Source organism: Primulina eburnea, chromosome 14 (genome assembly GCF_022965805.1).
Source record: "Primulina eburnea isolate SZY01 chromosome 14, ASM2296580v1, whole genome shotgun sequence".
NCBI lineage: Eukaryota > Viridiplantae > Streptophyta > Magnoliopsida > Lamiales > Gesneriaceae > Primulina > Primulina eburnea.
Window position 1 is genome coordinate 6,265,280 of NC_133114.1, and position 72,089 is coordinate 6,337,368.

At 36.8% G+C, this 72,089-nt stretch overlaps 3 protein-coding genes across 3 annotated transcripts; 2 read left to right on the plus strand and 1 right to left on the minus strand.

Annotated features, from left to right (window-relative positions):
• The first annotated feature begins 6,461 nt into the window (after window positions 1-6,461).
• On the plus strand, window positions 6,462-7,896 carry LOC140812256 (expansin-like A1). The gene is made up of 5 exons (XM_073170485.1): window positions 6,462-6,690; window positions 6,781-6,890; window positions 6,987-7,165; window positions 7,284-7,419; window positions 7,511-7,896. The coding sequence occupies exons 1-5, from the start codon at window positions 6,468-6,470 to the stop codon at window positions 7,754-7,756; spliced, it is 894 nt and encodes a 297-aa protein (XP_073026586.1). The 5' UTR covers window positions 6,462-6,467; the 3' UTR covers window positions 7,757-7,896.
• Window positions 7,897-37,050: 29,154 nt separating this feature from the next.
• Window positions 37,051-38,850, plus strand: LOC140812324 (cytokinin riboside 5'-monophosphate phosphoribohydrolase LOG5-like). Its single transcript, XM_073170565.1, has 7 exons — window positions 37,051-37,194; window positions 37,336-37,433; window positions 37,544-37,574; window positions 37,673-37,772; window positions 37,947-38,017; window positions 38,190-38,333; window positions 38,531-38,850. The coding sequence occupies exons 1-7, from the start codon at window positions 37,081-37,083 to the stop codon at window positions 38,672-38,674; spliced, it is 702 nt and encodes a 233-aa protein (XP_073026666.1). The 5' UTR covers window positions 37,051-37,080; the 3' UTR covers window positions 38,675-38,850.
• Window positions 38,851-41,244: 2,394 nt separating this feature from the next.
• LOC140812911 (uncharacterized) lies at window positions 41,245-46,597 on the minus strand. The gene is made up of 4 exons (XM_073171292.1): window positions 44,970-46,597; window positions 44,520-44,692; window positions 43,667-43,890; window positions 41,245-42,650 (listed from the first exon to the last, which is right to left on the minus strand). Exons 1-4 carry the CDS (start codon window positions 46,297-46,299, stop codon window positions 41,903-41,905), a joined length of 2,475 nt encoding a protein of 824 aa, XP_073027393.1. The 5' UTR covers window positions 46,300-46,597; the 3' UTR covers window positions 41,245-41,902.
• Window positions 46,598-72,089: the final 25,492 nt, after the last annotated feature.

Below are 72,089 nucleotides of genomic sequence, written 5' to 3' on the forward strand. Positions count from 1 at the left end.
CAAAGAGGTAATCCTAGCTCCTCCTCTTCATCCTCATTTGATAGGGCACGTTTTGTTAGTATGGAGGCTCGTGCTAGATATGACCATGCGAAAATTCACCGAAACCCCATTACCGAGAGGGGATTTCGTCGTACTTTTGAGGATCGATATATGCCACCTCTTGTGGACTTGGGAAGAAGGGGATGGGATAAATTTGGCGAGCAACCTAAGGCGGCTGTGGTGTCGGTGGTTAGGGAATTCTACGCCAACGCCGTTGAACGAACTGATGATAGGGCCTTTGTTAGAGGCAAGCTTGTGCCGTTCGATTCGGCCACGATTAACGCCCTTTTGGAAGCGGCCGAGGTAGATGACTCTATTTTCCAGGCATTGATGGTTAATCCTGACTACAACCTGATTATCGAGACTATGTGCCACCCGGGCGCGATGTGGAAGCCATTGGGTGGCTCGCCGAGCAGTTTTGATGAGAAGTACTTGAGAGCTGATATTGCCTTGTGGTATCTGTTTGTGGCCCGACGGATGATGCCAGTCTCGCACAAAAGCGAGGTGCAAAAGGAGCGTGCGGTGTTACTTTTTGCGTTGCACCGAGGTTATGCCATCGATGTAGGCAAACTTATCAACTCGCAAATCACACTGAGCACCCACAACAGCCACATAGGTCTCTTCTTCCCGAGCATCATTTCCGAATTGTGTGCACGGGCCGGGGTGCATTTCAGGGACGACGAGGAGTGGCTTCAACCGATGAATCCAATTTGTCGGGAGGATGAACAACGCAAAAGGGCAAAACGACGAGCGGACTTTCCCCCTCGGGCGGAGGATGCCGGTGGATCAAGCACTGCCATTCCACAACGCCTCCCACCACAACCCCGCAGGCGAACTCAGAATGATAAGATGGATGAAAATCTCGCCTTCAAAGCGCATCAGAGTCAGTTCAACTCCTATGTCACGGACCATTTATCGCACATTGACTCCATGATGCGCACTTTGCTTGTGCACGGGGGCGTTGACCCGTCGACCATTCCACCGACTCCGCTACCTCCTCCCCCATTCCAGTTACAGTATGATTATTCTCAGCATGGAGAGGCCGTAGGAGTGCCACCGCCGGAGTATGATGACGACGACGCTTGATCAGGGGAGTTTACTGTTTCCCCTTTCTTTTTATTCTTTTTGCTTATTCTGTCGTTGCATTTGCATTCATGAGTTTTTTGGTTTTTAGTGTTTGTTTCGTTTTGTGCATTGAGGGCATTGCACAACTCTAGTATGAGGGGGGGTAGATTGTTTTGGTTGTTTAGTTTATTGGTTTAGTTTCGTTGCATTTCTTTTGTTTGGTGTCGTTTATGGTGAGAATACATAGTTTATGAGCCAATGATGATGTTGAATTGATAGTTTACAAAAGTATTGATTGGGTCACTTCGTGAATGGTACTCTTGATTGTTAAAGCATGAATTTTGGTACAAAATTTGAACTTTTTGAGCACACATGTGTGGGGACTAGAATTTTGTAGGAATAATGGTGAAATTTGAAAGTTTTGTGTGGTTAACTTGAAAGGCACCAATTATGAGTTGATTTAGCATGTAAACCCGTGAAAATAAGTCGCTAATTGGGATCTTGAATGAGAACATTTGTTTTGCCTTGAACTTTACATTTACCTCCTTTCCAATGCACTGAATTAAAATGTCATACTCCTAACCAGCTGTAATCCAAAGTATTATATTCTTAGCCTAGGGAGGTCATGTGTGAAAATTGTGCATTTAAAAAAAAAGAAAAAGAGAAGAAAGAAAGAGATGTAAGGTGAGGGGGAGCCGAAATAAAAGGAATAAAATTATATTCCTAGGCTAAAAGTTGGAGATGTAAGGAGACGAGGAAAGTCAGACGAAAAGTCTTGACGATTGCACAATGAAAATGATCGGTGTACTCCCAACTTTTAGCCACTTGAGCTTATTTTTCCTTCTTTTCGACACCCTTATCTGCACTTAAAAGTTGAATAAAGTTCAATTTATGGCTAGTGATAAATGGACACGGGGATGCATGCTAGTGAGACTTGTATTGAAGTGTAATTGAGTGACTCGCATGATTTGATAATTGATCTATTTGAAGTACGAATGACTAGACCCATCATGACACACACACACGTTCAAATTAGTGGCGAGGTTTATGTGTAGATGAGAATGAGTATTCGGTTGTGATTTGACTTGATTATGATTGATAGTGGGAAAGTAAACTGAGGCATGAACATAAACGTTGTTAACTCACCATTGACATTTACTTGTGTTAGTTATTTCTTGTTTGAGTAATTTTGTGGTTGTTGAGTTTGTTTAGTATCTCGTGCTGTAACCTATTTTACTCGAGGGCGAGCAAAAGGTTAGTATGAGGGGGTTGATATGTGTCGTTTTTACGTGTTTTATTGCATTAGTCGGTGTGTGTTTTGCATTGTGCATCGTTTATTTCAATCACATTCTGTTCATTTTAGAGTAAATATTTTCATTTTATCCTATCTCACTCGGGCATGATGAATTTGTAGAAAAAGTGGCCGGAAAACCAAAAATTGGAGCCAAGTGCCAAGTCAAGAAAATGAAGTGCAGCAAGGTCGGCACTCGAGCGGTATTTTTCTACCGCCCGAGCGCGGGAGGTGAAAGTCCGAGGAAATTTACAGAGAGTTTGGCGCTCGGGCGGTAGTTTTGTACCGCCCGAGCGCGAGCAGTGATCCCCAAAGAAAAAATACAGAAGAGTCGGCGCTCGAGCGGTAGTTTTCTACCGCCCGAGCGCAAATGCCGCACTTCCCAAGGAGATTTACAGAAGGTGTGGCGCTCGAGCGGTACTTTTCTACCGCCCGAGCGCCACCTATTTTTGGAAAATATCAAGTTCGATTTCATTCCCTAATTTGGTAGGTGGCTGATATGGAAGGACTCTTAGATGACTTTGGGGGGATTCAGACTTCGTCTTTGAGCCGTCACAAGTTTGGAGACACTCTTGCGCTTGGATTGAAGATTTGAAGATTCCGGGCATCGTTCTTCGCGTTTTTCGTCAACTCTAGTATTTCTTATTTAGTTTTATCATTTAAACTTTGCTTTGATTATTTTGATTATGAATTTCAGTAGCTAAAACTTCATTATTTGTTGGGATTAAAGGGGATCCTACCCCGAACGTTGTTTGAGTTAATTTATATTTTGATTGTGCGTTATTCTTGATTTTACTACTGTTTTACTGTGTCATTAAAGCGTAGCTAACTTTAACGTCGTTTTCATATCACGAGTGAGTTCGAGAGAATAACGAGTGATAGGATCGAGTAGTATAATTCGCGGATCTACAATTTACATAGATATATGAAATTGGATACGTGCCGATAGTCATAGTCTTAAGGTCGAAAACTAGGAGATTTTATAGATCGAAATGCGATTCGCTCGTGATAAATAATTAAAGATATTTAATTACTTCATTGAGTGGAATTAGTTAGGCATAGCTCGAGAGAGTGTGTTCAATAGATTAGGAAATCCTGTCGGAAGCGTAGATCACGATCGAACGAATTAATTAAGTAACGAGGGGTAGGTGAACCGAGATTCCCAAAAAATCCATTTTTCATTGAATTTTACTCAACCATTTTAGAAATTAAATCTCATCACTTGATTTTGAATCTTTTTGTTTGCATTCTTATTTGATTTTAGTAGTAATAAAACAATCAAATCACTTTTTGTTGCTAAATGTTCAATAACTGAAAATAACAATTGTAAAACACAGTCTTCAGTGGAACGATACTCGTACTCACGTACACTATATTATAACTTGACATCGTGCACTTGCGATTTATTTTGAGCATACAAAATCATATTTTTATTGGGAATTTTACTGTGCAAGTTTTGCTCGATCATTTGGCAGTTTGAAACATGTTCCTCAGAATCTTGAAGATTATGTTTCTCCAGTTCATCTTCCTTCCGACCATTATAGCAGCCATGGTTTGAAATTTTTCGAGAGTGAGGGCAGCAAATGATCTTGCCTTGGCTAAGATGCCCTTGGCTACAATATCAGCCAGTAGTTGTACTTCTGGCTTCAGTTCCTTCTTAGGATCAAAAAATTTGATCTTCTGACCAGCAGCAGAAAGAGTAGTTTGCATTTCCTCAATATCAGATGCCTTTATCTCAGAAAGATTGATAAGTCTGTCGGCTGGTAGATGGAAGAGATTGCAGAAAAACTCTTCCTCAATAATCAGTAACTGACCACTTACAGTCGATGCAATATGTCATTCTTCTGTGATCATAGGACTTCTTCCCTTTATCAGTTGACCCTCGAATGTCCTTCTTTGGTTTAGGGCAGTCAGCTATGAAGTGACCAGGTTTATCACAGTTGTAACACACATAGGATTCTTCTTTGGTCTAATTCTTCTTAAATTGCTTCTGAAAGTTTCCTTGATTCTTCATGAATCTTCCAAATTTCTTGATAAATAATGACATTGCATCATTGATCAATTGATCAGCAGTTTTATCAGCTGAACAAGTTGACTTTAGTCTGACTGCAGTTAAAGCTGTTGTTGCAGATGGTGTAGAAGGCTTTCCCTCTCTGGTATGCAATTCAAACTCGTAAGCCTTAAGATCGGCAAACAAGTCGTGGAGTTCGATCTTGTTGAGATCCTTCGACTCCCTCATAGCCATAGTATTCACATCCCACTCCTTGGAAAGACCTTTAATGACCTTTAGTGCTACTTCTTTATTTGAATACACTTTTCCTAGTGCATTCAGCTCATTGATGATTCCACTGATCCTTTCATCATAGTCATGCATGGATTCACCAGCTTTCATCTTTATGTTGTCAAACTTTTGAACGGAAACTGATAATTTGTTTTCCTTTGTCTGCTCATTGCCTTCGCATAACTGGATCAACTTTTCCCATATTTCTTTGCTGGTTTTACACATCTTGATTTTATTGAATGTGACTTTATCCAGCGTTTTGTATAATATATCTTTTGTCACGTTGTCCAAATTTGCTTTTCTTTTATCCTCGGCAGTCCATTCATCTCTGAGCTTTTCAATTCTATGAGGTTCCCCATCAGTGATGACAACTGCTGTGTTGGCTTTCATTATTTTCTTCGGACCTTCAGTGATGACATACCACATGTCATCATCTTGTGCAGCTAAGTGAGACTGCATCCTGATTTTCCAATCATCGAAGTCTTCTCTGAAAAACATAGGGATTTTATTGAAAGATTCCATGATTCTTAGACAAGATTTAACTGAGTTCTGATACCAATTGTAGGACCGAGCGCTTGCCGCTTTACCAAAAGCTATAGCTAGTGGTAATGGTGCAACTCAAATCTTTTAAACCACACAATAGCTCAAGCACCATGGTTCGATCGCTCTATCAAACAAGGACGATTATTGCGCTCAACAGATAGATTATCCACCCAACTCATTCGATCAAACCGTTCATCATCATATCTGTAAATCGTAGTCCTAAATATTTCGCACCTATCTGTAAATATTTTAAATGGTTACATTTGCTTAAATAAATATATGCGTATGAATCTAAAATGCCCGCTATTTATAGGCATGATTGATGGCATTATAAAAAAAATCCAAAAGTATGACAAATCATAAACGAATATATATTTAAAAAAGAAATATGATGTGATTATCTATATTCAGATAAAATTATGACCAGATTATGCATATCCAAATCTGCACACAAACATGAAATAAAGAAGAGATTGTAATAAAAATCTCATCTAACATTAATAGTTTAATTAATTTATTCCCTAAAAAACACCCTTTCAACAGCTAAGTCAATTATTTTACCTATATATGACTTTGACACCTCACACACACTTCGTTTTTAAGGACAATTACACAAAACCAGCTGGTTGAAATATTTATGTAATATATCCCTCAAAAATTTATATATATATATATGGAACACATAGATGAATATATATATATCAAAATTATGAATAGATCTCATGTGAGACGGGTCAACCCTACCCATATTCACAATAAAAAATAATACTTTTAGCATAAAAAATAATACTTTTGCATGGGTGACTCAACTAGGAGATCCGTCTCAAATATACGACCCGTGAGACCGTCTCACACAAGTTTTTGTCCAAAATTATATATAAAAGTATACATCTACGAGGTAGACATATAACTGAATATCACATCAAAATTATACATACATATATAGTTATAGTTATAGTTATATATATATATATATATATATATATATATATATATATATATATATATATATATAATGTATTATAAATGCATTCACATACAAAAGATCATACCCCGACCCACAATTTATTGAACAAATAACGCATTCACATACCAAAAGTCCCTTAATGTTGACCAAATCGATCGTACAACTTCTGTAAATTTCATGTTCATATACCATTTCTTTTTCCCATTAACAATCGAAGCCGCGTACACGCATTTGCCTCTCTTTGCTTCTCGAAATTTAATCAATTTCCATATATTAACAGTATGTATAAATTATTTAAATCTGTGACTTGTACTTCTCCACTCAAGATCATCATCATCGTCATACCACTCGCATTCTCGATAAATTCCATCACCCTAAAAAATTTAATGGATATGTTTTCCCTCTACTTCGTAATCTTCCATCTTGCCTCGCTCGCCACTGCGTGTGATCGCTGCGTCCACCAAGCCAAAGTCGCCTTCTTTTCCGATGATCAAGCCCTTAAGTGTAAGCAATCCAAGAACCCTCTATAATAAATCGAGCCCAGATGAGATTTGAAACAATAAATATGTAAATTTTAACGAATGTAATATGCAGCTGGGGCTTGTGGGTATGGTTCCGTGGCAGTAGGATTGAACGATGGCCGTCTGACGGCGGCGGCCCCCGCGGTGTACAACCGAGGAGTTGGTTGCGGTGCATGCTTTCAGGTCATGATTAAATATTTACACGTCTTCTAAATAATACTGTGATAGAATGATTTCGGCCATCTGCTATAAATATGGAGTTGTCGATTAAAATTGCAGATGAGATGCACAAATGGAAGCATATGTAGTGAAGACGGGACAGTTGTATTATTGAGTGACAAAAATGTCGATAATGGGACAGATTTCGTGGTGAGCACCAAAGCTTTCTCGTCTATGGCAAAAAAGGGCAAAGAGCGGGACATTTTTAAACTCGGAGTCCTCCCTGTACTATACAAGAGGTATTACATAATTAGCAAAATGTCTTCCATGTTCTGTCGTGTCAGTAATATCCGATATCATATCAACGTTCGTTTTACAAATGGATATAATCGATCTGAATGATTGTCATGTCTATAGGGTACCATGCGACTACGCAAAGAACAAGAATTTAAGTGTTCGGATTCAAGAAATAAGCCAGAAGCCGAATTACCTAGCCATTTCTTTCTTGTACCAAGGTGGTCAAACAGAAATCGTGGCAGTAGACGTGGCTCAGGTATATACATCTATCCATCCATCCATAAAACTTTATATTCAAAATCTTATAATTTGGTAAAGATTGTAACAGCTGATTTGATATTGGTTAGGTTGGGTCACCAAATTGGAATTTCATGAGTAGGAACTACGGGGCTGTTTGGGACACGAGCCGAGTCCCTGCCGGGCCTCTGCAGTTGAGGTTTGTAGTGACTTCTGGGTTCGACGGGAAATGGTATTGGGCCAAGAATGTGCTGCCTGCTGACTGGAAAATTGGTGGGATTTATGATTCGGGCCTTCAAATTAATGATATTGCCAAACAGGATTGTTCTCCATGTGACTACGACACCTGGAAATGACAATTTAAGCCTCTCTCTAACGACGACAATATTGTCCAACATGTCAATAGCTACGGGTCTTTGTAATAAAGAGATGCGCACACAAAAATATGCGTGTAAAAATAAAATCATCGCTTTATTATTGCAAGTTTTTTCTTCGAGTGACCAGTGATATTGAGAGGAACACCCATTGGGACTTGACCCAACATTTTACGGCAGGAGTCGACGACAGCCATGCACCACTTGTGTCAGCGTTCCCGAAGGCACTTCTCTTTTTCAAGAGGATTCGCGACATGTCAAACCCTAGTAAAGTTCTTCGTTTTACATCGAATTAAACCACATGCTCACCGTTTGTGCGGGCTCCCGTCAATTTCTCTGAGTTTCATTCTTGCGAATGTACTCCTCAAACGGAAAACTTAACGCGGTAGCTACAGCACTGCACTGTCGATACGCACATCGCCTAGTATCCATCGTTTACAGCTAGGACTACCGAGTGTTTTTCGAGAATTTGATTTGAGGAAAAAAACGATTTCAGCGAAGAAAATAGAATAAAACGACATCAATCTTAAATTCATTTGAAATCTAACATAATTATCATAAATATTACGTTGCAATAAGATAAATTGATTTGAAACAAGAGTGCCTTATTTAAATTCATTTGAATTGTTTCGGAAACAAATTTAGGTAATTTCGAATTCACTCATTTAATTCAGATATATTTTGTTATTAATAATTATGATGAAGTTCAAATTCAATCAAAATACACAACTTTTGAATATATTGCCAAATGAACTCCGTTTACCTAATGATTGACCGAGAGGATTCGATTTCATTTGTTAAAAAAATTGAAAAATAGATTTCAAATTATATTAAAAGAGTGTTTGCAATCACTAAAAATATTTATTATTTACATTTCATTAATTAAATCAACTATTAGTGTTTTTAACTCCAGATTTTGCTTCCGCTCAATTTAATTAAAATCTCAAAACTATATCTCATTTCTTCAAAGTGCTTATGGTATCTTGATAAGTAAATGAAATTTTTTTTTTGACACTTTTACCAAAATAAAAAAAAAATTGTCTAATCCAAAGTGTCATTCACATTCATCCAAAATAAAAGGATATGTTATCTAATAAGGATATTTTTATTATTTTATATATATAAAAAGACAAAAACTTGTGTGAGACGGTCTCACGGTTTATATTTTGTGATACGAATCTCTCATTTGGGTCATCTATGAAAAAATATTATTTTTTATGCTAAAAGTATTACTTTTTATTGTGAATATCAGTATGATTGATCTGTCTCACAAATAAAGATTGGTTAGACTGTCTCACAAAAGACATACTCTATAAAAAAAAAGTATGTGAATAACTTATTTATAAAACCCACTACACTTTTTTTTATTTAATCAAATTTAATCACTTCTTCAAAAGCATATTTTTTTGTAAGCAAAACTTGTGTGAGATGGTTTCACGAATCGTATTTTGTTAGACGTATATCATATTCAGGTCATCTATAAAAGTATTACTTTTTATGCTAAGAGTACTACTTTTTATTGTGAATATCGGTATGATTGATCTGTTTCACAGATAAAGATTCGTGATACTGTTTCATAAGAGACCTATTTTTTTTTTTTTGAGTGAGTCTCATGTAAGAGACTGCCTCACGGATCATAATCTGTGAGACGGCTCAACCCTATCAATATTTACAATAAAAAGTAATACTCTTCGCATAAAAATTATATTTTTTCATTGATGACCCAAATAAATATCCGTCTCACAAATACGACCCGTGAGATCGTCTCACACAAATTTTTGCTTTTTTTTCTTTTTTTTTAAACAATCCCTAACATCGTGTGTGTTGAAATATTTTGTATCTACTATTAAACGAAAAATTAATGAATTTGTTCAAAAAAAAAAAAAAAGAAATTGATGAATTTGAAATCCTTTTCATCAATTTGAGATGCAGATTTGATAAAATCCACTCAAATCTTTCAAATTCAAATGTAAAATAAAACTGTTGTGGGGACTCGGACGCTAATCATCTTCTTAATCATTATTGAGACAATTTAATTAATTATAATAAATAGGGTCTAATTTTTTTTTTAAAATACAGTATTAAATGCGGAACGTAATAGGAATTCAATCTAATATACATATCAGTATAACAGTACAAGTCGTGTACAACATACATCAAACTTAAACTAAGGTTCAACAACTAATGTCAAGTGCTGAATCCTATCTACAGCAACGTCAAAGTCCCTTGGCTTCTCGCATAGCTCGCGCATATGCGCGCACACTTCTCGCGCATATGCGCGAGGTCTTCTGCCACTCACACGCATATGCACGGATCCTCGTCGCATATATGCGCGAGGTGTTCTGTCCTCGCACATAATTCGTGTTTTCTTCCGTCTTTTCCGGTCTAATCCTTCCATCTGTAATCACCTCAATTATCACCAAATCATTTCAAATCACGGTAATCAAATTCTCGGGTCTTACAACTATAATTGGATTTGAGGTAAAAATTTGAAGCTTTTGTTTTTTCTCATTTTAATAATCAATAAATTTGATCACTTTTATAAAAATATAATTTTTTGGCAAACATTCTCTAATATGAGTAGATTGAGACGGTGTCATGAATCTTTATCTGTGAAACGGATCAATCCTACCGATATTCACAATAAAAAATACTACTATTAGCATAAAAAGTGATATTTTTTCATGGATGACCCAAATAAGATATCTGTCTCACAAAATACGACCTGTGAGACCGTCTCACACAAGTTTTTGCCCTATAATATTGTGTGTGTTTTGAAATATTTTGTACTTACTATTAAACTGAAAGTTAATGAATTTGTTCATTTAAAAAATTGATGAATTTGAAATCTTCCACGATATGAAATGTGCATTTGAAATGAAATCCACTCAAATCCTACAAATTCAAAAGCAAAATAAGGCTGTAATTGGATTTAAACTAATAATTTGGAACAATAAGTTGAACTGACTTCTAATCGAGATAAATCCGAAATTCACTATATAATAATTTAAAACCAATTTCAAATTCATCAATTCAAATATCGAATTTTATTAAACTGACGTTCTCTTGCAATTGCTCAGACTACCGATATATCTATTTAATGGGCAGGTCCACTGGGATTAGGCTTAAATGGCCCATAATTAATTCGGGGAGAAGCCATGCATGGCCAATATTAGCATATATTTTGGCATGTAAGTGCGCATTCAGTGCAAACATACTACGGCAAACTATTTCAACCCCAATCCCCACGGACGGCGGCATGAATTAACGCGCCGTCCTAGGATTTGCCCCACATCCACATCTCACACTTGATCAGACAAATAGGTCACTTGTGAGATGATCTCGTAAATCTTTATCTGTGAGATGAGTCAATCCTATCGATATTCACAATAAAAAGTAATATTTTTTATGGATGACCCAAATAAGATATATGTCATATAAAATACGACCTGTGAGACCGTTTCACATAAATTTTTACCTTAATTTAAACATCTGTTTGGGAATGGCTTGCAATTGATTTTTTTTTTTTTTAAAAAAAAAAAACTGAATTAGAGTATTAGGTACGTAAAGATTTATATAAAATTTAATTTATTTATTATAAAACATTGTGATATTGGTATAAAATTAAATATATTCACATAAACATGATAATTACGTAAATTATAAGTTTAGTAAATATCACTTAGCAATTTAAAGTACTTAAAAATAAATAATGGAGAATATTCAAATGATCTGATCTATCCTATTTTATTAAAGTTCAGAAAACGATAGAAACCTTCAATAACATCAAGATATGTATATCTATTTTTGCCCTTTTATTATGAACAAATTCACCAAAATCGTTTTCTATCAAAATTACAATGTAATCTCTCACTATTTCTTATAATTATATTTTAATTCTCATTTAAATATAAATCAAATGAATTATAAAAAATATTATACAAGATTGCATGTATCGGCATACTAGTATTACCGAAATTTCAGAATTAAAGATAAAAACTTGATTCGAGTTTATTTGTACGAAAATCTCGTGAAAAATAATAATAATAATAATAATAATAATAATAATAATAATAATAATAATAATAATAATAAGAGTATTTTAAAACCTAGAGTTTTAAAACTTAGGCATTTAAAAATTAAACCCTTTATTTTTATATGGGGATTTTATGTATTTTTCCAAAACAAAAATTAGTATTATTATAATGTTTGTTAAATGCCGGATAGCCCCAAAATATGGGCTTGATTTGATAGCTTGGGTATTATAATTAAGCAAGTACTGATAAGGATTGGATTGTAAAATCAGAGTAAGTTTAGGTATTTTTCAATAATTAGGCCTCAAAAATATCAGATTGATTGATTGATTTTATTATCATATCATTATTATTATTACAATATTTTCGTAAATCTAAAATTCAAGGGCTAAATTTGTTTGTATAGATAATATATAAAATTATTATAAATTAATTAAACTCATTTATATATATAAAAGAAATCCCATGAAATAATTTTTCCGATTTCATAAATATTTGTTTTTCTTGAAATACATACGGCCAAAAGCCATATTCAGGCAAAAAAAAAATAAAAAATAAATGAATTAATAGAGGTAATGATTGCTGTGCATTAAATTGAGGGGATAGGACTGTAACCCATAGACTTATTTTTAGGAAGCTGCTGATTAATGCAACACAATGCTGATTTGACCTCTTTTATTTTATTTTATTTTACATATTATATATATGTCAATTTCCCAAATTATTTATTTAATATGTATGTGTGCTATAATATTACATTTATTTTTATTTTATTTAATTTTCGTTATTTTTAAGGGAAAAAAATATCATCATAAATTTATGAACACGCAAAAATATTTAAATCTTATCCAATTTCAAATTATCATATAATTTTTTATAAAAAAATCCAAAATCATATAAAATTTATCTATATTATTTTTTATTTTAATTAATTTTTAATTTCATCGTGATTCTAGATAATGTATTTGATGTTGAAAAATCTCAATATTTTTAGCTTTAGTATAAAGAGTATTCAGCCTTATCTAAATTTGACTCTTAAATAATTTATTTCGATGTTACTAATTCAACTAGAATAGATATAACTTTTAAATTAAATATAAGAATTAATCTCAACTATCAATTCCATATATCTTTGATTTTATATATCATGGCTTCCTGCCTCGTTTTGAATGCTTTACATCTTTAAGATACTTTCTATTTGAATTTATAGGCATAATTTGGTACATGGGATAAGGGAGGGATTGATAAATAATCCTCTTATCTCATGTTTGATACATTTTTAAAAAGCTCATGATAATATCATGGGCCCTTGATAAATAATTTTTTAGAAGGATAAAATATCCCTTCTATTAGGTGTGATAATTTTTATTTAAGGATAAAATACACTACAAATGAATTAATTACCCTCAATTTATAAATGATTTTTATGAATCTATGCTAGTAGGTAGAAATTAAAATCAAATAAATATTTTTATTTATTTTTATATATTATATAATATGATAATTATATAAATGAATTTGAGATATTTATATAAATAAGTTTTATAAATCTTAGTAAAATTATTAGTATCACCCGATTAACATTAAAAATTGATATTTGACTTGACTCACAAAATAAATGACTCAATTATCATATTATATAATATATAAAATTAGGTAAAATAAATAAAGCATGCAAGCACTATCGACGTATGAACAAATAAAAAATATGAACTCAAGCAACAACTTTGAAATTATAAAATTTATTATAATAAGGTTACTTTTGTCATTATAATCTAATATATAAATTTAATCACTCTTATTAAAATCATACCAAACATTAAATATAATATCCTACATCTTATTTATCCTTAACTTATCATTATATTATATATCACATGTTTATCCTATCATGTGTACCAAACTATGCCATAGAGTATTATAATATAAGTTTTGTTGATTAAGTTGGTGATAAAACTCAGAAGAAACATAAAAATGATTCATCATTCAAACTTCCATAAACAATCTTTATGTTATTTACTTCCGATTGTATTTTTTTCTTTGTTGTTTGTGATTTACAGAATTTACTTTGGTTTGCAAAGTTCGGCTTGGCTTTTTCTGCTATGAATTTTTAGTTATCTACTGAACTTGGAAGATCAAGATCCTATTTCATCTGCTAATACCAGTTGATATCACCATTATTCCTAAGTACAAGAAAATTTTGTGAGGTTCCTATTCAACTCTCTTTAAATACTTCTACTGATCCTAACAAGTGATATCAGAGAAAATTTTCTCAACCTCCTAACATATCAAAATCAATGGCATCATTGATCAATATTTTATGTTATCTAAAGAGAAATGTGATGATTAGAAGATAATGATGCATGCTCATTTAGATGCACATGACGATTATATGTGTTACGTGATTGCCGACAGATCTAACAAGCTTATGAAGAACAATGTTGCAGTTGTCAATACTCATGGACCACCACAAATTATCGAGAAGCATATGTCAAAATGAAGTGCCGATGATAAAAAGAAAGTAAATCTAGATAATATTATAAAATACATCTTGTACAAGACCCTAGACAAGAGCAATTTTAGTAAGATCAAGATGTACGATATTGCAAAAGAAATTTGGGAGAAACTGATTCTACTCTGTGAAGGAAATGACCAAACGAAAGAAAACAAGTTGACTATTGCAATGCAAAAATTTGAGAATTAAAATGAAGCCAAGAGAATCTTTGAATGATTTTGATAAAGTTTAAATGGAATTATCATCGAGTTGGCAGCTCTTGGGAAATATTACAACAACATAGAAGTTGAATTGAGTATGATGAGAGCCTTTATGATGGTATGATATGTTAAAACAATTGGATGAGAGAATTCAAATATTCAAACAAGTTAGAGTTGCATGACTTGTTTGCTAAACAGAAAGCGTACGAGTTCGAGCTTGAAACCATAAGCAGAGATGGATCCACCTCTAATCATCCAACAAAAGTTTTTGTTGCTACTATTGCTGAGACTATTATGGAGAGGACAGCAGAACAAATCAGTAATGATGCGATGACATTTTTTGTTAAGAAGTTCTCAAGGTTTATGAAGAAGAATTACAAAAATTTTCAGAATCAGATCTACAACGAAAAGAAAGCATCGCCGGTTGGTGACATGGCATGTTTAAACTGCTGGAAAACTAGACATTTTATTTTTTATTGTCCCAAGCCTAAGAATGATGAAAGAAAAAGGGACACAAGAACAAAATAAGAAGTATAGCAAAGATCGAAAGTCCATGGTTGTTGAAGAAAGCAAGAGCAACTGGACAGAATCCAGTTCCGGGTCTTCTCACTCACAAATCCAATCCAGTGAAGTGGATGAAAAAGTTCAATACCTAATGGCCGATGCTGGTATGGAAACAACAAATAATGAGGTATTTGATTTGTAGTATGAAGAATTTACACGTACCGATCTTGTTAAAGCATTACAAGACATGGTAAAACAGTACTCGAAGATTTCTCAATCATTATAGGAATTTAAAATTAAAACAAAATCCCGACTAATAAAATCAACAAGTTCATCTGTATGAAAAATGACATTTTTGAGGACCTCAAGGCTGAAGACTGAGAATGAAAGATTGAATACAGATTACTAGTGACAACTGAATAAGAATAAGAAGTTGGCTCTACTGGTAAATTTATGGAATAAATATTATGTTTCTCTAGAGAAGATGCAAGATTTACAAAATCAATATGGAGACATGACTGGTTTCGGCTTTAGTAACAATGAAAAAACATCACCTGAAACTAGTACATGAAATAATACCTACATATTATTTATTCCTTGAACTTGATGTTCCTGATATGCAACTAGAAACAGAAATCAGCAAAAGAAATGATAGAGTGAATACTGGTCAAATTATTCAAGAAGATCATGAGGAGAATTAAATGCAAAATAATCCCGATCCAACACAACATATTCATTTTGAGAACCAAGTTACATGTCAAGTAAGAATCACTTTCCTTCACTGCTAATCAGTAACACCTCTGCTCTTACCAAAACCACAGCTGATCAGTAACCCCTCTGCTCCTATCAAAACTAGAATGAAAATTATTAGTGAATAAAAGATTGATGAGGCCCCCTTGTTCATTCCAGTTAGATAAATAACATGCAAGATGAAATAAATTAGTTTAAGAAAATTAATCTTTGCTATATGATACTTAGACCTAATCACCAATTCAATAATTGAAATTAGATGAGTATTTAGAAATAAATTGAACGAAGATGATGTTGTAATTAGAAACAATGCTAGATTTGTAACACAAAGGTTTAGACAAGATAATGACATTGATTTTCATGAAATTTTTGCTCCAATAGCTTAGATTAGAAGCTCTAAGTGTATTTCTTGCCAATGCTACTCACAAAAATTTCAAGGTATTTCAGATTGATATCAAAATTGCATTTCTAAAAGTTTGCTGCAAGAGGAGGTATATGTTGAACAACCACCAGGTTTATCGATCTTGATCTGTTTAACCACGTGTCCGAATTGCATAAAGTTTTAAATGGTTTGAAGCAAGAACCAAGAGTATGGTATGACAGTATGTCTTGACTTTTGATTGATCATTAATTTTCTATTGGATCAGTAGACAAAAATCTATTCAAATTTGTTAAGAATGATCATATATTATACGTACAAATTTATGTAGATGACATTATATTTGGATCTATTAATCCAAAATTATGTTATATATATATATATATATATATATATATATATATATATATATATATATATATATATATATATATATCAGATTAATGCAAAACAAATATGAGATGAGCTTGATAGGATAATTGACATTATTCTAAGTCTAAAGGTTAAGCAAATTGAATATAGAATTTTCATCAATCAGATGAAGTACACCAATGAAATGCTGAAAATGTTCGGCATGGAAACATAAGCTTCATAAAGATGAAGGAAGATTTTAGTAGATGCAACCATGTATCAAGATATTATAGGTTCACTACTTTATTAAACTGTCAATAGACCTGATATAATGTTGTCGGATTATGTATACAAAATATTATACAATTAACTTGATTGGGTATTCAGATGTTGATTTAGCTTGATGCAAATTAGACGGGAAACACACAAGTGACTCATGTCAATTTCTCAGTGATAGACTAATATCGTAGCTTAGTAAAAAAGGGAATTCCATCGCTACATCAACAACAAAGGCTAAATATTTGGCTTCCGGAAGTTTTCATTCACGTCTCTTCTGGATTCAACAACAACTATGAGATTATGTAATTCAAGCTTCTCAATAACCTATATTTTGTGATAACAACGCTACTGAGATCACATATAATCTACTATTTCACTCAATAACCAAGCATATCAATACCAGACATCATTTTATCCGAGTTCACATCGTGAATAAAGATATCATACCCAGAATATGTGTCTACTAAATAACAACTTGCTGATATCTTCACTAAACTACTTTCGGAGGCTAATTTTTCTTATTTCCAAAATATATTAGGATTAATTGATTTATCTTGATTATTTCCGGGATTTTATGCATAATTTAAGGGGAATTATATTTTCATATTCAGAAAATTGTTGCTAAACAATGATCTACTGATTATAATGATAAAACAGAATGGTTTACTGTTGGAAATCTTATTCCGGAGTTTGACAAATTAACCAACTGAACCAAGTAACTGAATCAAGCAACTGATTTACGCATTGAAGTTACTAACTGGTTACGTAACTGATCGTTCAGCTATTATTTAAGCGCCTCAACCATCGATCAGTAAAGTGTGTTCCTAACTGAACACGTCATCAATTGATTGCGACAACCGACATATAGTACAGTCTAACTGCAACAGTAGTAGTGGAACGCCGCATTTCAGAAAGTTGCAGTGTACGATCTGTCAGAGAATATCGACGTGGCAAACAATGGCTGTTATTCAAATAAATGTTACCGTTGACAGAAGCCTATAAATAGTCGAAGAGAGCAGCTGAAGAACTACCGATTCTGAACTACTCATTTTACTTGCTGTTACTCTGCGAAAATATTCTCTCAACTTCGTCAAATCAAAGCTCAAGCTTATCAGTTTTATCAGTAGCATTCAGGCTACGTTTTGAGCTAGAAAAAGCACTTTGTAATCTTCGATAAATTGTACAAGTTGTGCTAAGATCAGTTGTGATCTGTAAAAGAGTTGTTAACTAAGAGTTTCAGTTTTGGCAATAGATAAGTCCAAACTGAAGTGGGTCAGTACACGTTATTGTATTTGATCAAAGTCTTTTAGTGAATATCCTATCTTTGTGATAGAAGAGGTGACGTAGGAGTTATTCAAGTCTCCGAACATCCATAAACATTTCCTGTATTATTTACTTTCAGTTATCCATTCTATCTTTCAGTCAGTTAGTTTTCCGCAACTGTTTTATTCAGTTTAACTGATTGTTATCGACCGACGAGATACTTGAGTCAGTTTGTAACAAAACTGAACCCAACCTTTCGAAGAAGTTTTAATTTAGCAAGTGTTTATTCAACCCCCCCTTCTAAACACTTTCACCTTGAGTTAACCGATCCTATCAAGTGGTATCAGAGCCAGGTTTATCTTGTCATAGAACATATTCTCTCAACTGATTCATTATGTCTTCTTTCAACAAAATTCCTATGTTTTCCAGGGAAGACTTTGACGACTGGAAAATCAGAATGCAGGCTCATTTAGCTGCACAAGATGATGATATGTGGTACGTCATAACTGACGGGCCAATGAAAATTCTGAAAGCAAACACAGCAGTTGCCATCACCGAAGGGGCACCTCATAGAATCGAAAAACCCAGAGATGAGTGGACTGCTGAAGATAAAAGAAAAGCAAACCTTGACAATGTAGCCAAGGACATACTGTATAAAACACTGGACAAGATAACGTTCAGTAAGATCAAGATGTGCAAGACAGGAAAAGAGATATGGGAAAAGCTGATTCAGTTATGTGAGGGAAATGAGCAAACAAAGGAAAACAAACTTTCTGTTGCTGTACAGAAGTTTGACAACATCAAAATGAAAGCTGGAGAATCAATGCTTGAATATGATGAAAGAACCAGTGGAATCATAAATGAACTGAATGCACTTGGAAAAGTGTATACAAATAAAGAAGTGGCTCTCAAGATTATCAGAGGACTTCCCAGGGAATGGGATGTCAAGACAATGGCCATGAGGGAATCAAAAGACTTGAACAAAGTTGAAATTCATGATTTGTTTGCTGATCTGAAAGCTTATGAGTTTGAGTTACAAACTCGAGGAGAAGCAGAACCATCAACACCTTCAGCAACTACTGCTCTAACTGCTATAAGAACAGAACCAACTGGTTCAGTTGAGAAAGCTGCAGATCAATTGAGCAATGATGCTATGTCATTGTTTATCAGAAAGTTTGGTAGATTCATGAGGAAGAATCAGGGAAATTTTCAGAAGAGCTACCAAAGAAATAACTCCAGAGAAGATTCAAACGCTTGCTATAACTGTGGAAAGCCGGGACATTTCATTGCTGACTGCCCAAAACCAAAGAAGGATAGTCAAGTCTCAACTGAACGAAAAAAGAAATCATATGAGCACAAAAGGAGACCTAAGGATGAAAGGAAAACCTATAAAAAGAAGCATGAAGTACTCCTAGCTGAGGATAGCAAAGCCAAATGGGCAGAGACTGACAGTGATGAGTCAGAAGCAGAAACTTCATACAGTTCTAGTGAAGAAGAGGAAGAAGTCAAGTGTCTGATGGCTGATGAGACAGAAGATCAATCAGACAATCAGCAGGTATTCGACTTTAGCTCAACTGATTTCACTAGAGAAGAGCTTATTTCGACTCTTCATGACATGGTCAGCGAGTATCAAAAGCTTGCTTTATCATTTGATAAAGCCAGAGCAAAGCAAGATGATCCCTTGGACAACAATACTAAAACTGATCAGTCAGTTGATATGTTGAGTCTAAAAAGGGAAATTGCTGAGCTCAATGCTGAAAAGAGCAGGAATCAATTGTTGATTCAAAAATTGATGCTTGAAAATGCAAAGCACAACGAGCTCATTCAGGCTTGGAATAAATCTTCTGCAGCTCTAACTGATATTCAAAATTCGCAAAAATCAGTTGCTGACAAGACTGGACTAGGGTTCAGTAGTCAAAGTGAGATATCTTCCAATGATACTCAGCCACAACTGAATATGGACAAAGGAAAATTCATTCGCTTTGTCAAATCAGTCGTGGAACAAGAACAGCTTGAACCAAGTAAACTGATTGAACCGCCCATTGAGAACAAGAACAAGGCAAATAGATATGGTATTGGATATAGTCCAAAAGTTTCAACTGACTCTCGTGGTCAAACATCGAAAAGAATCTCAAAACGATTTTCAAATGAATACTCCAACTACTATAACTGTAAGCCTGTTCAGAAACGATATAGGCTGAACAATCAGTTGGGAAAGGCAAAATCACATATTGTTTCACCTATGCATCACACACAAAGCACACACAAAACGAGAAAGACCATATGGAATACAGCAACTGGACGGTCAGTCAGACTGATCCAAGTTTGGATTCCTAAAGGACTAATCAACTTTGGACCCAAATAAACAAAGGGTACCACAATCTTATTTTGTATTTGACTGCAGGTAACAGGTACAAGCACTGGATCTATATGGTATCTAGACAGTGGATGCTCACGCCACATGACAGGAGATTCAAGGTTATTATCTCAACCAGTCAAATACACTGGACCAAACATCAGTTTTGGAGATAACTCGAAAGGTAAAACTGTGGGTAAGGGTAAGCTTATCCATGGTAACTTCACCATTAATGATGTTTTGTTAGTCGAGAATCTTAAGTATAATCTGATAAGCATCAGTCAGTTATGCGATAATGGATTTTCAATTCAATTTGACAAACTTATTTGCTCAGTCAAAAACTCAACTGATGAGATCATTCTAACTGGCAAAAGATGTGGAAACACATACAAAGTCAGCTGGAATGATCAACCTTATGCACCAATATGTTTTATTGCTTCAAAATCTACCAAAAACTGGTTATGGCATAGGAGATTAAACCACCTGAATTTCAAATCTATTGCATATTTGAGTAAACATGATCTTGTTACTGGGCTGCCCAAAATGGATTTTACAAAAGACAAAATTTGCTCAGCATGTCAGTTTGGCAAACAAATAAAATCTTCTTTTAAGAACAAGGGTCGTAAATCTTCTTCCCGATGCTTAGAACTATTACATATGGATCTCTTTGGTCCAATACCAGTCATGAGCTTAGGGGGAATGAAATACACCTTGGTGGTTGTAGATGATTTTTCTAGATTCACATGGGTCATTTTTCTCAAGACCAAAGACCAAACTGCTGCTCAACTGATCAAGCTTTTCAAAAGATTATTAAATGAAAAATCAGTTGGAATTGATAGAATCAGATCCGATCGAGGAACTGAATTCATCAATCAAATTCTTTCAAACTATTTAGAGAATACTGGAATCAAACATGAGCTCTCAGCAGCAAGAACTCCTCAGCAAAATGGTGTAGCTGAAAGGAGAAATCGAACACTTAAGGAAGCTGCTAGAACAATGCTTGCTGATTCTAGTATCTCTCAAAGGTTTTGGGCAGAAGCAGTAAACACTGCGTGTTACACTCAAAACAGATCAATGATTAATAAGAATCATTTGAAAACACCGTATGAGATCTGGCATGGAACAAAAAGTGTGGTTTCTTACTTTAAAATATTCGGCTGCAGATGTTTTATACTCGACAATGGTAAAACTCATTTAAAAGCTTTTGATGCTAAATCTGCAGAAGGAATATTTCTTGGTTATTCATCAGTAAGTAAAGCTTACAGAGTCTTCAACAAAAACACTTTAAATGTTGAAGAATCTATTCATGTTGTTTTTGATGAAACTGTACTAACTGATAAGCCAACTGATACAGTTGAGCTAGCTGACAGATTTACAGATATCAGTTTGGAGGATGATGATGAAGAAGATATTCATATTAATCAAAGCAATCTCCAAACACCTGAACCTGAGATATTAGATCAGGCTGTTGAATTGGAAGCTAATCAGTTAGTAGAACAAACAAATGAGATTCAGTTGCCAACTGAAACAGCTCCAACTGAAACTGAAACCAATCAGTTACCTACTGAAGCAGTTACCAATTTGGAATCAACAAATGCTGAACTCAGATGGAAGAAATCACATCCTCCAGAATTGGTGATAGGTAATCCATCTGATCCGGTAAGAACGAGAAATCAAATGCTTAACTTATTCATTCATTCAGCTTTTGTATCTCAACTGGAACCAAAGAAAACTGATGAAGATCTTGCTGATCCTAACTGGATAAATGCTATGCAAGAAGAGCTAAATCAGTTTATCCATAATAATGTCTGGAACTTAGTTCCAAGACCAATTTCCAAAAATGTTATAGGTACAAAATGGGTATACAGGAACAAACTGAACGAGGATGGTTCAGTTGTGCGCTCAAAGCAAGGCTAGTTGCACAAGGATACAGGCAGGAAGAAGGAATTGATTATGATGAGACATATGCACCAGTTGCAAGACTGGAAGCAATAAGAATATTCCTGGCCTATGCATCATTCAAAAATTTCAAAGTGTACCAGATGGATGTTAAAAGCGCATTTCTGAATGGACAGTTGCAGGAAGAAGTCTTTGTTGAACAACCTCCAGGTTTTGTTAATCATCACCTTCCTGATCATGTCTATCATTTGAACAAAGCCTTATATGGTCTTAAACAAGCTCCAAGAGCTTGGTACGAAACTCTTTCAAAATTTCTAACTGATCATGATTTTTCTGTTGGATCAGTTGATAAGACGTTGTTCAAATTTTCTAAGAATGATCATATCTTACTTGTTCAAATTTATGTTGATGATATTATATTTGGGTCAACTAACCCCAAATTATGTGAGAAATTTGCTAAGTTGATGCAGGAAAAATTCGAAATGAGCATGATGGGTGAACTGACATTCTTTCTTGGATTACAAGTGAAACAATTGGATTCAGGCACCTTCATCAGTCAAACAAAATATACAAAGGAATTGCTAAAGAAATTTGGCATGGAATCGTGTTCAGCTGCAAGCACTCCCATGAGCTCATCAGTTAAACTAGACACTGATCAAGGGGGAATATCAGTTGAGACGACGCTTTACAGAGGTTTAATAGGTTCATTATTGTATCTAACTGCTAGTCGTCCTGATATTGTGTTTGCTGTCTGTATGTGTGCTAAATTTCAGGCAAATCCTAAGCAATCACATTTTGCTGCTGCCAAACGTATTTTGAAATATCTTAAAGGCAAACAAAATGTTGGGTTATGGTATTCTAAAGACTCATCTTTCAATTTAGTTGGTTATTCAGATGCAGACTATGCAGGATGTAAACTTGATCGAAAAAGTACAAGTGGATCATGTCAGTTTCTAGGAGACCGACTGATTTCTTGGTTCAGCAAAAAGCAAACATCCATAGCAACTTCCACAACTGAAGCAGAATATCTTGCTGCTGGAAGCTGTTGTGCCCAACTGCTCTGGATTCAGCAACAACTAAGAGATTATGGAGTTGATGCTAAAGAATCACCTATATTTTGTGACAACACAAGCACAATTGCTATAACCTACAATCCAGTTCTTCACTCTCGAACCAAACACATAGATGTCAGACATCACTTCATCAGAGATCATGCTCTCAAGAAGGAAATCAGACTGGAATACGTCTCAACTGAACAACAAGCAGCTGATATCTTCACCAAACCACTACCCGAGACTAAGTTTTCTCATTTTAGAAATATACTTGGTTTAATTGAGTTATCTTAAATCAGCTCAATGGACGTACATCAGCTGTTCATTTTTTTTTTTGTCGCTTATTAGTTTTGTTTCGTTCTGTTTTAGCATCTTATCAATTTCTGAGACTGATAAAACTGATCTTTGCAAAATATAACAAAACTAAAAATACTAGCTTTTCATTAATAACTGTAAAAATTCTTTTTGATTACATCCTTCAGTTCTTGATCAACAGACTCCTTCCAGTTCTTTAACCATGCTCCCAAGTCTTCAACTTGAATGGAAACAAAGCTGGGTGATGCAGCTACATTCTCCAGGAGTTTCTTCTCTTTACGGAGCATTAACTCGTAAAGATTGTCAGGTCTGAAAACGTCTTCCACGTTGAACTCATGCAGTCGGGCTCGATACTTCTCGAGCTTTCTCTGTTGTTTGGGAGTGGTAGCCATTTCATTCTCCCAGAGGAAATGGAGCCCCTGGAGATTTTCTTGATATTGAAGGATATACAGGAAAACTTCGTCTTCTACTTGCATCTTCATGCGCTCCAAAGCTGTCTTCATTATCTCTTCTACCTTCATCAAAGTTTTAGAAGTACCAGCACCTGCCATTTTCTTCTACTAACCTTGTTTCATAAAGATATTTGTTACTGACCGCTTCAATCTTATTTATAGAACAGGATGAGGAAGACGAAAGGACTCTACTTTTTAGACGTCGATCAATCTTCTAAATTTCAGGATTTATTTAATCTGGTCTTAAGTGTTGTCTTTCTTATTAATGCTTGTATTAAGGGGGAACATTAAGGGTTAAGAAGTTAACTGACAAGACAGCAGTTGATAAATAAGAACCAAGATTCATTCATTAACAGGATCTGAAGAAATTCTCTCTGATTACATCAAGATATTTTTGTTCCATATAGCTCATCCATATGGACACCCATCCTCTTATTGCTGGAGTAGAACTCTTGCCATAGCTGTGTGAGCGGATGAGCTTCCTCAAAGCTCCTCTTTCTTTGTACACCATCAACTGATAGATATGCGGGTCATCAAAGAAATCAAAAGTTTCGGAAACGTGCAAACGTTCCCGGTACTTGCTTATTTTGGCCATCAGTCGTGGAGTATTCACCTCTCCACTATAGTACAAAACTTGAAGTTCCTGCAGTCTTTCCCAAAGGCCTAGCACCTCATCATATATCTGCTCTTCTATAGCAGATCTCATTTTGGCCTCAGCTGCTTCCATGAAAGTCGTAGCATCGTCAGGAACTCTTGAACTTCCAGCTCTTGCCATTTGTGTTTGTTGCTTAAATGATATATGTTTAAACCTAACTGATTTACTTGTATTTATAGCACAGGATGACGCAAGATGAATTGATGACGTCAGCCGACGATTAATCTCCTAAGCAATAAGATTTTCTTCTGTTTTAATGCTTAAACCTTCAGTTTCTGCATGTTTTAAGGGGGAATAATCTGATTTAAAATGATAACTGAGAAGTCAGTTGTTAGCAAAGTCTCGACTGAACTCGCTCAATTTTTATTAATTGACAGTTCAGTTGAGAATTTTTCTAATCTTCTCACATACGTTATTCATTTAATCATATTTTATTCAGATGTACCAACGTGACTGATTTACTAGCATTAAATGCTCTCTGACAACCAATCAGAGGTTGCAGCGTGACACTTTCCAAATCATTTGAATTATCCACTTGCTTAGTACACACATACACACGTTTTTTTTTTGGACTGACACGTGTCCGATAATTCAAACAGTCACACATTTCATTACTTTACCCGCTTCAATTCAGTTCATCGTCCTTACGCTTTCAGCTATTCTAAGTTCTCAGAGTTTATCACAAAACTTATTCTCTCTTCGTTTCAGGAATCTACGCATCTTCAGAAATGGCGAATCAAACACCAGCATACATAATGAATGCAATGGCGATAAATTTTGGATCCATTCTATCCTTTGGGGACACTGAAGTAAAGAAAGTATTTCAAAAACTAGACACAGCTGGGTTGAAGAAATTCTTGGGCCAATATTCTCAAGAAATATACGTAAAGGAGATTCAAGAATTCTATTCTTCTGGGCAAATCAATGATGCTGGAGAAATTGTTTCAACAATCAACAACCAACAACTGATAATATCCGAGGATTTATTCGGAGAAGCCTTTCTACTGCCATCTGATGGCATGACCCTTCTGTCAGAGGTAAAAGCATCAGACGTAGAGGAGATGCAAACTAAACTCTCAACTGATGGGCAGAAGATCAAAGTCTCAGACCCAAAGAAGGAACTAAAGCAAGAGGTACAGTTGTTAGCAGATATTGTTGCAAAGGGTCTTCTCGCTAAAGCAGGTTCTTTCGCTGCTTTGACCCTTGAGAAATTTCAAGCCATGACGATTATCATGACGGAACGGGAGTTTAACTGGAAACATTTTCTGTTTACAATTTTGAAGAATATGTTTGTCTCTCCGAAAAAGTCTAAAGGATTTGCTGTGCAGATCAGTTATTTGATGAAAGTCAAAGGTTTGGTGGGTGATGATTCTGAGACAACGGCAAAGTTCAAGGTCTTTAATGCCAAAAACTCCCAGCCCATCAAAATCAAATTGGATATCTCCTCTGCTAACTTTATTGAAGTAAAGAAGGAGATAGGAGATCAACAGACTGCTCCAAAATCAGTTAAGAAGGCCAAGTCTTTGGCTCAATCGAAATCAGTTAAGAGAAAACTGATAATAACTGAATCTGAGTCCGAGGAAACTCCTTCACCTACAATATCAAAGAAACCAAGGACTCGTAAGTCCAAACCAGCAAAATTTGAGGTCAATGTTCTTGCTGAAAAGACTCCTTCTTCAAGTACTCAAAAGCCCATTGAAGCAGTGCCCTTAAAAGTGGTTATTCCGGGCCAAACTGAAAAATCAGTCTTGATCAAAGCTCCTCAGACTAAGGTCAAGACCCCTGCTGTATTAGCCCAGGCTAGGCCAAAGGGTATTTCAATTATTGAAAGAGTTGAAACAACGAATACTGGACTTGATATTCCTCATATATTAAGTTCAGACAAGGGAAAAGAGAAGCTCATTGAAGAACCCAGACCCACCAACTCCATTCAAACTCACATTGATCTTGTATGGGAACAAGTCAATGATTTTGCTGCTACACAACTTGTGGCATATGATAGCTGGACAGCCTTCAGGACAGAAGTTTTTGCTAAACAACTGAAGAAAAAGTCCCAACTGGACAAATTTATTAAGTTGGAAGACATCGTTCTCAAAACTGTCAAGGCAGCTACAATTGTCCAGGCTCTGCATCGCATGAATTATTTCTTTGATCAAGTAAGGGCCAAGAAGTTGGCTCAGATTTTGGAATCTCTGAAAAAGAACTACACTCCCACTGATCCAACTGCTTATTCCGATAGAGCCGTGATCACTCAGCTGGATACTGATCTAATCGGAATCCAATCTCAAATCAAATTTTGGGAATTAGATCAGGAATTGGTGTTTCACAAAGGCACGTCTGCTGATGATGAAAGCAATACAGAGATGGTGACTGAGGAACCACAGCAGCAAACTATAAACACTGAACAGGTTTTTCTTTCAACTGAACTGCCAGTTCAGACTTCACCAGCTGCTGAAAAACAACTATACTCTGAGGCTGATCTCTCTTTTGCCACCATCGATGAAATAATCCAGACAGTAATGCAAGAATCTCCGAAGGATGCTCTTAGAACTGATTCAGTTGATCACTCCGTTGATCACTCTATTCCAAAAGATTCTACATTAGCTCAGCTAGATGTATATGCTGAGAAGTTATCTCCAACTGAAGTGCCAGTTACCGAAACTGATCAATCTAAAGAGGTACCAGTTGTAGAGACCACTGGATCGCCTACTCTTCAAATTCTCTCTTCACCTCATTCAGTACAGGCAGAGATTGCTACAACTGATGTCAATATTTCTCATGAGATGGACAAGACTGATAAATCGTTGATCATTTTTGATCAAGCTCCAAAAGGATCAGATTTCTCTCATCCTCTAGAAGTCTCAGACATGGATCTAGTTCTTAAAGAGATCCAAAATATGCAGAATAACATGAACAATATGGTGACAGCAATGACGAATATGCAAAACACTCAGCTGTCCCACACCTTGAAACAAGATCAGTCTCATGAATTCAATAAAGAGCAATTGAATAAAATACAGGCGGACATTCGTTTATTATGTGCAGCAGTCCTCGAAGTTCAAAAATTCAAAGGAATAGCTGCTTGTATTACTACTTCTCAGAAATCTTCTAACAGTAAAGTTGATGCAGTTCAGACACTTATGTCCAGAAAAATGGATGCGCTACAGCTGCTCGTCCAGACTTCAATCGAAAATTTTTCTACCTCCATCTCCGTTCTATCAAATCACGTGCAGAGATTATCAGTTCAAGTAGCCCTGTTTGACAAAAAGGGGGAAGAACTGAAAGAGCTATTCAGGGATGAACTGAAAGAACTACTGAAGAAACAGAGAGAAGCCTAAATCTCTTGTTTATTGTATGATTCAGTTATGAGAATCTATTCAGTTTATGTTATCTACAATGGAGTCAGTTACTATTTCCTATGTTACTAAGTTTTGTCAAACACCATAAAGGGGGAAATTGTTGGAAATCTTATTCCGGAGTTTGACAAATTAACCAACTGAACCAAGTAACTGAATCAAGCAACTGATTTACGCATTGAAGTTACTAACTGGTTACGTAACTGATCGTTCAGCTATTATTTAAGCGCCTCAACCATCGATCAGTAAAGTGTGTTCCTAACTGAACACGTCATCAATTGATTGCGACAACCGACATATAGTACAGTCTAACTGCAACAGTAGTAGTGGAACGCCGCATTTCAAAAAGTTGCAGTGTACGATCTGTCAGAGAATATCGACGTGGCAAACAATGGCTGTTATTCAAATAAATGTTACCGTTGACAGAAGCCTATAAATAGTCGAAGAGAGCAGCTGAAGAACTACCGATTCTGAACTACTCATTTTACTTGCTGTTACTCTGCGAAAATATTCTCTCAACTTCGTCAAATCAAAGCTCAAGCTTATCAGTTTTATCAGTAGCATTCAGGCTACGTTTTGAGCTAGAAAAAGCACTTTGTAATCTTCGATAAATTGTACAAGTTGTGCTAAGATCAGTTGTGATCTGTTAAAGAGTTGTTAACTAAGAGTTTCAGTTTTGGCAATAGATATGTCCAAACTGAAGTGGGTCAGTACACGTTATTGTATTTGATCAAAGTTTTTTAGTGAATATCCTATCTTTGTGATAGAAGGGGTGACGTAGGAGTTATTCAAGTCTCCGAACATCCAGAAACATTTCCTGTATTATTTACTTTCAGTTATCCATTCTATCTTTCAGTCAGTTAGTTTTCCGCAACTGTTTTATTCAGTTTAACTGATTGTTATCGACCGACGAGATACTTGAGTCAGTTTGTAACAAAACTGAACCCAACCTTTCGAAGAAGTTTTAATTTAGCAAGTGTTTATTCAACCCCCCCCCCCCCCCCTTCTAAACACTTTCACCTTGAGTTAACCGATCCTATCATTTACTCAACAATCATTTTGCATTCTTTCTTTCAGTATTCTCATGGCAATCTTTGTATTCTTGAACTCTTTTACTTCGATTCAATCTCATACTTGCATAAATTTTCGTCTACAAGATGAACTATTATCAAGTGAATTTTGACTTTGTGTATGGCATCAACGATACTATTTTGGAATTATATTCATATGTTATCATCAATGTTTCCAAGTAGATTTCATGCACTTTGGGTGGCAAGTCCATTCTTATCGATGAAGCTCTTTTTGCATCTACTTTCTGTCTGCCTAACCAGGGACTTTCTGACTTCTCTCATCTATCCAAGTCCATTATTTCTCAGATGAAGTTGAATTTCTCTGCTACCAACAATGCCATATCAGTTTCATGCGAAAATAAGGAGATGAATATGGAATATCAAGTGTTGATGAATCTTATTTTGAAAGCACCACTGATCAAAGCTGGATCATTTTATGCCAGCACTAAAGATAAGTTTTTGGTGTGGCTACTATTACTGTCAGTGTGAAGGTGAACCGGTCTTCACTTATTTTCAATGTTCTAGTGGATAAGATTGAAAAGAGATTTGATAGTTTTGTCGTTTAGCTTTACAAGTTGTTTGTCGTTTTGAGTGTTTCTGTTTCTGCTGCTCAAAACTTGAGCAAGACTAAGATATTGAATGTTGCAAATATCTTAGCTATCAAACCCAAATTTTTGGTTGTTCTAATTGCCTCGGTAAAGAAGGAGTTTAAATTGGTGAAGCTCAAACATCTACGATCAAGAATAAGCCAAAGAGAAAGCTTATAATGCAAAGTGACTATGAGCAGACGACTTCTGAAGGCCCTGCATTTATGCCGATAACACTTCCAACCAAGAAGAAACCAAAAACTATCAATGTTAAGGCTCCCAAGAAGACAATTTTTTATGATATTTCATCTAAACCATAAGTCTGTCCATCTCCTATTGCATTGTTCCTATCATCCAAGCGTTCACTTCTTTTGAACCACAACTAGAACAACCTATTTCAGAACTACCTCTTCGTGCTATTTTATCAGCAGCATGGTCATCATCAATGTTATCTTAGCTCCTAGACCTAAATGAGTTGTTATTAGAGATATTCTGTCAGAAACTACTCGACCTGGGTTACTTCACTCTAATGTTATTGGAAAGGGCAAATGCTAAATGTTTTCAAACCAATTGCTGAAGAATTTGATTAATATGAAGCTCCAAAATATTTTGTACAGACTCAAATTGATCTGCATATGAAGGAAGTCGATAAATGTGTTAATCAAGAAATTGATTTTTTCTAAGAAGAAGTTAGAAAAAGCATTAAAGGTAAAGGCCATGGTCTTTTCTCATGCTAAAACAACCATTGTTGTCACGTCCATGACCAGAAGAGCATATGTATTGGTCAAGAAGAAAGTTTTCAAACTCGATGAAGCCCTGCATACATTGAAGAGTAAGTACGATCAATATGGTCATACTGATTTTCATGATGTTAAAGTTATCTGACAAATCAGAAATGATCTTTCAACTCTGATGATGATTATTTCAGTGATGGAAGTGGAATTTTCTGTCAGAGTTGCTTCCAAGGCACAAGCTCCACTGCACGTACAAGCTTAGTTAGTAAAGGAATTTGAAAAGTCTCCACCAAGAAAAAAGGCATCAAGTACTCATGCACCTTCGCCAACTGTTGTAGTCGCTACTGATCAAACTTGCAATCCTCATCTCCCCTCTTTTATCAGATATCTCTTATTATCCACGGTGGATGGTGTGGTTAATTCCATTTTCCAAGTGGCTCTGTTAGCATATGATATCATGGTTGATCCAGGATCTAGCTACTGAAGATAATTTTTCTACTCCCCCACCTCCTGTAGAAGCCCTTCTATCGAGATGACTGATGTTGCCAGTTTTTCCAATCTCTTTTCCTTCTCACGATTCTAAAGCATTGGCTTCTATATTATGGATGAGGATGTCTAGAGAAATTCTCATATTAAATCATTTATTGTTTACTTGTACACTTCTCAACCTAGCATTGAGCTTTCCTGACTGCTACTGATGCTGAACTTTCTGCTGATCCTGAACCTTCCTTTATTCATCCAGACAAGACTCCAGAAGCTAGTTCTATTCTTCAGGCTATGTGGGACAAGTTTGCTAGATCGGAAGCGGTTTTTCCTGAGTTGGACCCTATCCCTATAGTATAAGCTAAATTAACAGATCTTGAACATATGGGGGAAGACTCTGGAACTGCTAATTAAGAACACCAAATTCAATGTTTCTGATGGATCGGTTCTAACACATGTGAGGGTGCTTCAAACACAATATTCTCAATGAGCTGCAATAGTTCGTGTTCTAAGAATGTAAACACCAATGAATTAGATCTAGTTTGATTTTAAACCAAGCGGAAAATACTCGAAATAAGCATTTGTTAAGAAAGCTGATTATTTTCAAAGTATATTACCTTGTGTGAACTGAATAACTGAAATGAGGCGGATGAGTTCTTTCTTGTATCAGTCCAGTTATAGTGAGAATTGAATTAATATCAGCTCGAACTTATCAAATCGATTTAAAAACAATATTTAAATAGTTAAGTACAGAAGATATATTTATGGATTTTTGGAGACTTCAACTGCTCATACATCACCTCTTCTACTACATCGGATATGATCTACTAGAAAACTTTGATTTATACAAAACCTTATACAAACTCACTCAGCTTAGGACTTACGCTACTGCCTAACTGAACTCCTAGCCTAGACTGAAGCCAGCATCTTCCAGCCAACAATTGCTTAACATCTATGTGTTAAAGACTTCGTGCACAAGTTTAACGTCTTTGTGCAAGACTCACTCAGCTATTCAATAAGCATAACTCTCTGTATATGTGAATGATTGTGTGTGAGTGTCTGAGAACAGATCTATGAATACAACACGAAAGTGTTTTCACACACTTAGGGTATTGTGTTTCTAATTTAAGCTAATAACATGTTGAAGTGTTTCTTCAAATCTGGGCGGATTGCTTCTTGTAAGCTGAACATGCCCTTTTTCACACACTTATTTGTTGATGGTCTTGATATTGTATTTATAGAGGCTTTGTGACCTATAGTGCCCAAATTTAGTACACGTATAACCCATGTATTAATTAAATTGTTAAATATTTTATTTAAGTTTAAATTGATTTTAGTGAAGCGTGATTTATTTAAATTGTATTATTTTAATGTTTGTGTGATGCACGTTAAAATGTTTTTCAAGTTTCATGTTCCAGGCGATTATTCGAGGCGGGTTCGAGGAAAAGAGACCGATGACGATTTTGACGATTTTAAACGTGGTATTTATTTTAAGTTAGAGATGGGGCATTTTAACTCATTTATTAAGTTTTTAGCATTTTAAAGCCTAATTTAATTATTAGGTGAATTTTAGAATTTTAAAACTTTTAAAAGACTAGCACATGTACATTTTATTTTAAATTAGAGATTTTTGTTAAAGTTAAGGGAGAGTTAGTATTTTAAAATTAGTACTAATTAATAATTAAGCAAATTTTTACTCTCCCTAATTTACTAATCACACGCACACACACACTTTTACACACACTAAATAACGTAAAACACACACACACTCTTCAATTCAGATTTTCATCATTATTGGAGAGGAAACCTAGGGTTCTTCCTCATACAGCAGCCGCCCCATCCCCCTTTATCATTCCAGCAGTTTTTCGTGAATTTTATTGCAAGATTTTAGCGCCACGTTCATCCCGGATCAATCCTCACGCCATCTCCGCTTCGGTATCGTCGTTACGGTATTTCAAATCATCAAAAGGCACGTATATACTGTTATTGCTGCATCGATCTCGTCATATTATGCGTGTGTTGATATTTATGTGTACAAATTCATGTGCGATGCGTAGGAGTTTGAGCAATTATGTCTAGAACGCTTTTGAAGCCATTTTTAGATATAAAATTTCGTTTTTGCTGTACTTTTAAATACTGAGAGTTCTCGGTCGCGTTATTGAGAAAACTTTCAACACAAAAATTGTAAAACTTTTGTTACCTTCGATTTGACAGTAAGTTCGAATTATTTGGATTAAAATTGAGTGAGTTATGATGTTTTTCGTGGGACTGCTCAAACTGCGTTTTCAGAAATATTGATATTGATGCGTTCTTGAAGTTTTAATGTTGCAGGCTTCGTTGGGGATCGACGGGTGATCGTTGATGCATATAGGTACACTGATATTGATGTTGGGAGCATTTTTTTGAGGTTTTGTTTCATGTCGATAGGCACTTGATTTAATTAGAAGTCGTAGAAACGATTTGATGTCAATTGTCGTATTTTTGTGTCGTATGTGTCGTAGGGTGAACGTCGTTGCTTTGGGACGTTTGTGCGAGTTGGGTCAATGTTATGGCATCCTAGGTTGGTCTCGTGGTGTCGGTTCGTGGTACATATAACCGAGTCCAGAATGATAAACATTTCGTGTTCAGAATTTTCGTGAGTTTCAGATTTGCGCAGGTACACGGACCCCCACACGGACCAGCGCACGGGGTCCGTGCCTTTGTTTCTTCTCGGTGTGAAAATTTGCGAAGCTACCCGGACCTTTACACGGAACCTAGCACGAGGTCCGTGTCCCTTCTTTTTCCCGAGTAACTTTTTTACGAACATACATGAACCCCCACACGGACCTAGGCACGGGGTCCGTGCCTTCCCTTTTCTTCACGACACATTTTAGCGAACCTACACGGACCCGGGCACGGGGTCCGTGTACTTCATATTTTGGGAAAAATGTATTGTTTACTTTGAGGTTTGATGTCATGGTTTAGTGCAATGATTTACAAAGTCGAGTCGTGGGAATTTTAGAATATCCTAAGGAGTTGAATGAACTTGCAATTAAGCATGATCAATACGTCTAAGCTATGCAAGTTAAATATGTGAATTCATGTTAATATGTGCAGCAACGGCCCGAATCGAAGTCCAACGAATCCCTCAACGCCAAGTAAGTATGTTGACGTGCAAGAAAATTATTTTCAAGTTTTTGAGATATGCTAAATGTCTTGTGACCAATGTATGTATGGGGTTGGAAAGCGTTAAATCATGAACGGGGACCAATCCACCCCGTTAAAGCATGAACGGGTTTAGATCAGGATTGAAAAGCGTTAAAGCATGAACGAGGACCAATCCACCAGTTAAAGCATGAACGAGGATCTCATGTATGTGGCAGTGGATACGTCCCTGTCAGCCCAGTACTGTGGTTTAGTCTGATCAGGCAAAATATGTTATGGGTCACTTGCATTGAAACATATCTCTACGCTAAATGTTGAAGCTATGTAAGTTCAAGTATGCAGCATGTTTAAGAAAAGTTTTTACGTTACGGCACGTCTATGATATGTATGAATGTTCAAGTTTACTTCAAGTTCAAGTTTCAAGTATGTATGTTCTATTTTTAAGTTGCATGTGGTTTTATTATGTATTATTTGTTATTCCCAGTTTATACGTGTTGAGTCTTTAGACTCACTAGACTTGATCGATGCAGGTGAGGACTTTTATGAGGAGACAGGAGGTGGGGACCGAGGAGCAGGCTTGGACTGAGCGGGAGCTAAACCCGAGGACCGCCATGTTTTAAGCTTTATGAAAATATTTTAGACTTTTGTCAAACTTTAAATTTCAAAGTTGTTGTTGCAACAACTTGTGAGACGTATAGTTTATTTATTTTATCGAATTGTGAATGTTCACGTTTATTCAAGAAAATTTTAATTTTTCCTCAAATCTTGAATAGTAAAAGTACGGTACGTTACATGACCATTCTTCAAGACTCATCAAATATGTCTGTTACAGTTTGAATAAGTTCCTCAATATTTGTGTCTTGTCCTTTCTGACAGTTATTTTTGAACGTCTTGAATTAAAGCTCTGCTGCAATGTTCATTATTGTCTTTTGACTGGACAATTGCTTTGCTTAATGCGGATAGCAGGATTCTATTTAGATAAGCTTGTCGTGTTCTAAAAACTTGACGGTTAGCTCCTAATTGATGTTCTGAACTGGTTTGGTGAAATCAGTTGGCTCGTCAGCTGAACTGATTTCACTGTTTCAGTTGAACTGGTCAGCTGAGCTCTTCATCAGTTGAGCTCTTCATCAGCTAGCCAGGCTTTTGAAGGTCTTCTCCTGAACTATCTATCAGCTGTGCAAAAATGAACGTTGAAAATCATATATAAAAGATCATCTAAAGATTCAACATAGACTCTCGACACTACTACGATCTATCATTCATTCTATATGAGATTCAAAGCTCTACTGAAAAACTCACAAGCAGACACATAAAAGATTTATCAGATCTATTTTAGAGATTAAACGTGTTGAACCAGTTTTCACAAGTGTTACACATTTTTTATTATATTTTGCGTGAGTTTGTAACTGACAGAAATAGTATTTCTATTCAGAATTCTTATAAGTTGTGGAAAGTGGTTGCTAAGAGTTTCAGTAAGTAATGTGTAAGTTTATTAAAATGAGTGTTTACAAGCGTTGTAAAACCAAAGTCTTTTAGTAGAATTCTTATATAAATAAAAAAATAAAGACGTAGAAGCGATTCGTCTTTCGAACTTCCATAAACAATCTTTGTGTTGTGTACTTTCAATTGTATTATTTTCCTTTGCTGATTTGTTGTTCGTAATTTATTTATTTTACCTTGGTTCGCAAAGTTCAGTTAGAATTTTTCCGCACTGACTTTTCAGTTGTCTACTAGACTTGGAAGATCGAGATCCGATTTCAGCTACTAACACTAGTTGAGATCACCGCTTTTCATAAGTTAAAAAAAAGTGATATACTTATTCATCACCTTCTAAACATCTCCATCGATCCTAACATAATTGATGTTATATAAATTAAATATGATATGTTACCAAATTTATGCATGTTGTTTATGGAATGAACTCTGATACGACAATATATATACTATATTATTATCAAAATTGAAGTCTTCAAAGTAACTAAATTTGTTGTCATGATTTTTTTTAATAAACAAAAAATATTCCTCTTAGTAAAATACCACAAAATTAGATTTTATTTAATAAAAAATATTATAAAATTTATTTTAGTAAATTTAGATATTATCAATGACTTTTTAATAATTTAATAAAGTATTTTTTATATTTATCTATATTTTTAAATTTTAAATGATCATATCACTTAAAATATTATTATTATTTTTTTACTTTAATTTCTAAATATTTTACACAGATATTATTTAACACAAATTTTTTTAATATATACACATATACATGCCATGACACTAATGTATATGTATATACACACACACTAATATCACGACACTGGTGTATTGTATAAGTTATGAATCTTCTGGAATTTATTAGTTTAATTGTGCATAAAATATTTGGAATTTTTTTTATCTAAAATATTTGGAATGTTATAAGCGACGAGTGCACCAGAGAAAAAACTTGTCTTTTGAATTTTCAAATTAATATGTACATTGAATCTGCTGAATATAGAAAAAAATATTTAAAATCTCAATAAAACATTTTTTGCAAGATTTTTTCTCTTAATAATTAATTTGAAAATTTTTATTTGAAAAATCTATGCTATAAATTTTATGTACATATTTTTTTTTGTGATATGAAAATCCACAAACACTATTTTATGTACATCAGGTAAATATTTGAATTAATGTAATAATTTATAAATCATGTTATAAATTATACTGAATAAGTCAGACAATGTTGATAAAGAAATATTTGTTGGTATTGAGAGATTTTTTTTTTTCGTCAATTTTTCTCAATCTTAACATTTTTTTTTGAGTAAATATTTATTTTGATGAGTATTAATTTCCAGCTGCGCGTATTAAACAAACGTGTCATTTCTTTCCTTGTGCACATCAAACTACAAACGACACAACAAGGTCGCGGAAAAAAAGAAGACAAATATGGAAGAAAAATTTGTGGAATCAAGATTCAAGAGGGTCTGTGTATTCTGTGGTAGTAGTTCTGGGAAGCGGGAGTGTTACGGAGAAGCGGCACTCGAGCTAGGGCAAGAGCTGGTAATGTTGTTTAAACTTCGGCATTTTTCGTCGTTCCGAGCTTCGTACATTTCTTACGCACCCACAAACTCGTATTTTTTGTGGGTTCGATTTTTATGTTCCGCTCATGAAAGTTTGTATTTTTCTTGGTTTTGCATGAAGGTGGCGAAAAGGTTAGATCTTGTGTATGGTGGAGGAAGTATAGGGCTGATGGGCTTGATTTCTGAGGCCGTTCATCGAGGCGGAGGACACGTGCTTGGGTATTTTTGGTCTTATTCTCGTTTACTTTTAATGTAGTCGCATTGAATCTTGACGGTTCGCGTGTATCTTTGTTCAATTAGTCTTAATATGAACATTTTCATCGTCGCAGGATCATTCCAAGACCTTTGGTTGGCAAAGAGGTGAGCAATCTTATCTTCAGATTATTTGTAAGTTCTATATAGTGCATAAAGATTGGTTTTTAGTGCTATTTTGATATCATTCGTGCATGATATTTCAGAAAACTGGTGAGACAGTGGGGGAGGTGAGAATGGTTGCCGATATGCACCAGAGGAAAGCTGAGATGGCCCGCCATTCTGATTGCTTTATAGCATTGCCGGGTACGTGCATAATCACACTGGCATACAAATCTTTTCGTATAACCTTGAACTTTTTGTCGCTGGTGGTGTTTGAAGAAGGGGTTTAGTCCCTTTTAAGCATGCACCATTATCATCTAATGTTTGAGCTACACTTCACACTTTCCATCTTGATATTTGAGAATTTGTGTGTATCAGGTGGATATGGCACCCTGGAGGAATTGTTGGAAGTAATATCATGGGCTCAGCTAGGCATTCATGACAAGCCTGTAAGAATGCGTTTTGTCTTTTACCTCATCCTTGCACCAAGTTGTACAGTTGAAATCTGTCCCCTTTTTTCTCTTTGTATTTTTTCACGAGTGAAGGTTGCATGATTCAGTGACTGATCAAATAATTTTGAATATGTTGATGGAATTTGTTTCTAAAAATATTTATTGTCAGGTTGGTTTGCTGAATGTTGATGGGTACTACAACAACCTGCTCACCTTCATTGATAAAGCAGTGGATGATGGCTTCATAAAGCCTTCTCAGCGTCACATCTTTGTGTCCGCCACAAACGCCAAGGAGCTTGTCCAGAAACTGGAGGTTGGCCTCTGTCTTAACATTGATTTCCCCAGTTGTCTCAAGTTTCACTAAAATGGCAAAGACATTATGGTGCATAAATGAAAGTATTCTCAAACTGTTGCCTTGTTATTAGGCCATTATATTTCAACTTAATAATTCTGTATTGGGTTTTGTGAGCATTAACTTTTTTGTCCTTTTGTGATGGATATCATATACAGGCTTACGTGCCTGTTCAAGATGGAGTGGTTGTCATGTTAAATTGGAAGGTCGAAGTAGAACTCGAGAAGACTCCACCTGCTGCACCCAAGCAATTGGCCTTTGCCGCCTTGCAGTCGCCGCCACCGCCAGAAATTGCTCTATAAACAAAACTAGCTATAGTATATTAAATTTGCATTAAAGGGTCAATCTAGCTAGCTAGCCTTTAAATTTCTTGTTTTGAACTGAACACATTTGGTTATTTGCATGCTCTAATCACTGGCCCTACCATGATGACCAAGGCAGTCAGAAGTGTGGGAAGTTAGCTATTTCTCGTTGTAGTTTTGGGGAGTGAAAAATATGCTTTTGTATTCTCATATATATGCTCTCCAACTCCTATTTAAATCATACAACACCAATGTGTCTTGTTGCTAGAAGAAACAAATAGAACAGAACAAAAACTTGGCAGGATGCAGCTTTTATTGTGTGCCGAGTTTTTTTTTTTTTTTTTTTTTGGTAGTACAAAGGAAAAAGTGAGATTCCAACCCTGGTCTAGTTAGGTTAAGATCAACTAGGCTGTAGCCCGGTCTCATTTTTGTTCTGAGTTAAGAGGAGGCATACATGTGTGCATACAAGTATACGATGATCAACAGTACCAAAGACCATGACCATATGTGGGTGTGGGTGTGGGTGTGGGTGGGGGTGGGATTCCATGCAGGCCACAGCTGCAAGTAAGGACAGGAAGCGCAGCAGAGTGCTCACTTTTATCACTGCTACTTGCACTGAATTGGTTGCTGGGCCTTCCCAACCAAACATTAATTCCCCACCTTTTCTGTGGACATGAGAGCTGGGAAGGGGACATGCCAATTTTTTGTTCTGGGTTTTGATCCTGATGCTTCTTTGAATGTTAGTGAACACTATTGGATGTATGATCTTTATTTGACGCTCTGAATAATTGTTTGTGGTAAAATTTTGGAAAATAGAATCAAATTGTACCACTCTTTTTAAACCCATCTGACTAACGATTTTTTTTTTTTATAAAAATGGCAAACTAATCGGATCCATTTTCAATCAAAGAATGACGAAAATAATCACAAATGACATGCTTGATCGAAACCGAAGAAATAATTTTAAACAAATAGGAATAAAGTTATTTTCAAAAGATAATTCATAAATGGTCAATTTTTGAACTAATTTTGGACGAATGAGTGGCAAAGAAAATAAGCAGCAACGAAAATGTAAAATACATGAACTAAATAATGCAACAATATATATAATTTTGAAGGCTAAATCATCTTCCTCCCACAAGAAAGAGAGTAGGTTTCATGTGAGATGGTGTCATACATTTTTATCCGTGAAACAGGTTGATCCAATCCATATGTAGATAAAGATGGTTAAAGAGGATATATTAGATTTTAGTTTTAGAGATAGTGTTATTACGATGATGACGATAATATATAAAAATAAGATGGTCATATAACACATGTATCGGATATGTCGATATATATATATATATATATATATATGCATGCTGGGAAAGTTGTAAATTTTTGTGTTGGAGAAATTGGGTGATAACATACTAATTAGAAAAAGGTATGCAAGATGTTCACGTCCGATGTAAGGTCATTTTCTTTGTAGGAAAAAAAACTACGGTCCCCGTATTATATTGTTATTTGCTTTTTAAGAAGATGGAATTTTGTGTGTAAGGAACCAAAACGTGTAAATTGTATTTCTCGTCAAGTTGAGTGATTTGCTTTGTCATATTTTATTTAAATAGTGTTGAACTCCCATTCATACATCGTAACAGCTCGTACTTAAACCAACTTTTATTTAAGGTGAGACGATCTCACGGATTGTATTTTGTGAGACATGTATCTTATTTGGGTCATCCGTGAAAAAATGTTATTTTTTATAGTAGGAGTATTATTTTTCATTGTGAATATCGGTAGAATTTACCTGTCTCACAGATAAAGATTCATGAGACCGTCTCAGAAGAGACCTACTCTTTATTTAATTCGATTTCAGATTATATATGTCAAAATCGAAATGACTGAAAAAACCAAAATTTCATTAAATTAATAGTTTTATTTATATTATATATTTTTTGATATTATTTTGAATAATTTTTAGCTGGTTGCCATTTATTTAATTCATTTAAACTTTGTATTTAAATGTTCTATTAAGAAATCGTGTAAAAAATTAAAGTATTATATTTTACAAAATGTTTATATTATTATTTTAAATAATTATACCAAAATTGAATTAATTCATTGAATAATCGAATCATTTAGTAGGAAGTCGAAAAATGGCTCTGATATTGGGTTATAAATTCCTAGAACCAAAAACCAATATAAAAAAACCGAAAATCAAACCGATCGATAAACACCTTTCATCCTGTCACAGCCGCCACCTCTAATAGTGTCATGGCATAAACCTCTTCTCTAACAGAAGGAGAGATGTAAGAGTTCAAACGTTCCCACCGCAATACATCAGAGACACACCACATACAGGCGAAATGCATGGTACTAAATACAAATGACGAGTTAAATGAGGCAGACGAATAGCAGGATGGAGTATTTCAGCGAACCCAGAATATCGTCTACCGAAAGCACATACGTGCACTAACAGATGATGCTAAAATCAACTACAAAATAAGATAGATGCAACGAACTGCGTCGAATCGTCCAACAAGGGTCAAAAATTTCAAGCCCCTGATGAACAGGACTGAGGAAAGACCTACATGAAGTAGCGATTTTTTTTCTTCTCAACTTCATATACAACAAAATATCCTACTCATTTAATACAACTTACACTTGGAAAGGACACAGGAAGAATAATGGTAATGCAAAATTGCGTAAATAGGGAAAGGACGAAATTTTTGCACAACCAGAGCGTATGGGATAGTTCTCGCCTCTCTGTTCATGCCCGACTGAAACTGCATCCTGCATGGCTCCTTGAATAGATTCCTCCTCGTATTTGAACCAGAAGACCAACCCACGATGATGTGATATGTTTCAAACGTTTGGTCATCTTTCTCAGGAGATAAATAACCATAATTTTTTCGTATCTTCATGGTGGATGCAACGATCTTAATAAATCTAATTCACTTCTGTTCCATGTCCAAACGCTCTTGAGCTGCCTCCATTAACCTTTCCCTGCCTTGCCTATTCAAATATCATCTCAAACCAATTAATGGCACCTAGCAAACCATATCTTGCTTTGGATTAGAGCAGACACCAATCAGAATAATCCACAGGAAGTAGCTCCCTCCCTCCCCCCATTTCAAGACAAATAATAGTTTTAGTACCGGTGTCTCATTGAAACAGAAATTTAAAATTTAAGGACAAGATCTTGCCAATAGGCATGACCTCGTTTTCACCTTAACAAAGCAACCACTAAGAAACTCTTTCATGCTCCCGGGCAGGATGGTCCTCTTCAATTCGTTGTAATAACTCCTCGTAAACTTTCAATGAGTTAGATGTAAAACTCTCCATGGCTTCAAGAACATGTTGCAAACTTGCCTGCAGGCTTCCCCCTTTAGTGGTCTCATTCTGATAAACAGCGTGCCCAGTCGATGGCATACCTTTGTCGTTTGTGGAATTTAATAAAACAATCCTTTTGTCCAAAGCCAGAATCTCCTTTTGTATTTTCTGGTCTTCTTTGTCCAGGCTCTTAATCTTTCTATCATCCTTGCTCGCCAACATCTTTTGGCGCATTTCAGCCTTATCCCTGTCCCATAGCTGAAGCACATTTGAGGCGAAGTCTCGCATAGATCCAACCACTTCTTTCTCAGAAATCCTTTCCAGGGATTGCCACCACTGATTGCAAACAACAAACACCGGGGGGGCACCAATCCTACCTGGAGAAAATGGAACTATTCCATCAGCTGTTTCTTCAGGAACATAGAGGAGACAATTCCTGAGCCAGCTGTTTAATGCTCGGACAAAGCACTTTTGTGCATCAACCCAAGATGAGAACCTCGAAGTCCAATTAACCAGGTCATGTTCAAACTGACGAGTTGCTTCAAAATGAGCATCACTAAAGTGCTTGCGGAATGCAATGGTATCTAACCGTTTGGCTTCTCCAATTGCTTGGCATTGATTACGATGGCATTCCAGCATGGACTTCCACATAGTAGTTAACCTAGGATAAATAAATATATAAAAGATGCATCATGAAAAAGGCATCGACTTAAAGCAATATTGTCAATGCATACCAAAAAAGCACTTGAAATCTCATACCGTAATGTATTAAACACACAAAGTACAATGGTAAAACAAAAGAAATGGGAAAAAGAAGAAAAATAAACACGGTGGGAAGTACTGCTGCTTCCTGCGATACATTATGGAACAAGACTGTTAGGTCCTAACCATCTTCCAGCAAAATATATTCCAGGTGACTGCCATTATATCCTTAGACTAAAATAATACGTTCCCCTCTCCTAGTTCAAAGAGTAAAGCAAAAGAAGGAACAGCTCCCGTCCTTTTGGTTCGACCGACTTCGCGATCCTCAAATAAGAAAATATTGTACTCAATTAAGCAACTCAAAAATCATCACGCTTAGAGATGTCGAACAATATATCCATGTAAGAACAGTCTTCTAATTCCTATTCAAGGTTGCGCTCTTCCTCTGAAAAGCACGGAGATGCAGCTAGAACTGTATCGTCCCCATTTCTAATTGGTGAATAGTAAATACACTTTCTGCATAATGCTTTAAAAATCTGCTATCTCCTAGAATAAAGCAAATCATAATCATATCGCAGCAATCCTTGACTTTATGTTGGAACTAATGTGGTCTCCATGTACGTGCCTCAAACGATAAAAACAAGCCAGCCTGCTTAGTTTTTTCATTCAGAATGCCATGACTTCCATTCCAACCTCATGCAAATTGATGTCATGCCATAATGCCCTTGGGCATTTCCCACTTATCACCTCATCATACAACAAAAACTCGAGAACATGGACTCCCTGGAGGTTTATTCTGGCTGGTAATTGTGTATCCAGTAATTTTTCACCCAATCCAGATTAGCTAAGTACATGATAAAATAAAAGAAAATAAAGGCTAACTAATAATGATATAATACAAAAAAGTTGACAAATTTAGAGTGGTGTAATTCATCATACCAGTGTGTAAAACTAATTAACATAGACCATGCATACCCTTGAATGAGGTCATTTAGCTGTGGCCACAATTCTTCATCCCTCAAGTTATTTATCTTCACTGAGATTCTATCCACCACTTGAATAGCAATTCTAATCTTTGTGGAAAGACTTCTGACCAAAGTTCTGGTTGCGTCAATTTTATTAACCTCAGCACCTCTTTCATCCAAACGCTTCAGTTTTTGAGACTTGCGATCATGGAGTAGCCTCATTTTCTCCTCAGCCTGTGGAAGCGGGAATATAAAAATGGCTACCAAAACTCAATTGGCAAATACTTTGGCCTTCCTTCATATGCGATTTTATTCGGAATGGCCAAATGGGTACACAGCGAATAGAAAGCAGAAGAACCACAGGCATTCCTAAAGCACCCTACCTGCTATACACTATACTGCAGCTTAACAACAACCCTTTAAATTACACCTCATGCAAAAATAGATGAGTAAATCTAATGAAGCACAGCACCTTAGTAATATAGGCTGGACGCTAGTGTGCTGCTGCTATACAAATTTGAAGCATACTAAAACTACATTAAAAAAGTATTGGCAATGTAGCAATGACGTATTGTTTAATAAACTCCAAGGGTCATAAACTCAAAATGTCCTCGCGTAAAATATATGGATGCGAAGTTAAAAGTAAATGACAGTAGCATAAATGAGCCATCACAGTTCTTGAATGATTTCTTAGAAAAATGAGCCAAGTCGGGGGACCACAAACCATATCAGTCAGCACACATGCACAATCGAACAACAAGTGTCCAAAACAGATTAAATTCAGAGAGGAGGTTGGTAAAGAGGAACACAAGATAAAGAAGAAAGAAAGAACAGAGAGTTTATCTAAGCTATTAACTATGTACCTTCACTTCTTCGTACAGTTTCTTCTCCCAGAGGTACAGCTTATGTAAAGTAGAAGAAAGATTTCTGGACGTCTCCAGTTCTTGATTAGCATCTAAGTAAGCAGGATCGGCCGAGCCTTTAGATGTTGAAGGATGTGAGGATACCACAGGCAGATGCAGCATCTTGGAAGACACTGCCACACAAATATCCAACATATTGATCAGAAAGGCGTTAAATTTTATATCAAAACTCGTTTACAACAAGCATATCCCAACTTAATATTTCGGGAGAAAATGGGTTTAGGCCATAACTCAGCCTCCAATCCAGTTAACAAAATCAAGTACGAGTCAAATACCAATTCCATAAATGGCATACATGCCGCCTATAGAGAAATGCTTCTCAGGTAACAACAAACCATGTTAAAAATCAAATCTTGAAACTAAAACACACAGAAAAATCAGATCTTTTACCGTGATTGACACCATGCCTTCGTTTATACGGTAGCTTGCCAACCTCCAGAAACTTCGAAAGCTCGCTTCCAGAGTCTGAAGCTCGCTCAAACTGAAGTTGAATCTCTCTCACAACTTCCAAATCTCCTTTGAGCCCACCTCGAGGATTGAATCCAGAAGCACTTCCTTGGTCTTTTGACCTGTCATCAGCACCAACTACCTTCTTATCCACCATATGCACCTCGTATTCAACTGGATCTGTCTCCATTTCCACTTTGGGCCTCAATCTGTACTGCAACTGGGCCTCATTAGCCTCCTGCACGTCGGCTTCGGATACCCCTGGCTTCGAGTAACTGCTTCTTCCGCTATCAACAAACTTCTGATGACCATGAACTTCCTTTACTACCTCATCTTCCTCATCTTCCAAATCCGGAATCCCCTCTTCCTCCCTCACGTCCCTCGAGTCGCGGCTCGAAGAGGTAGCCGGATAAAACTTTTCGAATCCATCAAACGGGTTCAAAAAATCCCAACCGGAGCTCCTCGGTGGTGAAGGCGGTGCTTTAGAACTTGAAGACGCCGCCGGTTGAGACGAAAATCCGCCACCATAAGGCGCCGGAGCAGCAGAAGAACCACCATAAAACCCGCCTCCTCCAGCTCCGTAATTGGGGTAACTTGTATAACCACTGTAATTAGCATAAGGAGGAGGGTTGGGATTTCGATTGATATCGTCCTGATAACTAGGATACGGATAGTAAGAAGAAGCGGAAACAGAAGGCTCATCCATGTGCCATGTTTTTGGAGTCATGGGCCGTTGGGTATAGACCACAGATGGCGTCGCTTGATTTTTCATATAATTTATATTCATAAAACCCCCACCCCCGCCGGCTGCAGCTCCGGGAAAATTGAAATTGAGATTCTCGTAAGCAGGCATGTAACCAGCGTATGACTGTTGGTTGCGGACCGGCGAGCTGACTTGATTATTATGCAAGGAGTCAGCCTCCTCCTCTTCGGAGTCAGAGTGGAAGTGCAAGTGAGAACCCGAGTCGGAGTGGGAGTGGGAGTGGAGGTGGTGGATATTCTCGGAAGAAGAAGAAGAGTACCCATGAGGGTCCCCTTTCCTCTGCGGCGGAAGATTCAGCACCGGAGACGGCGGAAGCTGGGCGGAAGCATCGAGATCTTGAATGAAAAAGGTGTGCAGAGAGAGACCCACCGCCTTGAGCGACTGAAGGTAAGCAGCGTGAGCATCAGCAAGCGCGAAGCGGAGGCGGAGTGCCTCGTCAAGAAAGGCACAACGCTCCCGGCACAGAGCCACGGCGGGGAGATCATCGAGCTTGGAAGTGGCGCATCCCATGGGAAAAAAGGCTCAATCTAACATAAATGGAATATTTGCTAGAAAAGAAGGAATGAGAAATGGGATACTACGGCGGTGGAGGAGAGAAGTGGTTTGGAGCAAGGAATTTTGGGAAGAAAAGGGAATCTTCTTTGATAATTGGTGGCTGGCAGGTGGTGGAAAGAGATGTATGTATCGTGGACCGCCGATGACCTGTTGGACAGAAGCAATCGAAACACGCACCACACACACACACACACACACACACACACTACTTTTCGTATTCTGATATTACTCGCTCAACCAAATGGAAATGCTTGCTTCATTGCTATTTCATTGATTCTAAGGTAAGTATCATCATTTTAGTTACGATTCATGCGATTCAACTTTCTTTTACTAGCTATCTTATAAATAATAAATAATCATTATTTTTTAATCTATCTCACAGAATTTACTCGTGAAATCGACTCACAAAAGTTTTTTGTGTAAAAATTTCGGGTTTAATTCACTTATAAATGTCATTAAATTTTGAGTAAGTCTCTTGTGAGAGATTATCTATGACGTATCGACTTAATTTATATTTAGAGATAAAAAATATATCTATAATCATAAAATTAATGAGTATTTCTCTTGTGAGACAGTATCGATATGCACAATAAAAAATAATACTCTTAGCATAAAAAATAATATTTTTTCATGAATGATCTAAATAAGATATCCGTCTCAAAAAATACAACTCGTAAAACCGTCTCAACAAATTTTTGGCCAAAATTAATACGTGAGATTGTTTCAAAACTATTTTGATTTAAAACATTACTTTTTTGTTGTTTACAAATTATAATTGTATTCGTACTTTTTACCGTTGAATATTAATGTGTGTACGTATATGTATATAATAAAATGCGTGGACCGGTTGTGGACTAGTATGAGAAGGGTGGCGGTCGTATTTTGGAGTTTGGACTAAAAAAAATTTGACTATGTGTATCAATTCTGAAAATAATTTATATATAATGTATATATATATATACACTTAATTTTACAAATAAATATATTGTGGATATATATAATTTCCTCTAAATGGACATAATATATTGTTATATTTAAACAAAATATCGCAATCAAATTATTCGAGACTACTATGTTTGACTAAGAAAAACAACATATGAAAAGGGTTTACAGAGCAGTTTATGGAACCAGATTTCAATTTTATAATATTGTGTTGTATAAATAAACATATTATTATGTCTAAGTGATAATAAATATTATATATTGGATTCGGACAATGCTTCGATTATCTGTTGGAAAATGAGATGCTCAATCAAAGTCACATAAATATTTTGTGGAAATAAACGAGTTTTGGGGTCAAATGCATTTAACCATTTCGTAATTTGATTTTACATGTCAAAATTTAAGTATTAGACATTTTCAAACTGGGGGGAAGCAAATGTATTACAATTTTTGAGTAGGTCTCTTGTGAAACGGTCTCACGAATCTTTATCTGTGAGACGGATCAATCATACCGATATTCACAATAAAAAATAATATGTTTTCATGGATGACCCAAATAACCGATATTCACAATAAAAAGTAACACTTCTTAGCATAAAAAGTAATACTTTTTCATTGATTACCCAAATAAGAAATCTGTCTCACAAAATACGATCCGTGAAACCGTCTCACACAAAGTTTTTGCCACAACCTTTTTAACGAGTGATATCCATTGATTGATTGTTGGAAAAATACTGTTGTCCACCAAAAAAAAATTATCATCACTTTTTTTGTGTGAAAAATACATGAAAAATAATAATAATCATCATCATCCAATTGGAGCCACATAATAAACAATAATTGAATGAATGTGACAAAAAGGGAAAAAAAATTAATTAAATAGGGCAACACTTTCAATCAATGCATGATAAGTGTATATTCTACTTTTTGGTGAAAAATGAATATTGAGTAGACCCCCACTCACTTGTCCTCTTCAAATAAAGGGAATACAAGCTGGTGCGCTATTCTACAAAATACCACATTTTCAACTGACTAATTTAAATGACTTCACCTAATTAATCGCTAAGTTTTAGGATTTTATGTTGGATTCTGACATTCTTTAATTACCTCGTAGTTTCTTGCTATGCAATATGTCCTTGGTGCTAGGATATAAGTGAATTTTTATGATTATCGTAGTCCTTAAATAAAATGTGGGTGAAAGAAAAACTATATATTTAAGTATAATGGTTAAATAAAGTCATGCGAAACGTAAATAACAAAGAAATTTGTCAAGGGTACTACGCAAAACACACTCTTTTATTTGGTAGGTATCTTAATCTCTAAAATGACAAACATCTCTGCGCTGATCATGAGAATGAGTTGCGACAAGTGTTAAAATACTTTTTCATCGACAAAGTGTGCGTCTCTTGGTCCATATAACTTATTTTGATCATCAAGAAATGTCATTTAGGATGAAATAGTGTCAAGAAAATTTGACTTTGTGAATATCTGTTCGTGGAAAGAGGTAACATACACCGCGCTCCACGGCCCCATCCAGGAAAATCTGGACAGAAGTGAGCATGCTGAAAATACACTCATTTGTGCCCATTTATGTCCAGGTTTTCCCGGATAGAGTAGCAGCGCGAGGGTGCCTTGCATGGGCTTCCCTGCGCTACCTTTGCTGCTTGGAAAATCTAGGCAGCACTTGGTGTGCCATATTTCCTCTTTTTAAATTCGTTTCAGGCCTTTCTTGTGGTTGCTTGCTTGATTTTAATTCGTTAATCTCAACAAAATTCTAACAATCTCCACACTAATGGAAGTAATGCATGAATACACATGATGTCGAAAAGAGAGTTAATTACAAAGAAAATTATCGTATTAGGAGATGTGTCTTTTGGACATTGAACCTTCCTTAGTAGAATACTATCAGATTTACTGTACCATAATGTGAACTTGATGTCTTGGATTTTTTGGTAGTTTGTGTAAAACTAGACAATAGTACCTACACGAAACTTTCCTACCATTTTTATTTGGTTTTTTTCCGGTTGTGTCTGTTTTGTTCATAGAACACATATTAACTTCATAAGTGTTTCCTTGAGACGGTCGGCCTCACACTTATATAGGTGATCTTCTTTTAAGAATATCCTACCATACCCTTCCTTTTAAAAGCTAAAGAACCATTAAAAGTTCGAAATGTAATGTTACTACATTGATAATTAAGTTGTCTCATTAAGCCAAGAATATGAGATATCCAATCAACAAAGTTAGGTTTTCACTTTGAAAATTTTATTTTGTATATTTTAAACTCATTTCCTTAAACAAGTTGTACACTTGATTTCTATTTAATATTTTTAAGAGGATTCGCCAAGTTATCATTTGATATAACATAATTAATAGAGATAACTTCATTTAAGATCAATTGTCGTATTTTATTATGTCTTCGACGAATATGTTAAGACTTACCATTATACATGTTTTTTTATGCCCTTGAAATTGTTGATTGACTGTAGCAATGTATCATTATTGCATTCACTGGACTTGTCCAATAAAGAATATTCTCTAGAAATTTATGAAGCAATTCTGCTTCTTCTACATCTTTGTCTAGTACTATAAATTCATACTACATTGTAGATCTAGCAATGTAAGTTTGCTTTGATGACCTTCAAGAGACCGTATCACCACCAATGCTAAAACATAGCCACTAGTGGATTGGAGTCTTTTGTGTCATAAATCCAATATCATTCTAGCACTGCAATATATTTTGTAAAATGCAATCCATATTCTAAGGTGTGTCTTATATATCTAAGCAGCCTTGTCAAAGCCTTCCAATGAGCATCACTTGGATTGCTAGTGAATCGTCTAAACTTATTTATTGCACAAACAATGTCCAGTCGAGTACAACTGGTGATTTACATAAATCTTCCAATAATTCTGAAGTATTTCAGTTAGGATAGTGGGTGCTCCATAATTTTTACCTCAATTGACGCTCACGTTTATAGACGTCTTTAACGAGGCTGATCATAAGCATTAAACTTCTTCGGCATTCTCGACATAATGAGATTGAAATCAGATTATTGCTTCCGAAGTTCTAGAGATTTTAATCCTCAGTATAATACCAGCAATGCCTATATCTTTCATATCAAAATGTTTTGTCAAAATTTCTTTGTTTCTTTGATCATGTCTCGATTGTTACCTATAATAAGCATGTTATCTACATATAGACATACTATTGCATAAAATTCTCGAATGCCTTTAATGTAAATGAATTTGTCATTCTCATCAATCTTAAAACTGTTTGACAATATCACTTGACAAATTTCTCAAGTCACTGTTTGGGCACTTGTTTAAGTCTATATAAAAACTTAACGGGTCGGTATACTTATATTTTTGTATTGATGGTTTTTTTTTTCTAGTATGGCGCTTTAGGGCTAAACAAAGTATCTTGTAAGGTATTTGGTTTATTTTTCAGCATATAAGTGTGGAAATCTGGATCAAAGGACTCCAAGATTCTAGCCTTTTTACTTCGGCTTTGTTATTTTTCCTTTTTGAATAACCTTATTTGTTCTAACATTTTTAATTTGAGTAGGTTCCTCATTAGGTACAGACCCTTCATCCATCACATCTATCTTTCTTTTTTCTAGATCATTTTTTTTCTTTCTTTGCAAGGAAAGATTTTTTTTAAAAAAAATACAAGACATTTCTTAACTCAATTTACACGCCTACACTCATTTCAGAATTTTTAGACTTACGCAATATAAATTTATTGGTACTACTATTATGTGAATATCCAATGAAAATGCAGTCGACATTCTTTGGTCAAATTCTGACTTTCTTTGGCTTTGTTATTTCAACTTAAACTAGCACCCTCACATTTTCAAGTATTTGTAAGAATGTTTATGACCTTTTCACAATTCATACGGCGTTTTATTATTTTTCTTGTAGGGGTATCTTGTTTAAATTTGTTCAGCTGATGATATTGTTTCCCTCCACAAGTTTTGAGGTAAAATCGAATTTATCACAATGACATTCATCATATTTTTCAAGGTTCGATTTTTCCTTTCTGCGACACCATTGGATTGAGGTGAGTGTGGTGCAATAGTTTGATATATTATTCCCAAAAATGAACAAAACTCATCAAATGGTGTTCCATATTGTGGGGACCCGGGCTCTAACTTTTTTCTTTGGGATAAAATGGATCGTTAATATAAAAGTGGGTCAAATTTTGCTTTTCAACATTAAATCTAATGTATAAACACAAGCATACATTCTTTATTGAAATTACAAACATAAGGTACAACATATCTTGTTCCAACCATTCTTAACAACTAAATAGGTAAATACAGTACATGTCAAAGTACAACTACTAGGTCATCTGCTAAGCCCGAGATCACCACGCTATGTCCATCTCTCATCCTCTGCGTGACCCAGATCCTGCCCCACCTGTTGTTATGCACACATACAGACATAACAACAGCCGGAAAACCGGTGAGAACAAATCCCAGTATAAACATGTATACATGCATATAATCAATTAAACATGAAACATGCTATCATGAAGGACATCATATGCACATGCAATGTAATGCGAATCAAACCATGTCTGGACTCGACTCGACTAGAACTCTAGGGATCCCGGTGTGAATAAGACGTCAATGACTGTCACCTACCCTCCCACTCGGGGTGACTGTACGTCTTATTCCTAGATTTCGGTCAGAACTGTATCAACGGCTGCAATAAGAGTAATGAATACTCCTAAGCTGAGATACACCGAACATCTAGATAGTTGACAATGACTGTCAACGACTCTCCTATCTTAAATGCAATGACTATCAACCTGTAACAAAGCATGCTTATATTCATATCTGAATATTACACTGATCATACATGCTTGAATACAATTCTGAAATCAAAGCATAAACATGTTAAAAGATTGAATATAATACTATACACAATTCATAAACATGTTACAATATATCTAATATTACTAGTATGTGATTTTGGTTGGGAAACTCAAATAATATCTTAATTGAGTTACATCTCCCCAAACAAAACATGACTTATACCTTTCTTTGCTAAACCTTTATCGATGTCGAGGTCTCGATGTCGAAGTGAGGTAAGATGAATCTGAAATGGAATGTTGATACACAATTTATCAATTACTAATCCAAATCAACACCTATCCACTCTCAATACTTGATCTTGATACAATTTGACGGCATAACGACGTAATTCTCGACACCGGTCAAATCAATACAACATAATCAACACAAAACTATATCCTCAATTCATAATCATCACAGTATCCAAGTCAAGATCTCAAAATCTGCATATACTTCATTCTATACATGCTGAAAAATCGTAATAATAGCATACGATATTCGTTCTTCGATCCGATTGTATTTCTACGAGTGTCAATAACTACAAGAACACATTCTAAAGCTTAAACCATAATTCTCCCAACATATATATTTCAAAACATGCTGGAATCGAAGAAAACTTACATCACCTTGTAGCTAATAAAGAGAGGAGTTCAAAACCGAAGTCGGATTTAATTTTGGATTGCTAAATCTTGCAAAATCACCATTATAAGTGAAGGAGAAACTTTGGGAGTTTTTTCTGAATTATTCCCCTTTCTCTCGGTGGTGCTACTGAAATGAGAAGAAAGGAGGACAATACTATTTATACCTTGCATGATTTAGGACAAATGGCTTGTTCTTTGAAGTACACGTCTCGCGCATATGCGCGGCATTACTCGCGCATGTGCGCGAGACCTACTGTCTCGGCAATTCAACACCTCGCGCATATGCGCCGTTCCTTTCGCGCAAATGCTCCCAAGCTTCTGGACCGACCGCGCATATGCGCGACTAAACTCGCGCATGTGCGCCATAGCTGCTGGAGGTATCGCGCATATGCGCGCATTGTCTCGCGCATGTGCGTCGAGGCTACTGGAATTTACGCGCATGTGCGCCACTTTCTATGCGCATATGCGCCGATGCTACTGTAATTCTCATGCATATGCGCGCATTTCTTCGCGCATATGCGCCATAGCTTCGGCCCTTTACATTTCTTTGGATGGTCTCCTCATCTTTATTGTACATTTTCCTTTTCTTTTCTAGTCCAATATAATACATTAACAATCACCTTAATTATCAACAAAATCAGTCTGATTATGATAACTAAATCTTCGAGCCTTACATTTCTCCCCCTCTAAGAAATGATTTCGCCCTCGAAATCGTACATCATTCTATCAATGCAAGCATCAAAAGTAATAACATCAAAGTTAGATCAATACTTACATCATTGAAATAACTCGGGATGTTTCTGGCGCATGTCGGCTTCTGTCTCCCATGTCGCTTCTTCAGCGCCGTGACGACTCCATTGGACTTTCACTAGAGGAATAGTCTTCGTTCTGAGCTTCTTTTCCTTCCGGTCAAGAATCTGTATTGGTTGTTCCACGTAGCTTAAAGTCTGATCAAGCTCAGCTTCGTCAGGACGAATGACATGAGAAACATCAGACATGTATTTACGCAACATCGATACATGAAAGACGTCATGTATCCCAGATAGAGAAGGAGGAAGAGCCAGTTGATATGCTCGATCGCCAATCTTCTCTAGAATCTCGTAAGGACCAACGTATCTAGGAGACAACTTTCCACGCTTGCCAAATCTGACAACGCCTCTGAATGGGGAAATTTTCAAGAATACTCTGTCTCCCTGTTCAAATACTAACGGTCTACGTCTGATGTTGGCGTATTTCGCTTGCCTGTCTTGCGCCGTTTTCATCCTCTTTTGAATAACTTTCACTTTCTCTGTCATGTCACGAATCATATCTGGCCCAAGTTCTGGCACTTCTGTAATATCATCCTAGTATAGCGGAGATCTGCACTTCTTGCCATACAAAGCTTCAAACGGTGTCATCTCGATACTCGTTTGATAGCTATTATTGTAGGAGAATTCACAAAGAGGTAGGGAATCTTGCCAACTAGTGCCAAAATCTAGTACTACGGCTCTCAACATATCCTCTAAGTCTGGATAGTCCGCTCTGACTGTCCGTCTGTCTGAGGATGGTAAGCGGTACTCAGGTGTAATGCCGTACCTAAGGCCTGCTGTAAACTGTGCCAGAAGTGTGAAGTGAATCGTGGATCACGATCTGATACGATGGACTTCGGCACTCCATGTAATCTGACTACCTCTCGAACATATATCTCCGCCATCTGATCGTGTCTGTAAGTCATTCGGTACGGGATGAAACAAGCTGATTTGGTCAATCTGTCGATAACGACCCAAATCGCATCATAGCCTCGGGAAGATCGGGGTAACTTCGTCACAAAATCCAGGGAAATGTGGTCCCATTTCCATTCCGGAATATACAAACTCTGAAGTAACCCTCCGGGCTTCTTCCTCTCGGCCTTCACCTGTTGGCAATTTAAGCATTTAGACACATATTTGGCGATGTCTGACTTCATCTGCTTCCACCAGAACTGTGTCTTTAAATCATTATACATCTTTCTGCCACCAGGATGGATGCTGAACCGACTGCATGTGCGCTTCGGACATGATCTGATGTCTCAAATCTGAAACATCTGGCACAACAAGACGATTATTTACGTACAACACATGCTCACGCACCTGATATTCTGATACGTGTCCTGTTCTGACCATTTGAATCGATCTTTGCACATTCTGATCGGTTCGTTGAGCTTCTTTGATCCTCCGGATCAGGTCTGGCTCAGCTTGAATAGTAGCAAGTCGTAGTGGCTTCTTATCTGTATCAAACTCTAATCCAGAAAAACAGCAATTTTCCACGAGCTTCGTAACACCTATCGTTGCTAAGGATAAGGAACAAACCTTTCGACTTAAGGCGTCTGCTGCTGCATTTGACTTCCCTGGATAATATTTGATCTCGCAATCAAAGTCTTTTAATAGATCAAGCCATCTACGCTGTCTCATGTTCAACTCCGACTGAGAGAATAAGTAATTCAAGCTTTTATGGTCGGAATAGATCTCGAATTTCTCGCCATAAAGATAATGACGCCAGATCTTTAGTGCAAATACGATAGCCGCCAATTCAAGATCATGAATGAGGTATCGAGTCTCGTGAGTCTTCAACTGTCTTGAGGCATATGCGACCACATGACCTCGCTGCATAAGAACACATCCCAAACATCTGTGAGAGGCATCACAATATACAATGAAATCACCCGTACCTGAAGGAATCATCAAGACAGGTGCACTGGTCAACCTCTTCTTCAATTCCAGAAAGCTCGACTCACACTCCTCAGACCATAGGAATGGCACATTCTTTTGTGTCAAATGTGTGATTGGCTTGGCAATTCGAGAGAAATCTTGGATGAATCGTCTATAGTATCCCGCTAGACCCATGAAACTGCGTATTTCAGGTACAGAAGTCGGTCTCGGCCAACTGATCACAGCTTCCACTTTACTTGGATCTACAGAAATACCATCTCCCGATATGATATGTCCCAAAAAGACAACTCGATTCAACCAAAATTCACACTTTGACATTTGGCATACAATCTCTCATTTCTCAGTGTTTGCAACACAATCCTGAGATGTTCTGCATGCTCATTCCTGTTCTTAGAATACACCAGAATATCATCGATAAAGACAATAACAAAATCATCTAGATACCTCTGAAAAATTTGATTCATCAATCCCATAAATACCGCCGGAGCATTTGTTAAACCAAAAGGCATGACAATAAATTCGTAATGCCCATACCTGGTTCGAAATGCTGTTTTCGGTATGTCTACATCTCGAACTCGAAGCTGGTGATATCCGGATCGTAAATCAATCTTAGAATACACCGAGGATCCCTGCAACTGATCAAATAGGTCGTCGATCCTAGGCAAAGGATATTTATTCTTGATCGTTGCCTTATTCAACTGCCTGTAATCGATACACAGTCGCATCGATCCATCTTTCTTTCGCACGAAAAGTACCGGAGCGCCCCAAGGAGATACACTAGGTCTGATATATCCCTTGGCTAGCAGATCTTCCAACTGTGCCTTTAATTCTTTCAGCTCTATCGGCTCCATCCTATAAGGAGCTCTCGAAATAGGAGTGGTACCTGGAATAAGATCAATACTTAAATCTACATCTCGCACCGGAGGTAACCCTGGAATCTCCTCTGGAAACACATCGGCAAATTCCCGTACTACTGGCAAATCTGTCAATGTCGGGCTAGATTTCTGTACATCTACAGCATACACAAGGAACCCATCTGCTCCTTTCTGTAACAGCTTATTCATAGACAAAGCCGAAATCAAGGGAATCCGAGATCTGGAACCCTTTCCGTAGAATTTCACTCGTCTGTCATTTCTGGTCTGAATCTGACAATCTTGTGGAAACAATCAACGGTGGCTCTGTACTTTGTTAACATGTCAATTCCAACAATACAATCAAAATCATCTAACCCGAGTACTATGCAATCTAGATCAATTTCATGACCCTCAAATCGTAAGATGCAATGTCTAACCGTGGTCACAGCTATCAAACCACTTCCCAACGGAGAAGTAATAGACACAACATCTAACAAAGACTCCACAGGCAGAGAATGCAATAATGCAAATCGTTCTGATATGAATGTATGCGATGCACCCGTATCTATCAATATATAAGCAGGATAACCGCAAAGGAAACAGTTACCTGCAATGACATCATCTGGGGCATCCTGTGCTTGCTCTTCAGTCAAGGCAAACACTTGAGCCTGTTGTCTCTGAGGCTGACTCCCTATCTGGCCACCTCTGGCTCGAGGCTGGGTCGGTGCAGGTGGCGGCTGGAATGAGTGAACAGATGAAGCTTGCCTCTCAGGCTGAGTCACTGAGGTAGATGACCCTACAGCCTGAAATCTCGATGCACCACCTCTCTGAGGACATACCTTGGCATAATGCCCCGCTTGCTTGCATATGTTACACCTGCCCACTACACCCTGACACTGTTCTGTGGCATGCTTACCTCTACACGTACTGCAATACCCACTTATCACCTCTAAACTCTGGCCAGGACCTCTCTGTCTTGACCCGCTGGAGCTCGAAGAACTGCTCCCTGCCCTCTTAAACTGTTTGCCCTTCGCTTTCAACTGATCTTTGCGTCCACTACTGCTACCACCACTTTCGAATCGAGGAGGATGTTGTGCTGGAGGTAGTGGCGGTCTCGGACTCGGAGCAACATATGGAACACTCCGTTGCCTAAGCAATCCTGCTTCTGCTCCTTTGGCACGGTTCAGTGCTTCAGCGAAATTATTGGGTCTCCCAGTATTAACCAATGTAAAGACATCAGGATTTAAGCCGTTTATAAACTGATCTGCCACAGGCCTCATCACTACCTGAAACGTGAGGTGCAAAGCGGAGCAAAGAAGAAAATTTAGCAACGTACTCTTCGATGTTCAGTTGCCCTTGCCTCAGGTTTGCAAATTCAGCGCCTTTATCTTTACGGTAGGATACAGGAAATAATCGCTGATAGAACTCCGTCTTGAATGCTTTCCATGTAACCTCGGTGCCACGCTGTTCTAGTGCCCTCCTTATATTCACCCACCAATATTTAGCCACGTCTTGTAGTTGATGGCCAATGAGTTTCACTCGCTTCTCGTCACTATATTCTAGAGATTCGAATAGCATTTCGATATCCTCCAACCAGCTTTCACATTCGATTGCATTTTCTGTACCCTTTAAGGTCGGTGGTCGGAATGACTGGAATCGCTTTAATAGGGTCTCCATGGGCGTAGCAGTAACATCCATCGTATCTCCGGATGTGCTACCCTGTTCTGGCGCTGGTGGTCGTACTGGCACAACTGCTCTTCTAGGAGGCATGTATCTAATAATCCAACTGATTAGAATACAAGATATACAACTGTCTCAGCCCTCCTCTAGTCAGTTACCTCTGATCTAGAATCGGTTCCGATTCAGTTTATTACACGCTGTAATCAGTCAAATAACAAACAACATGTAATAAGGAAAGCAATAAACATGCTAACACATCATAGAGCAAGGAAGAAGACTCGATCTACCCCGGTGTGAATAAGACGTCAATGACTGTCACCTACCCTCCCACTCGGGGTGACTGTACGTCTTATTCCTAGATTTCGGTCAGAACTGTATCAACGGTTGCAATAAGAGTAATGACTACTCCTAAGCTGAGATACACCGAACATCTAGATAGTTGACAATGACTGTCAACGACTCTCCTATCTTAAATGCAATGACTATCAACCTGTAACAAAGCATGCTTATATTCATATCTAAATATTACACTGATCATACATGCTTGAATACAATTCTGAAATCAAAGCATAAACATGTTAAAAGATTGAATATAATACTATACACAATTCATAAACATGTTACAATATATCTAATATTACTAGTATGTGATTTTGGTTGGGAAACTCAAATAATATCTTAATTGAGTTACATCTCCCCAAACAAAACATGACTTATACCTTTCTTTGCTAAACCTTTATCGATGTCGAGGTCTCGATGTCGAAGTGAGGTAAGATGAATCTGAAATGGAATGTTGATACACAATTTATCAATTACTAATCCAAATCAACACCTATCCACTCTCAATACTTGATCTTGATACAATTTGACGGCATAACGACGTAATTCTCGACACCGGTCAAATCAATACAACATAATCAACACAAAACTATATCCTCAATTCATAATCATCACAGTATCCAAGTCAAGATCTCAAAATCTGCATATAATTCATTCTATACATGCTGAAAAATCGTAATAATAGCATACGATATCCGTTCTTCGATCCGATTGTATTTCTACGGTGTCAATAACTACAAGAACACATTCTAAAGCTTAAACCATAATTCTCCCAACATATATATTTCAAAACATGCTGGAATCGAAGAAAACTTACATCACCTTGTAGCTAATAAAGAGAGGAGTTCAAAACCGATGTCGGATTTAATTTTGGATTGCTAAATCTTGCAAAATCACCATTATAAGTGAAGGAGAACTTTGGGAGCTTTTTCTGAATTATTCCCCTTTCTCTCGGTGGTGCTACTGAAATGAGAAGAAAGGAGGACAATGCTATTTATACCTTGCATGATTTAGGACAAATGGCTTGTTCTTTGAAGTACACGTCTCGCGCATATGCGCGGCATTACTCGCACATGTGCGCGAGACCTACTGTCTCGGCAATTCAACACCTCGCGCATATGCGCCGTTCCTTTCGCGCATATGCGCCCAAGCTTCTGGACCGACCGCGCATATGTGCGACTAAACTCGCGCATGTGCGCCATAGCTGCTGGAGGTATCGCGCATATGCGCGCATTGTCTCGCGCATGTGCGCCGAGGCTACTGGAATTTACGCGCATGTGCGCCAATTTCTATGCGCATATGCGCCGATGCTACTGTAATTCTCATGCATATGCGCGCATTTCTTCGCGCATATGCGCCATAGCTTCGGCCCTTTACATTTCTTTGGATTGTCTCCTCATCTTTATTGTACATTTTCCTTTTTTTTTCTAGTCCAATATAATACATTTACAATCACCTTAATTATCAACAAAATCAGTCTGATTATGATAACTAAATCTTCGAGCCTTACACATATTCTCCTCTATAATTGAAAATCCTTTTTATTTGTTTACTAAGTTGTGGGGACCCGGACGCTAATCATCTTCTTAATCGTCATTGGGACTAATAAATCAATTATAAAACAGGGTCTAATTTTTTTTTAAAATACAAAGCGGAAACGTAATGTAATTCACTCAAATTACATATTAAACATGAACATACAAATCTTGTGTTATCTACAAGAATTCAACTAGGTTCAACTACATATCAGTGCTGAATCCTATGTTGCTTCGAAGCCCGGATCTCCACGCTATCTAATCTTCTTTCATCCTCTTCTTGACCCTGATCCAGCCCCACCTGTTGTCATGTACACATACAAAACAAGACAACAGCCGGATAACTCCGGTGAGATATAAATATCCCAGTATAAACAATGTACACATGCAATCATATAAAAACATATATAAAAGCATATAACAAATATTCATAACATATCTCAAATCTGGAACATAATTAATATCCAGCAAAGAATCATACTCAGACTCAGACTTGACTCAACAACGCGTCGTCTCAGACTCGACTCAACTCTATCCTAGGGATCCCGGTGTCTGGATAATGATAAATATACCGAATCTCAGTCGCTAGGAATGAATCAATCCCTACACGGCATCGATATCATTCATATATCTAGTATCTGGGCGAATCAGCCGCAGAATTGACGAATCAGTCAAGAATTAGGCGAATCAGCCAATAACCAGACGAATCAGCCTGTAATTAAGCGAATCAGCTTAAGTTTAGACGAATCAGTCAATAACCAGACGAATCAGCCAATAACCCGACGAATCAGCCGGTGACTAGGCGAATCAGCCTATGACTCAACGACTCAGTAATCAATACATGCATTCAGTATCTAAGCAAATCAGTCAATGACTTGCGAATCAGCAGTCATTACATGCAGTAGCTATAAATCAATAGGCTACAAATATCAATCTTATCATACAGTAGCTATAATTCATTAGACTACAATCATAAGTCTCATCAATTGCAAATATCAATGCAATAAGTAAAAGTATGTGATTTAGGGAAACTCGAGTCAAACCTCACTCGAGTTGTGCAATCCCAACTCAACATTAATTTATACCTTTCTTTCTGATACTCTGATTCTGTCGAAGTCTCGAACTCAAATCTGTCAATAATCAATCTGACAAGAACAATATCGAGGAGTATAATATCAATACACCACTCGAATCAAATCTGTTCTGCTCAATACTTAACCTAATTCAATATCGATGGCATAACGGTATAATATCAATATACCCAACAATACCATATCAATCAGATATTAATTCTAATATCTCATACTCGATAACAACTCAATTGTGATATCAATTCTCAATCAACTCAACTCTAAAAATCATAACAATTTCATATGGTATCTGTTCCTCAGTCCGGTTTCGATTATACGATGTCTAACATGCCAAGAACATCATATATGAATCATATCAGATTCTGACAATACCATAATTTCAAATCATATCAAAACGTAGCAAAACTTACGTCCAGTTGTAGCCTACGTCGATAGGAATACAGTACTGTACTCGGATTTGAAAACATACGGACGGATCTTGCGTAACAATCAATTTCTCACTCACAAAAACTTGAAGCTTTCCTCCTTCGATTCTTTTGCTCAATTTTGAAGGAAGAATCGGTTGTATGCATATATATTTATTGCATGTAAATCGTACGTGGCTTCTCCAAAATTTGCCAAAACACCACTCGCGCATATGCGCGCTTCATCTCGCGCATATGCGCCAAAGATTCTGGAGCTGTCGCACATATGCGCGCATTTTCTCGCGCATATGCGCGAGGGCTTCTGGACCCCTTGCGCATATGCGTGTGTTTCTTCGCGCATGTGCGCCGGTCATTTCTTTTGAGATGTTCGGGAACATCTTGGCTTATATTATAACGATGCCCGACTTCTTCATTCAAGTTCGTATAACCTCAATCATGAAATTAATCAACGTATGATTACAGTAATTAAGTCTCGGGCATTACATTTCTCCCCCTCTTAGATCTGAGTTCGTCCTAGAACTCAAAAGTAATTGATTCAGAAGAAATGTATATATAGAGTTTAAACCAAAACTCAAATATCTGATTCCGGTCTGGAATAAGAATTCACTAAGTATAATGTCATAATACTTCTCCAATCTTTCTGACGGAATCAATCTCGCATTACTGGCTATACAATGTCCGTATAAACCAATCTACAGTTCATCACATATCCGTACCATCTGCTGTTATCAAAGACATCTACAGTCTTCAGCTTCAAATACCACTCGTCATCATCTGACATTGGTTTCTTAAATCGGTCCATTCTGAACTATCTTCATCTTCCTTCGAATTTTCTTCAAAAGAAATCTGTAGTATTCACCGTATACTGTCTTGTCTATAACTATCTCATTACCCATCTGATAAGCTGATAGTTATTGTCACACAGTGATAATAAGTCATATCAATTGGTGCTAACATCCAGCACTAAAGCTGTACCCAAGTCTTCCAATGTCTGGATAATACATTCTGACGGTCTGTCAATCTGTAAAACCATCTAAGAGAGAGTTCATGATATACTCTATCATAAGTACACAATCAATCAAAAAAATCACAATCTGATACATTCTATGGTGGCATTCTGATCTTTCTGACCACTTCTCTGACATCAATCTGTGTCATTTTGTCATGTTTGTACATTATCTGGTACAAACTGATAGTTATAGATTGAACAATCTGTCAATCTTAATCATATCATATTACAATCTGTAAAATGACGGTAATTTCATTACGAAGGCTATAGAAATGTACTTCCATTCCTATTTAGAGCTTCACAATTCTGTAATAAATCTTCTGATTTCTATCTTTCTATCTTTTCTGTTAGCGATTTAGACATATCAGTACAATTTCTGCCAACATTTTAATACATTTATGTTATAACTGATCTCAATCACAACTATCTGTTCGAATACAATACAATCTCAATCGTCAGACTGAACACTGAATCCATGACTGTAAGCTTCTGACAATATCTGTCCTTTCTGATTCGAACTATTTGATATACACAAATCAGTTAATAACATAAATTAAAGAAGAAATACCTACCTGGTATTCGGCTCTGACTATTACTATCAAGCTTTGCTGTACAATTCTGACACATCTGATATCACAGAATAATCAATCTCATACAACATACACAATCACATATCTGTTACTCTGATCGACACTCTGTTCTGATTATCGATATTGAGTTCTAAACATTCTAATCAGCTTTTTGAACTGCTATCGTTTCAAAATCAGCTTTGATTCGGACGATACAACATAATCTCCGTTGTCTACAATCAGTCTCAAATACGTATTCAGAATATCATCAATATTCAATCAAATTCAAAACATGCTAAACTCATAAACCGCAACTGTTTGACACTGATGCCAATCTCAGCTGACTAATTACGGTTTAATTCTGTGAAAATGAACGAATATATCATCTTCAGATATAACACATCCTGAATGCAATCTGTCTCAATCAGGATTCAAATTTCAGCAATTTCTAATATCAGTTCAAGGCTAAAATCAATCTCTCTGCCTGAAATTAGATCTGAAATCTGATCGGGGAAAACATCAATAACTTTCATATCATTGGTAAATCAGCCAATGATAGACTCAATTTCAGTAAATCAACTGAATACATAAGGAGTCACTCTGCTCCTTTCTGTAATAATCGAGTCATAGCTAGTACGAATATCAAAGAAATTCCCAGTCTAGAATTCTTATCGTACAATATTCATCTCTTGATCATCTTAGGTCTGATTCTTACCATCTTCTGGAACTAATCTATGGTAGCTCTGTACTTGGTCAGCATATCCATATCAGTAATTGCAGTTCCAAAATCATAGAACACCAGTACAATACAAGCTACTACATGATCTAGCTTGATCTCATTCTTATCCTACTGTAGTATTCAAGATCTAACAGAAATCACTGATACAAGATCTTTTCTCAAATGAAAAGAAACAAATACTACAGTAAATAGGGACTCAACAGATAATGCATACATCAATGCAAATTTTTCAAAAATAAAAGTATGTGAAACACCAGTATCTCACCGGAGTTATCCGGCTGTTGTCTTGTTTTGTATGTGTACATGACAACAGGTGGGGCTGGATCAGGGTCAAGAAGAGGATGAGAGAAGATTAGATAGCGTGGAGATCCGGGCTTCGAAGCAACATAGGATTCAGCACTGATATGTAGTTGAACCTAGTTGAATTCTTGTAGATAACACAAGATTTGTATGTTCATGTTTAATATGTAATTTGAGTGAATTACATTACGTTTCCGCTTTGTATTTTTTAAAAAAAATTAGACCCTGTTTTATAATTGATTTATTAGTCCCAATGACGATTAAGAAGATGATTAGCGTCCGGGTCCCCACAACAGGTGGTATCAGAGCTGTAGGTACTAGAACTGTAGATTCTTGAGATTGAGATAGAAGAGGCTAGTGAGCGGGGTAAATTGAGGTTTTCTTTCCTGCTTTTGAATGCTAGCATGTCGTACTGCTTTATATAATACATGTTACTTGATTTATCTGATTTGATTTTGTAATATGTATTATTGGGAACGAATCTGAATTGATTCTCGATCAGCAGTAAGATGATCGGAGGAGAGACTGAATTGAAACAGGTGTGTTGGATTGGATTACTAATCCTTTTGAGTTTCAGATATGCCTCCCAGAATAATACCAGAACAGGGTAGTACATCAAATCCTCCAATGGATGTAACACCGACTCCAATGGAAACCTTGCTGAAGAGGTTTCAGTCATTCAAACCGCCCACTCTGACGGGTACTGAGACATCAGTCGAGTGTGAGAGTTGGTTAGGTAGCATTGAGTTGTTGTTTGATTCACTGGAGTACAGTGATGAGCGCCGGATTAAATTGATTGGGCACCAGTTGCTTGATGTTGCACAAAGCTGGTGGGTTACAATGAAGAGGGCCTTGGAGCAGCGAGGTACGATTATTACTTGGGATGTATTTAAAACTGAGTTTTATCAGAGATTTTTCCCAATATCGTACAGAAAAGACAAGGGGGCGGAGTTTGCCAATTTGAGACAGGGTCAGCTGAACATTGAAGAATATGTGACCAAGTTCTCTACCTTGTTGAAGTTTGCTCCACATGTGGCTGGAAATGACGAAGCCGTTGCTGATCAGTTCATCAATGGCTTGAATCCCGATATTTTTACATTGGTGAACACATGACGACCGAATAACTTTGCTGATGCCATGAATAGAGCAAAGGGCGCTGAAGCGGGCCTGATAAGGCAGAGAGGAGCTGAATTTGTTCCTCCAGTGTTGAGACCACCGCAACCACCTCCCCGATTCGAGAGTGGCAGTATTAGTAGTGGAAGAAAAGATTTTCTGAAGGCTAGAGGAAAGCAGTTTAAGAAGTCTGGCGGCAGTTCTTCTAGCTCTAGTGGTTCTCAGCAGAGTTATACTGGTGTTCACTGCGGAAATTGTGGCGGAAGACATTCCACTGAACAATGCCAAGGAGTACTTGGTAGCTGCCTCTTCTGCAAACAACAGGGACAATTTGTCAGAGTATGTCCACAGAGGGGTTCCCAAAGATCCCAGGGAGCCGAACCATCTGGACCAGCGACACAGTGGAGTAGAAGATCAGCTGCCGTCCCTTCATACAAATACATGTTTCATAGCCATGTAACTAGATTCGGAATGACATCTATACATCATAAATCTGTGAGACGGGTCAACCCTACTCATATTCAAAAAAAAGTAATACTTTTAGCATAAAATAATACTTTTTCGTGGGTGACCTATATAAGAGATCTGTTGAAGTCGTTCACGTAGCGGTTGAAGAACTCTGATTCTTATGAATATTAGAACAACTTGTCTTCCAGTTACAATCCTAACACTATTTATATGTCTACTTCTAGAAAGAACTAAAAACGTAAGTAAGAAGCGCTAACACACTTTTATGCTAATATACTCAACATCCCCCCCTCAAGGTTGCAACTCAAACAACACTGCAACCTTGAAAGGAAGGAAAACAAACAGACAACACATCAATATTCAGCGGTGAGGTTGATGAAGATCACAGACACCGATTTTTGATAACAAATAAGAGTGTTGAGGACCTCCCAAAGCTTTAGTAAAAATGTCACCTAGTTGTTCGGTAGTGGGAACATGTGCGGTAACTATCGTACCATCTTTCACTCGTTCACGCACCAAATGAAAATCAATTTCAATGTGCTTTGTACGTTCATGATACATGGGGTTTGCCGCAATGTGTATAGCAGTAGTATTATCACAAAAAAGAGTAGTCGGAGCTCTAAAACTCAGACCCATATCCTTTAACAATCCTGAAATCCACACCACCTCGCAGGTTGTGGAGGCCATCGCCCGATACTCGGCTTCTGCGGAGGATCTAGAGATAGTTTGCTGCTTCTTGGTCTTCCATGACAGTATAGAATCCCCTAACTCAACACAATAACCTGTGAGAGAGCGACGTGTCATCGGACATTAAGCCCAATCTGAATCACAATAAGCAACAAGAGAAGCGGTGACATTCACAGACAACATGACACCTAAACCAGGCGATCTCTTAAGGTATCTGACTATACGAATGGCTGCATCCATATGCGATTGCTTTGGTGAATGCATGAATTGAGTTAAATGTTGTACCGCATAGCATATATCTGGTCTCGTAATGGTCAAGTATAGCAATCGGCCCACGAGCCGTTTATACACACTTGCATCCTTCAACAAGACATCTTCAGAACCTGGATGAACAGACTTATGCATGATTACATCTAACTCATGACTTGTGAATTTCTTACTCTGTTCCATTGGTGTGTCGAAAGGCCGAGCACCTGCTACACCCGTCTCTTCAATCAACTCCAGCGCATATTTGCGTTGATTCAAGTAAATTCCTTCTTTGGATCTTGCAACTTCAATCCCTAAGAAATATCTCAAGGTTCCAAGATCCTTGATCTGAAGTTTCGAATGCAAAAAATTCTGAAGCACTTGAATTTCCTTCGAACTACTCCCTGTGATAACAATATCATCTACATAGACAATAAGAAGAGTGATACAAACTGAGTCACGTTTGACAAATAGCGAATAATCATGCTGGGATTGACGAAATCCTGCTTCAACCATGATCTCGGCGAACTTAGTGTTCCACTGTCGAGAGGCTTGACGTAATCCATACAAGGATTTTCTTAACTTGCAGACCTTGGTGGCAGTCTGCACTTTATAACCTTCCGGGAGTGTCATATATATACTTTCATCCAAATCTCCTTGCAAGAACGCATTGATAACATCCATCTGTAAAAGTGGCCAACGATTGACAGCTGCCACTTTCAAGAGACATCTAATAGTCACAATCTTCGCCGTGGGCGAAAATGTGTCATGAAAATCAATCCCCGGCTGCTGTGTATAACCCTTAGCCACAAGCCTTGCTTTAAAACGATCCACTGTCCCATCTGATTTAAACTTAACATTGTACACCCACCTACATCCAATAGGCTTGACAGCCAATGGCAAATCAACCACATCCCAAGTATGATTCTTTTCAAGCGCTGCCAATTCCAAGTTCATAGCATCTCGCCATCTAGAATCTGTGATAGCCTCATGGAAGGAATGTGGTTCTGTAACTGAAGACATGGCTGTAAGATAGCTTTTATATGAGGAAGAAAAGTTCGAATAGGTCAAGTACTTAGAGATGGGGTAAGGACATATGGCTGAATTGGTTTTGGTTAGTTGAGGACAAGAGAAATACTTCAACCAAATGGGGGGAACAGACGTTCTAGAAGACCTTCTTAATGGTGGATCAGATGTTGCTCCAGGATGAGTGATGGGAGCTAAGGTAGCAGCTTCAGTGTGAACTGATGAAGAGCCCTATTCTATAAAGGGAGCAGGGCATGGAAAGACAGGAACTTGTGATTGTTCAGATACAAAAGGGAAAATACTCTCATGGAAAATCACATCCCTAGAAACAAACACTCGCTTGGTATGCAAGTCTAGGACCTTATATCCTTTTTGGACAGCCGAGTATCCCAAGAAAACACAACGAGTGGCTCTAGGAGAAAATTTATGCCCACCTGGTAAAACAGAAGCATGACACAAACATCCAAAAATTCGTAGAAGATCAAATACATGGGGCTTATGGAAGAGAATCTCAAAAGGTGTCTTATTGCTCAAAATTGGGGTAGGTGTCCAATTGATGAGATAAACTGCCGTTAGTACACAATCTCCCCAGTATTTCAATGGGACAGAAGACTGAAATTTCAAGGATCTAGCTACATTAAGGATATATCTATGTTTTCTTTCCACCAAACCATTTTGCTGAGGAGTGTATGGACAAGAGCTTTGATGGATTATCCTAAGAGATTGAAAAAGATTTTTGCAACCAGAATTGAAAAAATCTTTTGCATTGTCTGTTCTAATGATTTTGACTTTAGTTGAAAATTGAGTATCAACCATGGCAAGAAAAAAACGAATCATCCCAAGTGTATCAAGTTTGGAATGCATAAGGAACACCCATGTACCTCTTGAAAAATCATCTACAATGGTCAAGAAGTATTTTTCTCCATTGTACGTGGGAGTGTTAAATGGACCCCATATATCCATGTGTACGAGTTCAAACACTTGAGAAGTTTTAGTGTTACGTTCGGAAGGTAAATGCAGTCGAGACTGCTTCGATATAGGACAAACATAACAATGTGGTAAAGTATCAATAATGGACATAAATGGCAGTAACTTCATTCTAGAAAAAGAAATGTGACCCAAACGTTTATGCCAATCACAAATGCATGTTGACAGAAGAGTGAGAGACAAGGGACTTGTCTACTGTCAAGGTATTACATCTTGGTTTAAGAGGTAAAAGATCTAGTTTTGGTGTGGACAGGCAACTTGGAGCCCAGTGATAAAGTCCACCCTCCTCTTTACCAATCCTCATTATTTTCCCAGTCTTGATGTCCTGAAACAAACAGAAGAAAGTGTAAAAGGTGACAAAGCAATGGTAATGCTTGGTAAATTTGGAAATTGACAAGAGATTGAATCTGAAATTTGGAATAAAGAGCACATTTTCAAGGGAAAGATCACTGGTCATAGGTACTGTCCTTATCTTGCTAATTAAAGCTTGACTACCATTTGGCATTCTCACAGATTTAGTGGAATCTGCTATAGAATTCGAATTGTGTAATAAAGAGATGTCTCCCACCATATGCTCATTTGCTCCAGTGTCCACTATCCAAGCTTGTGAGGTGTGATGTAAGTGAGAAGTTTTACCTGCCATATTCACAATTGGCTGTCTGGTTGAAGTGACACTGGTACTTCCAAGCAACTTCAAGATTTCTGCATACTGAGCTGCTGTAAAAATCTGAGCACCATTTGGTGTGTCTGATTGTGGTGTGTCAACAGATCCATCTGCCACCAAATTTACTTCTCTCTGCACCTTCTTGTTGTTATGAAATTCCTTGCCAAACTTCTTAGTGTAAGGCTTTCCTTGCTGAGGTTTATACAACTTGTGCCCTGGTGGATAACCATGGAGTCGAAAACAAATAATCAATTGTATGTCCAGTACAATGACAATAATCACATTTCAAATCTCTCTTCGGCTCTGTACTCTTATCCTTATTCTGCATGGAATAGAAGACTGATGCTGGAGCTTCATTCGAAGAGAGCAATCGATGTGATTCTTCTTGTGACAGCATAGAAAAGGCTTGACCAACAGTTGGCAAAGGAGTCATCATAAGAATTTGGCTCCTGACGTGTACATAGCTCTCATTTAATCCCATTAAAAACTGAAGAAACCTCTGTTGTTGATCATGAAAGCGGACCGGTTACGGTGGCCGGAAGCCGCAACGGAAGCAAAAATTCGAAATTTTTGAGGAGGAAATTTCGGCCACCCCAAATGAATCTTGTGTAATATTTACAAAATCAAAACCATACATAGGATGTTAAAGAAATGTACCTATCAACTTTAAAAAGTTGATTGTGGCTCCAACTTTGTTGTTGAACAACAAAGCTCTTGAATGGAAGATGAATCTACAAGCTCTCCTCCTTTCTTCTTGAATCTTTCCTTCAAATTAGGCCCACCACCAACTAGGTAGATCCCCTCACAATTTGCACTAGAAAAATGTGAGGATTTTTCAAAGAGAAGTGTGTGTTCTTAAACAATTCAAGAACACAAAAATGGAAGAAAAACTTGGAGAGAAAATGGGAGCAATATTTCGGCCATATGCTTGGAATGAAGGGGAAGGGAGACTTGTCTTGGATGATGGAAAAGTAGTATCACTTTTTGCATGCCATGCCTTGATATCCCAAAAAGTAGTCTCCAACCCTTCACCTCCCATGCATGCATATAATATAGTTTTTAATCAAATTAAAAACTTTGGACTAAATTTAATTATCTCAAACATATTTGAGACAAATTAAATATTACTTGAATTTACTCAAGTCCCACTAGTTTAAATAATTATTTTAATTGAGCTCTACAAGACTCAATATTATTTAATTAATCCAACACTTGAATTAATTTAATTATTTGGACTCTACTAGGTCCACTAGTGTCTAATTAATTCAACACTTGAATTAATTTGATTTAGTCCATAATAATGTTTATGAAAATCACAATTTTCAATTACATTATTCTCTTGGCCAAATTTTAATTTAGGAACACTTCCATAAATCAAAATTTACATTTCTCTCATAGAAGTCATACTTCTATTTTTCTTTACACTTATAAACTCATTTATAAGTCGTTCAACACATTGAACTATTTTCTCCTTTATAGAAGTCATACTTCTAATTTTCCTTACGCTTATAAACTCCTTTATAAGCCGTTCAACACATTGAACTATTTTACTTCTCATCGGGATTTACAAAGCTAGTACTTGTGTGGCCCTCAATGGTTCATTGATACAACTAGCCGTGGGTTCACATCTCCATGTGATTCGGACTAAACATGTCCTTATTCGAGCATACCCCTATTGCTCCATTCTTACTTATCAACTCCTTGATAGTAAGAACGTCAGAACTCAAGTCTGATAGTACCCAACCAATCACGTTAAACGCCTAGTAGCATCGCTTACGTGATTCCCTAGGTATCACATGATAGTGCCTGCAAGAACCATTCAATTATGGTTAGCGTACAGTACGGTCCCTTCAACTCATATATCCCGATCGATTCGACAACCATTGGTTTATCGAGAGTTGTCAATGAATCGATACTATGTGTCATGTCGTAGTTGCATCGATGGTGTAATCTATGAAACCCCTTTCATAATTACAACCATACTCTGGCCAGAGATTTCGATCTACATACACATGATAACACATAGGATATCCATACCCAAAGGTAAGCGGTGAATCCCCGACTACAATGCATCGACTCCTATGTGTTTCGACAGAACACCCAACCTTGCCACCTGATGACCCCATGAGAGTCGGTAAACAAGTCAAAGTGTAATTCTAGCACATAGAGTCTCAATGTTGTCCCGGGTCATAAGGACTAATTCTGTACAACCATAAACCAGGACTTTCAACTCGATAAGTGAGAACCACTTGGAAAGTCCTTTTATGGAGGGTTGTTCAGTGCACTCTACAAGGAGCACCTATCTGCATGTTCGGACATCACAATGTCCCCTACCAATGAAACATGGTACTCACATCGCAGATACTAGTCTCTAACTCGAGCGGCATATATCCTTCTTAGTGGCGGCTGAATCGACTAAGAACCGTTTAGAATATACAGTATTACAAATATGAGTTTCATGATACTCATCATATGAGCATCTCATATTCTTTCTACTATTTGTATATTCAAGGGCTTTATCTATGCAGCTAGCATGGGTATACAGATAAAGATTTGCCAAAATAATAATTTCAAATATTATTAAAATAAAGACTGCTTATTCATAGAGTTTCATTGTGAACACTCGGCCAACACTTGGCTCGACGGGCACCTACTCTAACAATCTCCCACTTGCACTAGAGCCAACTACCCATATGCTTAAAACCCATTGATTCGCGATGCTTGTCGAACAATGGTCCAGGTAAAGGCTTAGCTAGTGGATCAACAACATAATCTGCGGAGCCGACTTTGTCAATAGACACTACTCTTCATTCCACAATCTCTCCGAGGATGTGGTACTTTCTCAATACTAGTTTGGATTTCTGATGAGACCTTGGCTCCTTTG

Excerpts from the sequence above, each read along its gene's own strand:
- LOC140812911 (XM_073171292.1), bottom strand. The coding sequence starts at position 46,299 with ATGGGATGCGCCACTTCCAAGCTCGATGATCTCCCCGCCGTGGCTCTG. Across the intron at positions 44,693-44,969 it reads AAGGCATGGTGTCAATCACG|TGTCTTCCAAGATGCTGCAT; the intron begins GTAAAAGATCTG and ends TTTGTGTGGCAG. Across the intron at positions 42,651-43,666 it reads CTAAATGACCTCATTCAAGG|GTTAACTACTATGTGGAAGT; the intron begins GTATGCATGGTC and ends TATTTATCCTAG.
- LOC140812256 (XM_073170485.1), top strand. The coding sequence starts at position 6,468 with ATGTATAAATTATTTAAATCTGTGACTTGTACTTCTCCACTCAAGATC. Across the intron at positions 6,691-6,780 it reads CGATGATCAAGCCCTTAAGT|CTGGGGCTTGTGGGTATGGT; the intron begins GTAAGCAATCCA and ends TGTAATATGCAG. Across the intron at positions 6,891-6,986 it reads GTTGCGGTGCATGCTTTCAG|ATGAGATGCACAAATGGAAG; the intron begins GTCATGATTAAA and ends TTAAAATTGCAG.
- LOC140812324 (XM_073170565.1), top strand. The coding sequence starts at position 37,081 with ATGGAAGAAAAATTTGTGGAATCAAGATTCAAGAGGGTCTGTGTATTC. Across the intron at positions 37,575-37,672 it reads GACCTTTGGTTGGCAAAGAG|AAAACTGGTGAGACAGTGGG; the intron begins GTGAGCAATCTT and ends ATGATATTTCAG. Across the intron at positions 38,334-38,530 it reads AGCTTGTCCAGAAACTGGAG|GCTTACGTGCCTGTTCAAGA; the intron begins GTTGGCCTCTGT and ends TATCATATACAG.